At 40.6% G+C, this 72089-nt stretch overlaps 1 protein-coding gene across 1 annotated transcript; it reads left to right on the top strand.

The window, feature by feature from the left end:
• Positions 1–64553: 64553 nt before the first annotated feature.
• BTG1 (BTG anti-proliferation factor 1) lies at positions 64554–67316 on the top strand. The gene is made up of 2 exons (XM_036078067.2): positions 64554–65021; positions 65998–67316. The coding sequence occupies exons 1-2, from the start codon at positions 64874–64876 to the stop codon at positions 66363–66365; spliced, it is 516 nt and encodes a 171-aa protein (XP_035933960.1). The 5' UTR covers positions 64554–64873; the 3' UTR covers positions 66366–67316.
• The last annotated feature ends 4773 nt before the right edge of the window (positions 67317–72089 follow it).

The raw sequence follows: 72089 nt of genomic DNA, 5'->3' as shown, positions 1-72089 counted from the left end.
TCCATGTATAAATCGCACTTGTATGGTATTTTTATATTTTACATATTCAGAAATCTAACTCTGATGTTGAAGAACCAGAAGGAAATTATGACTGTAACTATGTGAAGCAGCATACTTAGGTTGGATCCTCTCAGGAAACATTAGATGCTAATGCTTATAATGAGCTTGCCTGTCCTGTGTGGGGCCATTTTGATACCAATGAGAATGTTTACTGGCAAACTGTAATGTGCACATTACAGTTGAGCAAGCCAAGTGGCTGCTTCTTCTGAGTTGTCAGATGCAGCACACTGATCCATGAGAGACAGAAAGAGAATGGCATTCTCTTTAGTATCTATGATGTGCCAAATACTCTACCACTTACAGCCTATATGTTGTTTTCTTTAAGATCTTCACACCAACCTTATGCAATATGTCTACAATGCTCATTTTATCAATGAAGAAACTAAGATTCAGAGAGGTTATATGATAAATAAATCTCCTAAACAGAAAACTGAAGCAAAAAAGCAAGTTACATAGGTTATCCACAGGATAATACAGTTTATGTACTTTTTTCCAAAACATGCCAAACAATAGTACATACTGCCTAGACATAAACACATACATAGTGAGTGTTAAGGATATGGGCAGGAATGACAAACATCAAATTCAAATTGATTCTCTTCTGGTGGAAGAAGATGGGGTCAGACTGTGCAATTGGGGCTGCCACTCCAGTTCTATGCTTGATTTTTTTTTTTTTTAAGATTTTATTTATTTGTTTGAGAGGGACAGAAAGCACAGCAGGGAGGGGCAGAGGGAGAGGGAGAGTCTCAAGCTGACTCCAAGCTAAGTGTGGAGCCCGACGCGGGGCTCGATCTCACCGCCCTGAGATCATGACCTGAGCCGAAATCAAGAGTTGGACATTTAACTGACAGCACCCCAGGCACCCCATGTTTGATTTTTAAGCTGGGACTTGAGCAGATGAGTAATCATTATATCATTCCCCTCACAGTTTTGTTTGGCTGAAGTATTTTGTTAAGGATTTAAAAAGTAAAAGAGAAGTTCAGCACCTGGCTGAAAGGCACACAGCTATGAAAGAGAAGACAGAGCTGGGTTCAACCTCAAGTCTGTTGCTACTAGAAGTTGCATACTTAGACCTCGTACCAGCTGGACAAGGCAGAAGTCTTCTTGGGGAAACTCAGCTTGGCTGGGAAAGAAGGGGTTGATCGGGAATCTCCCCATGACTATACTATGCACCATTGCGTAGTATACACAAGGCTCAGTCAGTTAAGCGTCTGCCTTCAGCTCAGGTCATGATCCCAGGCTCCTGGGATTGAGCCCCGCATCGGGCTCCCTGCTCAGCAGGGAGTTTGCTTCTCCCTCTCCCTCTGCCTCTACCCCCTGCTTCTGCTCTCTCTCTCTCTGACAAATAAATAAATAAAATATTTTTAAAAAATTCCATCACAAGCTTAATTCCTCTTACGGAGAATGTCTAGAAATAACTGGAAGCTGGCTACAAAATTAATTTGTGGTACACTCTTAAAATGCTGCTATATTAAAGTTTTTAAAATTGACTTCACAGAAAGTTCCTCTTCTCCCCATTTCTCCCTCCTAGCCACAGAGATCTATCATTGGAATTGAGCCTGGGAAACCTGTATCTTTATATATTTTACTGTACACTATAGATTTAGTATCTGACTCGACTGATCAATATATTCTTAGCATCGAGCATAGAGCCTGGCATGTGGTGGGCAGTCGAGAAATATTTGTTGAATGGAATATGTGAAATATTATCTGTTGTTTGTATTATTTATTTTCTTATGGGAGGCAATGGAGCATAGTGATTGAGTCTTAGCAAGGAGTCAGTGGTTGGGAAGAAGGCCAGCAGAGTCATTTCACCTGTCTAGAAACCTTGCTCATCACTGATGGCACCTTGGGCAAACTACTTGACCTCTATAAGTCTCAGTTTCAGCTTCAGAAAAACTGGGATAATATTAATGCCTCTCACTTAAGGTTGTTGTGAGAATTAAATGAGATAATACCTCTAAAATGCCTGTAACAGTACTAGGTACATAGTAAGTGCTCAAAAAATGTTAGCTATTATTGAGATCATTTTTGGTTCCCACTGTATCATCTTTGTTTTTACGAGGGAAGTATACATCGTTTGTCTCGTTGTTTTCTGAATAGGTTCATTAAAAAAAAAAAAAAAATGCCTTATGGGGCTACCCATCTCTTTTTTTTTCCCTTATCAAAATCTCTCTTCTTAATGGCAAAGTCACCATTCACCTACCATTGCAGAAGAAAAATGACTTTAATCTCAAAGGCAACATTAAAAATAGGGCAAAAGAAAACGAATCAATAAAGGCAAAGGTCATAGAAACAGATGATCTGAACATACAGCAATACTCTTGAGCACTGGCTTATACACACAGATTTAAAAAGAACTACACAAATAAGCAGAACATCTGGAAGAGAAATTACGTGATTTGGATTCCAACATCCAAACAATTTTGTATGTCAAATTTTTTAAAGATGCCATGTAACTGGAAAGCCTTGAAATAAAAAACTATGTCTGAAGATTTCACTTTCCAGCAACGTGATTTCCTTTCCTTAGAAGCCACACACCCATACACTCACACACACCATGCCCTGAATCGCTTCTATCTTCTACCATGGAAAATTTAGAGGTTGCTTTAAGAAAAAATAATAAGATACCAAGGCTGAGGTTCGGATAAGCATGTGATTTCTTCTTGTTCTTCTTCATCAGCAGACATGGCCAGTGTGTCATTAAAAAAGGAGTTGCTTTAATCATCGTCAGGATTTTTTAAATGATTGTTTTATGTGTAGGAAGGAGTTATGGAAATCGATCACTTAGGGCAGCAGCTTTGAAACATTTTTTACCATGGTCCCCAGTAAGGAATTCATTTCATTGCAACCCAAATGTTCTATTTTATTTCATTTTTTAAGTGTTAGTTGCGACTCACTAAATTTATTTTCACAACCCACTAATGGGTCATGACCCACTGTTTGGAAAACACTGTCTTAAGATGTTCGATCTAAACTGTCTCACTGAAGTAGCAGAGAAAAGGGAGAGTTTTGAGGGAGATTGGGAGAGAAGGTTGAGAGAAGGACTATGAGGGCCTTGCCCAAGTGCAAAATCTCTTTGAAGTTTCTTTATTCACCTTTAAGATTTATCCCACTTTGGCATTAGACATCAAACAAGACCATTAGTTTTCTAGAAAAGGTTTTCGATCTCCCAGGATAATAAAACAGATGCTCCAGGGACACATGCTGTGTTCTCCCGGAGCCACCTCTCCCGCTAAGGATATGCACGTTGCAGTCTGCAAAGCAGGCTGTCTTGGATGATAAATTTACCTCCAGATAGTACATGAATTTACTGAAGGCTCGGGGCCTTTTGACTGTCTGACAATCATTCAGCACAGGTCACGTGGATGATCTCACCAAGAAGATGAGGACACTTCCCTTTCGTCAACAGACGTGTCTGTCTGAGTGTGGCCCTTTGACTTTCTCTGGCACTTGTAGGCCTGCCAGCTGGAAAGGACAGAGCCAAACTCCATGACTCAGACCTCATTAGCCCACACCACACACCACACCACACACGCGGAGCCTCCCGGTGGCCACGGTGGCAGGAAGGGCATAGGCAGTGCTAACGAGGTCACCCTGTGGTGGGCTGAGCAGAGTTGGTCACAATGAGCCAGATGATGAATGTGGAGCCATGGAATCTATCATTTTGAAGAGCGAACATGTTCATTCTTCTTTTTCCATGCAATTGGCTTGACAGCAGTTTGACATCATCTCTGCCCTGAATCGGCCATCACCCAGATCGTGTGTTGGAAGGAAAATGGAGAAAAGAAGTAAATAAACCAAGGGAGGGAGAGCCTCTGGCATTTTATAAAGCACTTCCTCTTCTCACTTGATATCCAAGGATCCCAGCAGCTGTTTGGGATCCAAAGAGGAGATGAAATGATGTGAATACTATGTCTTCTCACTGAGAAACTCTGAAAGCTCAAACTTTTCCTTTGTGAAAGGACACCCAGAAATCTGGTTTTAGATATATGAGTAAATTACAAAAAGAAAGAAAGAAAGAAAAAAGAAACAACAAAAATCTCAATAGAAACCCAAGAAAGATCCCTTTGACTAAACTATACTCATTGATATAGATACAGATATAGATAGATCTGAGCAATGAGGCTTAAGCAAAGAGTTTCATAAACCCAATGCAGAAAATTGTTGCAATAACCATTTAAATGTGAATATAAACTTGAAGTCTCTCTCTCTCTCTCTCTTCTGCTCTGCTGCCTATTATTCCCAACCATAAACCAGGTCCTGGAACTAAGGTAGATTTCAGCAGAATGCCTTCTTGTAGTAATAAGAAGCACCCCCCAATTTGAAAAGTCAAGCCTCCTCTGTTTAAAAGTACAAAGGGTTTTATTTTTTCATCATTAAAAGAATAAAGTACATATGTGGAAATCTGGACTTTTGGGAACTTGAACACTGTGTTTCTCTAACTGAAGACAGCAATGAATTCCAAGTTGAAGAAATTATTTCAGGCAGAAGTAGCCACTATAATAATATTTAATTACCCTCAAGGAAAAAAAAATACTTAGGTTGGCTGCAGAATTTGAACACGAATTTATAAAATATAGGGACATGAATCTTCTTGCCTTCTGGGACATTTCTGTCTGCCAGACATGTTAAAATCCTGGATTCAAAATGTATAATCGAAAATGTTTCATCTGAGAGGGTTTTTTTTAATATATAAAATTAAAAAGTCAAATCAGATAGCAAAACTTTCTGGTTAAAAGATTAAAAAGATTATTGGATGGCCTCTAAGTATGCTTTTGGAGGATTTCTGAAACGTAGTTACATGACAGGAGAATACTGAAGCTTAGGAAGTGCAGGTTTGGTTCTTTTCAGGCAGCGTGCACACAGGTGTGGAGAGGGAAAGGTTAACATGTCTGCCTGCCTTTCATCAGGACTCCCTTCCTGTGCAGGGGAGGGGGGTCGGGGTGGTGGTGGTGGGGGGTGACCCGTGTGTGGTAGTCCCATGCGAAGCAGGGCATCAGGGACATTAGCATGCTCTTGAAATCACCATGCTAGTTAAAAAAAAAAATGTACGTACTTGTTACTTTCACATAGCATTTTCTGATATATTTACTCTTTTTTATCACCACACAATTAAATGAAGCCAAGAAATAGCATTCCCAGGCTTTAAAGGAAGAGTTTGAGAGGCAGTGTTGTTTTGAGTTGATATCCTCTTTTATAAATTTTCACAGCATCCTGAATATTTCCTTTATGGTGTTTACCACAGTTGTAATTAATAACTGTTTGTCTCGCTGCCTGGGCTGTGAACTTCCTGAGAACAGGGATCGTTGGCCCCCTTGCTTATCACTAAATATGGCGCACCCAGCATAATGTCTGGCACAGATGTGCTCAAAAAAGATCTGAAAACTGAATACATGTATGAGTAACATTTTCCCAAGTCTCACAGGAAATAATGGGCACAACCAAGATTTGAACCTCTGTCTTCTACTGGAAATTCCTCATTCCTTCCACTTTATCAATTTATTTAAGGGCAAGTATGTGTCTTCCTATCAGCCTTTTAGGGCTCCAATGCTGGAGCTCCCTATAAGTAAATGGAAGCCAGACTACATGGGAAGATGCAATTAAAGAGGACGTCCTGGCACAAAGTCACTGGAAATCTCAGATTATCCTTGCAGCATTTTGGCCCCTGGGTTTGGAGCTCACCATCCTCTGCACAGAAGAGGGCATTTAAACACTTCGCGACATTTTTCCCCTCGCTGGCAGTGTGTGAAAATAAGTATTTGAATTTGTCTCAAGTGTGTCCTGAGAATGACCTGATTCAGAAACATGCTTGTATTTCTTAAATACAAGGTTTTCTGAGCCATCCCAGTTGGAGCCAGTTTAGCGGCAGGGCAGGGAGCGGAGCCGCTGTCCCGCGAGTGCGGCGTCGGTGGCCCGGCTGCCCATTCGCCATTCGCGGGAGGGGAACCCTGCCTGCGGGTTCCAGCCTGCGCAGCCCAAATCCATCCTGCGGAAAACCCAACCCAGCAGACTGTCCTGCTGCCTTCTGGGCAAAGTTAACTCAATTTGGGGGTCGATCCGGTTTAAGTGAATGAACCAGCAGGCAGAATAAAGACTGCCTCCTTTTCTCCTGTCTTCCTAGATACCTACCCGCCCTCACTCCCCAGGTCCTCATCTCAGTGCCTGCAGATTCGAGGCTAGCCCCGCAGTGTCGCTTCCCACTGCCCCTTGTCCCTCTCTGCGGTGGCTTCAGGTCCCTCTCCAATCATGGTAAAATACTCTGCCTTGTACTTCTTTGTCTTCCACGGAAAGGATATTGAACGTACAATAGGTAGACAATAACATCTTGATTATTCCTCAGGTAAGGTAGCTTCATATCTCAAAGGCTTATGGTTTAAAGAAGCATGTGTAAGGGCCTCCCCTAGAGATTTACTCTGTGAAGATGCAAATCCCACGCGTCCCCCTTAGAGTGCTACACCTCTACCCCAGCTTATTGACTTATTTAATTGTTTCATTTGCAAAAGTGATGATCATAATAACATCTAGCTTAGAATGTCGTTATGAGGATTAAACGAAACACACGGCAAAGCACGGCACCTGAAATTTAATAAGAGTTTAATCGATGCTAGATTTTTATTATTTAATGATTCTTGTTAACGCTTTGGAAGTATTATTATAAAGAATTTTAAATTGGTATTAAAATATTTAAATTGTGATTATTTAAACGATCATGATGATTATTTATCAAGCATTGCATTACTGTTGTTACGTTCAGTATAGCTTCACGGTGGAGAGTGGGGTTCTAGAATCAGGCTGCCTGAGTGGGATGCTGGATCTGTGGCATCCCAGCCCCGTGACTTGAGCAGTTACTCAGTTACTCCTTTCCTTACATTCATGTCTGAAAAATGGGGATCGTAATAGCACCTACCTCGCGGAGGTGTGAGACTTAACGTCAGTATCCATCACAGCACTTAGCGCAGTGCCTTGGCAGGCTGAGCACTATGTATGTGTGAGCTAGGACTACCACTCCCACACTGCCGCCGGGGCCACTGGGACCGCCGGAGCTGTTGCCGCCGCCCCTCCCACCGCCCCTCCCTCACTGCTATTCCTACCTCCACGCCCACCACCTCCATCACAACTACTACTACTGTTAGAGTGGATCTTCCAACTCTTCTCAAAATACTTTGACTCTACTGGGTCTGGGCCAGACCGAACTCTTAAATGAGAAATATTCTTAAAGGAGCAATATTTTTCAAACGACCTTGCAATATTCAGTTTCTGGACACGCACTGGTGTGCCAGCCAGAACTGTCAGAGCGACGTCTGTGTTGCTTCCTAAATTCTAAGAGCAGCCGAAGGGGTTGAACAGAGCCAACAATACCCTCAGAGGAACTGAACACTCTCTGGATTCTAACTCATCTCTTAATCCCCCGGAGTGCTACCAACGTGGCCCGGTGGGGAGTTATGTTTTGGCTCTGACTTGCTTCCTAAGACTTGGCAGAGAAAGCTGTCCTTGCCAGGTACCCTGCCCACATTTCGCAGCTTCTGTTTTCACTGAATCATGGGACACAAATGGAACCTGGAGAGGCAACTCCTTCTGAGGGAGGACAGGCACCGATCTCAACTAGGAGAGTGGCCGCTGTTGGAATCCAGACTCCTCTATGATCATCTCTTGAATCTTAGGTGAGTCCCTTAACTTCTCTGAGAATCAGTTTCCTGATCTATAAAACTATTTGATTTAATATGTACTTCACAGAATGATTGCAAAAATTCAGTCAGTTAACTAAGCTATTTGAAAACTCATTGCAAGATGTCTGGCCCTCAATAACCATTAGTTGCATCTGAATCTAAATCTAAACCTTGGATAGCCAGCCTCTGGAAAACTCTTCATTTGACCTTTGGCAATACTTCTAGGAGAGGAATGTTGTATGGCCACAAACATGCCCTCATCTGCCAGGGGGGATTTGGATATACATTTGCATTTTCATTCTGTTTAATCACTTCTTCTATCTATTGGCGATGTTGCCTCTAAGTGGACAGCTTCTTCTAACTGTGCACATCTGTATTTTCTTTTTTTAAAAATTTTATTTTATTATGTTAATCATAATAACATATTTTATTATGTTATGTTAATCACCATACGTTACATTATTAGTTTTTGATGCAGTGTTCCATGATGCATTGTTTGTGTGTAACACCCAGTGCTCTGTATTTTCAGCCAAGACCTCTACTCTTCATTCTGCCCTCACCTCTTGCCAGCCCTCTAATTGCTCCTTTCTTACTTCAGATAAGAAGTAGGATAAGTTTGTTCTATTGCAAACAAACTCCACTATCTAGGCACCATTGAAATGTAAAAGTAAAAGGTACCATTGTTGCCCACTGCAACTGTCTAAGCCTTTTTTATTCTCCTCAATCCCTGATCTCAAAATTCCCAGTCTTGGCACATCACTACCTCTCTTAGTCTGCTGTGTGATATATAATTATTTATGTGTAATTTTCCACAAACACATTTTAGCTGTCTCAAAAGAGAATTTTTTTCTGACCCATAGAACCATACTTTGAAATCATTATACAATACTTCTAACTATGAATTTTTCCGCTAAAAAGCTGGTGGTAAATAGTTGAAGGTTACAGTTAAGTCTATGAAAACTTAGTGTGAAGATAAAAGATTAAATAGCAAGCAGGTTTTGGCATTATTCATGGGCTCATTGGCTAGGATTTAGAATAAGAATGGACTTTCTCCTCATATGAAAGCCCGTTTACTTTCTTCTTTTAGCCATGGAAATAGTGGCTTCCTTTAGCTAGGTAAATAACTCTAGAGAAAAATGAAAAGGGATATTTCAAAGTGTGTATAGTTTAATATCATCCAATGGCATGTGAGTATCATCATTCAAGACAGAATTTAATGTTGAATAATGTATAAATCCATCTCCTGGAGACTATTACATGGTTTTTTGATGTTCAACAAAACTGAAATTATGATTTCTGATAGCCTGAGCTATTCCCTTCATGGCGTTACCAATAACAGGGTTTGGTTTGGTAGAAAGCTCTTTGTGCATGTCTTATTCTTTTATTTCAGCTTTTCTTATAAAGGAAACTGCCCAGTTCTCTTTCTTATATGTGGAAAAAAATCTGTGTTGTTAGTTAATACATTACAGAAGGTGTGGTGTTTTGAGTACTGAGTAGACAAGTCTGATGCTTAACATTAATGCTGGCATGCTAAGGTGATCTTTAGCACTGTAAATGCTGAAGATTATGTCAAGCCTAGACTTGGCATCCGCATAACTGGTCTCTTTCCTCTCTGGGATCACCATTGATATTGCTTCTAGAGCTGTCTTTTAAAATCAAAAATCATGTCACTGTGTCACTTAAAATCCTTTATTAGTACCAACAGTGTAGAACACATATCTATCAGCAGGCCACCCACAAGCCTTCTAAGCACCTGCTGACCCATCTTTACCTTTCCAGCTTCTTCTCTCCCAGCCTCCACTTCAGATGTGACGTCCCAGTCTAACCAGATATTTGTGATTCTCTGAATGCACCAAGTCCTTTGGTTTCCATGTCTTTGCACCTTGGTCATTGAATGTTCCCTCTTGATCATATACTCACCACCATCCACCTCCTTCTGATCAGTACTTGACTGTGATTCAATTAAGGAGGAACAGCTTCTACCTTTAAGAGAAAGCACCTCTTCTCTGAATCCTTTTTTGATTCTTCAATCCTTGAGTAGATTATGGCCTTTCCTCTCTTCTCTCCTTCATGCTACCCTAGTTCTTCAGAGCTTTGTGTCTAGCTCTAGTAGAGCACTTTATACATTGTACTTTAATAATTTGTCTGCCCTACTTCCTGACTTGTCTCTTACAAATTTGAGTAAAAGTCTGTGCCTAGTCATGATTGTCTCCCAATGAGAGACCAATCAGCACTGAGTAGTCATTCAAAAACTATTTGATGAATGAATGGTCTACATTTTCACCATCAAGGCTGAGAAATTAGTAACATTTGTATAAAGCTGGAGCAACCTGACATATAAAGCAGTAAATGAATGAAAACAAATGCTCCAAGGAAAACCAACTTCTTCTCTGTTGAAAGAGGACTGTCAATTAATGATTCATCTTCACTAGGAATTATATTCAAGCTTTATGACTGTTTGAAAACAATGATGATTCTTTTCTAGATTCAAATTAATATTGCTATTTAGTAAAATTTCAAGAACATTATATATAAAAGATATCTCAATAAAGTTGTTAAAAAAATAAAGACTTCAAGAACAAAAACACAATCTTTTAGAAGCCTATCAGCATATCATGTACTACATGGGACTGTGCTAGAAACATTAACAGGAAGAACGACTATGTTCCATTTGTGAAAGCTTAGAATTGACCTCCAACAAGAGATAATAACAAGCCAGAAACAAAGTATTTAAAGGTAGGTAGACCAGTTGTTTATTAGTTATTATTGACTTTTAATTAAGCATGGAGCCAAGTGTTTTCATGTACAGGAGGCACTGCAGTATTATGTCTAGGACCTTAGACTCTGGAGTCAGCCTACCCAGTTCAAAATGCAGCTCTGCCACCCTGAAATCTTCGATGAGGTAATCAACCATCCAATTCAGGTATACAATCTAATGTATACCTCATTTTCCTCATCAGTCTCAATTTTCTCATCAGTAAAATGGAGCTAATAATAGTATCTACTTCACAGGGCTAATGTGAAGATTAAATTGGAAAACCCACCTAAAGAACTTAGCAAGCAGTCAATTTTCAGTAAATATCATTTACTGAATATTTTATAATTTGCCCAGTTAAAAGAGGAACAATGATGAGTTTACTTAAACAAAGGAAGATGTAGAATGGCTCAATATACCAAAATATATTATAGTGCAATAGAGCCAACACATCTGAGACGTGGATTCTCAGAACCTGGTTAAAATTTTCGTTCTTAAAGAAGGGTGGGGAGGAAAGGAATAGAATTCCTCTAGAATTCCAGGATGACCCAGCTAATCGCCCCTGTGGCACAGGAGGAACCACAACGAGCATCTGTAGAGTGAACAGAGGACTGGCCCTGCATTAGCTCCAGTGATAGTTGCTGCTACTTGGGTAATTTCTTTCTGCTATCCAGAAAAAAGGGGGGAAATTGTGGTGGTTGCCAGAGGCAGGGCTGGAAGGTGGGAAAAATGGGTGAAGATGGTCAAAAGGTCCAACTTCCAGTTATAAAATAAGTCCTGGGGATTATGTAATGTACAGCATGGTGACTAGAGTTAATAAGACTGTATTGTATATTTGAAAGTTGCGAAGAGAGATCTTAAATTTCTCATCACACCCGCAAAAGTATAACTATGTGTGGTGATACGTTAATCTAGACTTATGGAGGTGATCATTTTACAATATATACAAATATCAACTCATTATATTGTATACCTGAAACTAGTACAATGTTATATGTTGATTATATTTCAATTTTTAAAAATTGGAAGATAAGAACTAGAAAGGAAGTTAGATTTCTAACAACATTAACAGTAACAACCACAAAACCTTTGTCTATTGCAGATATCATATAAGTGGGTTCTTCCCAGATATTACAAAATTCAGGAGTCCAGGGCATATTTACATTTCCAAAGTGGAGGTTTTATCTTTATCTTTTTTAAAAACAATAGTCACTTTACTATACTTTTCTTTCTACTTTTGTGTATGTTTGATAATTTGTATATTTTTTAAGTCAGTGTCAAATGTGAATAGCACCACAACTGAATTTTTTTTAATACAAAAGTGTTTCTACTTCTGGACTTTGCTTGAAGTCAGATGGAATAGTCTGCATTGGATTTTCCTTTTGTAAAATCTTCCTTTCTGTTTTGTGCTTGGGTGATAGATCTTTTCATTTTAATTTCACTTTGGCAGCTAGTTCTTGCACTTAGGTTGGGTTTCCTTTATCTACTTGTTGCTTGTCTCTTGCCAATTTTATTATTGTTGTTGCTGCTACTTCTGTGAAGTTGGAACTCCCAAGGTCTAAGCACTACCATCATGGAATTTTAAAGCTCTTTTCCATAGGAGTTGATTCTGAAAAAGCCTCACCTCCCCTGCAGACCATTTCTAGAGGTTTTGAAGCTAGTGGAATGGGCGACTTATCCTTTTGTTCTTCCTGAGGACCTAAAAAACTGTCTCAAGCTCTTTCTCCCATAAGAATAGGAGGTGTTGAAAGTTGAAGCCTTACCAAATGATTGATAGTGGATCCAAAAAATAAGGCCCAAGAACAAACAGCAAACTGAGAATCCACGGCAGGACTCCAGGAGCAAAAACAAAAAAAAATCCAGAAAGAGAAGAGTCATAGCAAAAATAATCAGAGATGAATGAGCAGAGAGAGGCAGAAATTATGAAGCACACAATGATTCATGTGTTTTCCTTTGTCTGTTTTCTTCACAGGAGGATTTGAATTCCTTGATTTCCCTAGCTTGCTACCGTAGTTAGCTCAAAACCCTCTCTGAGGTTTACCTGAGGGCTCCTTAATTCCCTGACACATTCAAATTAAAGTAAGACAAAATAAGAACAAAAACCAAAACCTGGTAAAAAGAAATTAATGCAGATTTCCTTGGACAATAGAGTAGAGCAGAGAATCATCTCTATTTACACAATTGTCTTTATAGACTTAGAGAAGGAGTAACATTTGAATAAAAACTCAGTGGTGGAATGGGCCATAAATTTACCATGCATAGAGAATTGGGTGAGCAAAGAAAAACAACTTCTTTGCTTCTATAGACATGATCAAATCTTTGTGAACCCTAACTCCACAGGGAGATGAGGAGGAGGAGGCAGGTTTTAAATGTACCAAATAATGGGGTCCCAATATGTTTCCACTTAAATAGTCTCTTTTGAATGACTCAGTGCTTTTCAGGTGATTTCTCAGTCTTGTAGATCTTTCATTTCTTCTCCTTGCTCATCTTTGAGATGTCATCTGTGTATGGGGGAGTGACAGCTCACAGCTTGATAGACTTTATGGGGGGCCTCAGATCTGCAGACTGTCAGAAGGTCTTCCTGGCTTCTGCCATGAAGTTGCTAATCGGATCTAGTTTCTGGACTATAATCTGCTGAGATATGCCTGGTTTCTGCTGGCTAATAACTTAGAACTCTCATCTAAAGTCTGGGTTTGCCACATCCAGAAGCAAAGTCCCTGCAAAGCCTTGTTGCTTCACCTGCTCGGCTGGTCCACCATGCTCTCAGTAATTCTGTGTCACCTGGGGCACTAGCCTCACTGTTCAACCTGAATGGTAGAAGTGGCCTCAGTCCCGCTTTCCTAAAATCCAGTCATTTCTATTATCATTTTACTTTCCTTCCTCTCTTTCTTTTCTCTCCCTCTCCCTTTTCTTCTTTAAATTAGTTACCTCAGAGAGTACCACCTCACTGTGATGTTTTTTGTTTGCTAAATGTATGTACCCTATGTGGGTACATGTCACATTCTGGGAAAGGACAGTATGCCTGAGTATAACGAACTCACCACAGCTGAATTCAGATTCCTGTTCTCACACGTTCCCTTGATGAAATCCTTGGCCTTACCAAGCCTCTGTTTCCTCATCCTAAATGTGAAGATAACAATATTTATATAAAATAGTCATGAAGATAACATCAGGCATCTCAGTCTTAACATGTACAAAATGATACTTCTGATTTTCCACCCTACAGAACTATTCCTCCGCCAATCTTTTTTTTTTTTTTTTTTTTTAAGTAATCTTTACACCTAATGTGGGGCTTGAACTCATGACCCCTAGATCAAGAGTCAAATGCTCTCCCAACTGAGCGAGACAGGTGCCCCTCCTCCTTCAATCTTTCCATCTCAATAAATGGCAATTCCTTCCTGCAAATATTCAAGGCAAAACCCTTCAGATGGTCCTTGGTTTTTCTCTTACTTTCTTACCACATCCAAATCCTTGAAAAATCCAGTCACTCTACTAATTATGTAGAATCTGACCGCTCCTCATCATCTTCACCTCTAGCACCCTAGTCCAAGGAAAAATGACCCATCACTTCCTAGGGTAGGTAATAGTAGATGCTGCTTCAGAATATCTCAGTGGTTTACCACCAGAGAAGTTTGCTTTATACTCTTGATCAATAGTCATCTGTCATCTATCTCAGCAGTGAGCCTGGGAACACCCACTTTCATCCCTGTGGCCCTGCACCTTCAACACTGGCCTCAAAACTGCAAAAGCAAAAGAGCATGGAGGTGGCACATGGGAGATTTGGGGGCCAGGCCTGGAAGTGGTGTACTTCACTTTACTCACATTCCAGAAGTCAGAGAGCAGGTAGATGGTCAGGCCTAACGGCAAAGAAGCTGGGAAAAAGTCTAGCTGTGTGCTTAGGAGAAGAGAAAATGGGTTTTGGAAATAGCTAGGCAATCTCTACCACTCTCAACCTGGATATTAATTGCAAACATTCTCTAATTGGCTTACCCATTTTTATTTTTTTTGTTGTTTTTTTTATTTATTTTTTATTTTTTTATTTTTACCCATTTTTATCTTTGTGCTCTCCCAATTGTTTTTCTCAACATGTCAACCTAATGATCATCTCCCTCCTTTGCTCAACACCTTCCAATGGCTTTTCATCTCGTGTGTGTATTCCAAAGTCCTTTTCATGACCTCAAGGCTTTATATGATCTACCTCTCACCCACTTTCTTGATACCTTTCTTAGCCTTCCCCACGCTTGCTCACTCCACTACAGCCACACTGGTGGCCCCAGTCTCCCTCAAATATGCCAAGCACATGGCATTTCCTCTTTCCTCTGCCCAGAACTCTCTCCCCCCCAGATACTCTCAGAGCTCACTCTCATCTTGCCTTCAGATCTATGTTCAAACTCCAGCTTATTAAGCAGCTTTTGTTGGAGAGCCAATCCAAGAAGCCTCTCTCTCCACTCCCTTTTGTATTCCACTTAACATATTATATATTTGTTTCTATGCTTAGTGTCTCTCTTCCAAGATTAGAGACTCTTCTCTCTTAGGAGGAAGAACTTCATTTTATCCCCAGCTCCTTGGTCCTAAGATAGTGCACAGAGCAGGGGCTTAACAAATATTCCTTTTAACTATTGAAAAAGTGAATGAATTAGTAAGTCAATTAATTGTTCAGCACACAGCCTGGCAAAAAGTAATTAATAAATGGTAGTATTGCTGTAATACCAAGTTTTTTTCTTAGATTGAAAGGGATGTTCATTTTTTTTTTTTAAGATTTTATTTATTTATTTGACAGAGAGATAGAGAGAGAACACAAGTAGGCAGAGTGGCAGGCAGAGGGAGAGGGAGAAGCAGGCTCTCCGCCAAGCAGGGAGCCGGACGTGGGGCTCGATCCCAAGACCCCAGGATCATGACCCAAGCTGAAGGCAGCCGCTTAACTGACTGAGCCACCCAGGAGCCCCGGGATGTTCATTTTTTTTCTATTTTATTCATAGTTGGGTTTTTATGCTTTTCAGAAAAATTGTACAAATACAAAATTAATTTCTTCCTCAGGTCTTCGTCACCCTTAACATGACTTTCTCTATTTTAACTTTTCATCTGTACACATTTGCTTCAATACACTGATTTGTCCTACATCTATCGAATGAGGTGGGAGTGAGATCATAGATAGAGAGGAAAGGAGGGGAATAATTTATAGTTGAACGTACTGCTAAAAGTGAAAAACAAAGTCAATGACCACATCTTAAGCTGAAAAGGAATAATGAGATATAAAAATCATAACCAAATATAATCATTTCTGCTTAATTAAGTGAATTTAAAATTGTTGTATGTGTAGTCAAGGCCTAAATTTCTTAAACTAAAGCAATGACAATCTCTATGACTAGAAATAAGATGAGATAAATATAACTCTTCTTTTTCTTTTACCTTATATAGAAAAAAACCCAAAGCATTTGCAAAATATCTCAGACTTCTGTTAGCACAGTATTCCACCTGATTTAGTTTGTATGTAAATAGGGAAAAAGAAATCACATGCTGAAAATAGCCTAATCAGGGGTCAAAGGTAGCTCTGGAGTAGAAATTCTAAACTGTAAAAAAGATATTAAAATGTGACTTTCAGTTAGCTTAGAAATGCTGACTATGTCTTCAGAAATAATACCTTTTATTCCTCCAGTAAATAAAAAGTGAGATAGTAAAGGGTAATTTAAGGCTACTCAAAAGATTCAGTGTCTGATTTTGTTAACCCCTCAACTAATTACTGGTACATAATGGAAAATTACTAGATACCCCTAAATTCTTGACAGGTTAAAAAAAACATTCTGGGGATGCCTGGGTGGCTCAGTCAGTTAAGCATCTGCCCTCGGCTCAAGTCATGATCCCAGGCTCCTGGGATCAAGTCCCACATCAGGCTCCTTGCTCAGTGGGGAGACCGCTTCTCCCTCTGCCTGCCACTCCCCCTGCTCGTGCTCTCTCTCTCTCTCTGACAAATAAATAAATAAAATTAAAAAAAAAAACATTCTGAAGAAATTGTGATATTAAGACTTATAATTCATAATTATAAGCATAATTCATTTTATGCTTTCTTTCTTCAGCAAGACCAAAATCCATTTAAATCAGTGAGGTTTTTGTTTGCGTGTGTAGAGGTGTGTGGGTGGGGGTATGGGGCAGTTGAGAAAACTTTTGCAAAGTCCACTGTTATATTAATGAACACATATTGTAAGATAGGATATAAATAACACTGATTTTTCAAAACACTTTGTACCTGCTACTTCTAGTGTAGAGTACTTTCAAAGGAAGAAGCTGTATGTTTGAAAACCACAATTACCTTCTGAGATGACTTGTGGACCAGATATCTCATTGTTCCATCAATTGTGCCCTGACAGTGATAATGGGAACTACTTACCCCACTCAGTGTTCCTCTCCAGTTGCTCTGACTAAATGGTGGTCAAGCCCCACCTAAGAGATGAATCTAGGTCACAGCCAGGTTGAACTTTCAGAGCACCATCTTAGGTGGAGTCAAGTGCAAGATATGCAAGGGGGACAAATTATAATCACCCAAAAGGAATTTCATTAATAAGTTACTAATAAGAGAGTTATTAATAAGTTAGGAACGAAAGTCAAGCTGCAGTCATAGGGACAAGTTGGAAAGCAAACTTGGGTGTAAGGACTGTATGACTTGGAGTACCCAGAGTCAGAGAGGATGCAGGGCAGCAAGGGATGAGAAAGATAATGAGGAGAGTGAGGAGGGGAAGGAGGAACAATGGGGCAAGTGGACTTGAACATATGGTGAACACAAGAACTTGCTAAACATTGGCCTCCAAGTGTGGCCTTCTGCAACATTTGCATCAGAATCCTGTAGGAGGGGATGTTTCCGGACATAGATTCCCAGGCCCCACCCCAGACCTCCGGAATCACATTGCTGGAAGCAGAGCCTCAGAATTTAGACTTTTAGGGTATCTTGGGCACACTTATATTTGCATGCTAAATTCCTTACCTGTACTGTTCAGTTTAATCCTCTAACAGCTCTGTGAAGCTTGTGTACTATTATTATCCTCTCCTTAAACAGGAAATGGATTCAGAGAAGCTGACCAACTCCAGGCACAAAGCTTATGCGTGGCAAAGCCGGAATGCAAACTCAGACATTCTGATTCTGGATTCTGTCATCATTATAGGCCAGGGGTGCTCAAACCTTTTCTGTAAAATGGCCAGATAATTATCATTTATGGTATTGTCTGCTCTATGGTCTCTGCTGCAGCTACTCGAATCTGCCATAGACAATACGTATACAAGTGGACATGGCTGGGTGTTCCAATAAAACTTTATAAAAACAGGTGCCTGTCTGATGACCCCTGCTCTTGCCTCAGAATTGCCTTCCGAGGTGTAGTATTCAGAATAGTAGCATCTTGGGAGCTTATTAGAAATGCAGAAGCTCAGGGGCGCCTGGGTGGCTCAGTCGTTAAGCGTCTGCCTTCGGCTCAGGTCATGATCCCAGGGTCCTGGGATCGAGCCCCGCATTGGGCTCCCTGCTCTGCGGGAAGCCTGCTTCTCCCTCTCCCACTCCCCGTGCTTGTGTTCCTGCTCTCTCTGTGTCTCTCTCTGTCAAATAAATAAATAAAATCTTTAAAAAAAAAAAAAGAAAAAGAAATGCAGAAGCTCAGCCTGCTCCAGACTTGCTGAATCAAAATCTGCATTTAACAAGGTCTTAGGTGATTTTTATGCACTTTAAAAGTATGAGACCCCTACTCTAGAGCATTTTCAAAGCTGTCTTTATTGCTTTTTGCTCTCCCTCCTTTCAAGTGCATGACCTCGGCTTCTGACAGTGAGTGTGCTGATTGCCTTCCCCAAAAAAGTTTAGAAGTAAATAATAAAAATCTTTAATCGGGGGAAAAAAACTCTTTCAGTTACTCTTACTACTTTTTGTGCTGTCTTTATTCTTTGCAGCACATAGTCAGTGTTCATCTCCAAAAAGTGAGAAGAGAGTGGGAATGGGATTAGTATTTAACTATTTATTTGGTATAAACTTAGAGAAAAGTTGCAAGGATTATATAAAGTACTCTCCTATCCCCAAATTAATCAATTTTTACATTTTGACATTATTTGCCTCAGTATTATATATCTGTCTAGATAGAAAGATAGATGATTGATAGATAATTTTTTTTCTTTCTCAAAACCATTTGAGAGTAGATTGCAGAAATCATGTCTCTTTACCTCTAAATACTTCAGTATGGATTTTCTTAAGAATAAGATAATTCTTTTACATAACTACAGTCCTATTATCAAAATCAGGAAATTTAATATTAATACACTACTATTATCTAATCCACAGCCTATATTCAGATTCCGTCAATTGTCCTATCCAGAATCATGCATTGTTTTTAATTGTCATGTCTCTTTAGTCTCTTTTAGTCTGAAAGAGTTCCTAAGTCTTTGTGTTTCTTGACCTTGCTATTTTTGAAGAGTACATGCCAGTTATTTTGTAGAATGCTCTTCATTTTGGCTTGTCTGATGTTCCCTCATAATTACATAGAAGTTACGCATTTTGGGCAGGAATATCACAAAGGTAGCATCATGATCCTCTTGATGTGTCACGCCAGGAGGCACACGATGTCACTTTGTCCCAACGTTTGTGATATTAGTTTTGGCCACTTACTTAAGGTGGTCCTTGCCAGGGTTATCTACTGTAGAGTTACTATTTTTTGATTTGGAATTAACAAGTTATTTATGGGGAGATACTTTGAAAGAATATAAATATCCTGTTCTTCATCAAATTTTTACCACTAGCTTTAGCATTTATGGATGATTTTCTAATCCTGACATTCCTTCTATACATAGTAGTTGGCATTCTATAAGAAAGTGCTGTCTTTTCTCACCCATTTTTTTTTTTATTCAACTATTAACTTACATCATTATGAACTCATGGATTCTCTGAGACAATATTTATATCAGTCAAGGTGATATTTGTATCAGTGCACCCCAAGTTTGAGAACCACTATTTGGATGAAGAAAGTAATGTCCAAAAGAGGCTAATTAGCTTACCCAAGGTCAGAAAATTAGTGGAGCAGTAAAGCCTTCTCTCCAAACCTAGTATTTTCTTCATATCAATAACTTCCAAATCTGGAGACTGAATACCTCTTGGATCATCTAAATGGGAATCACCTGGGAAACTCTATAAAATGCTACTTCCAGATCTAATCCCCAGGGATTCTGATTTGCTAGGTCTTATAGAAGGCCTTGCAATTTGTACCGGAAAACAAAACAAAACAAACAAAAAACTTAGAGTCCTTCCTATCTACTTATCTCAGTGCTTTTTAAGAGAAAAATACATATTATGGTATTATGTCTTCGAATCAAAGATAACATGTATTTTAAGAAACACCAGCTTAATAGTGGTTTTAAAGCAAAGTAAGAATCAATGCCACATTGAAGATACACGATAAGTGTATATATTTTTTATATTTCAGGTTTCAGAAAGATGGAAATACGAAAAATATGAATTTTATACTTGTGGAAATAAGAATATAAGATCTTTGGGGATAAAATGACTTTATGTGTGTAAAATAATTAGGTAACTATTCTGCTTCATAGCACTTATATTAGTTGCAGCTGGTTATTTGCTAAGTTAGGCGGTAATGACTTCCCCGGTGCTAGATAGTTCTATCAGGGAGTCTCCGTATTTAGTTAGCATCTACAGTTGTCCACAGCCAGTGTTCACCAGATTGCTCTATTACCACAATGGTCATACGTCTAAGCAGTGTTTCTCAACCCCTAGTGGCATTAGGAACCAGGTTATTTTTTGTTGCTGGGGACATTCCTGTGCATTTTAGGATGTGGAGCAGCATCTCTATCCCCTACATGTCAGTACCATCACCCACCAAGTAGTGACAAGCAAAAATGTTTCCAGGCAGAATTGACACTGAAGGGCAAAATCACCCTGGATTCAGAGCCAATTACATTGCATTGAATAGGGACCTCCAAAAGACAATTTCACCAGGAACCAACCTGTAAATGTGACCTTACTTAGCAAAAGGGTCTTTATGGGTGTCGTTAAGTCTCTTCAAATGAGATAATCCTGGATATATGTGGAACCTAAATCCAATGACCGGTGGCTTTGTAAGAGAGAGGCAGAGGAGTTTGGGGAGATAGAGAGACTCAGAGCGATCCTAAACACAGCGGCAGAAACTGGCATATGCTGCCACAAGCCAAGGACACGTCAGCCACCAGTAGGAAGAGGCAAGGAAAGATTCTCTCTTCAAGAACTTGGAGAAAGTGTGGCTCTGCCGATGCCTTCATTTTGGCCTTCTGGCCACCAGAACTTTGAGAGAATAAATTTCTCATTTTAAGCCACCAAGTTTGTGGTTGTCATTGCAGCCCTAGAAAATGAATGCACCACTGGTCTAAGGGAAAGAGAAGCTTTAATTCATATTATGTGCATGTTTATTTAGCTGTAATTGTTACTTAATTCCAGATGAGAGAAATACAATTTGCACTAGCAACAAAGGGTATTCATGGGATGGATATCGAGGTATTTGAAATAATCAAGTAAGGACTGACCAGTCAAACTTTGCAAAAGTTAGAGATTCATTTAAGCTTTAGAAAAAAATTGGAAATAGGTGTTTAGACCTTCCCCACTCTCCTTTTCTCCATCTATTATTCTCTCTTTCTTTGCTTCTCTCCACATAATGGCATGCTCCCCATCGCAGGGACTGAGGCCACTGATAGTCCCCAAGGCTTACACCTGGAGAGGCCCACTGGCAATGAGAGTCTGACTTCTCTGCCCTCGATTCAGTTTTTAAATTCTGGGAAGAGAAAACATTGACCTCACGTTGGTCAGATGATCATTCCTAGAATAATCAACTATGGCAGGGGCAGGGCGTGGTTGTGTAAAAACTTTGTATTCCTTAATACAACCTTATGGATGGGATTAGAAGGACAATAAAGAAAAGATTTTGAGCATCTAAACCCACAAACATCTACCATTGTACATAAATCAACATGATTAGCTTTAAAGTATAGTTTTCACATCAGTATGTGTTTTTTTGGAAAGCGTGATGGCAAACAAGTTAATATTTCCTCCAATCTGAATTTAGTCATTTGGCTAAATGTATGGATAGACACAATGGTAATAAATAAATAAATAAATAAATAAATAAATAAATAAAAACGTGACTAGAACCACTCAGTGGCTTTTAGTGTCATAGCAGTTCAATAAGTGAAAGAATAACTGAGTCTTCAACAAAATCCTGGGTGTGAAAAATCCCACAACAGAACTTTTTAAGAGTGAATGCCCCATCTTTGGGACCCAAACAAAGCCTGGAACGAATCATTCAGATGTCCTCAAAAGAGACCTATTTCCAAATTGATTAGAATGATCGAGGCTATTGTCATCCTATTTTGAATGAGATATAAAATAAGTACGGTGAAATTTTAAATTCTTCTCCATTTCTCTCTTTTTTATTAATCCATTAGTCCTTAAAGGCCCTGAACTTCCTGCCTGATGAGTTTTAGTACATCGGGTCCTTTTCCAGCCTATGCTGACGATGCAGGTCTTTCGTCTCGGTGCCCTATTGGATTACAGAGATTACTGGATACGTTTGCTCTGATCAGTCTGTCTAGGAATTTAAAATGCACCATTCTACAGTGGAGGTGATGGCCTCCACACATGGAATTTGGCACCTTGCTTGGACAGTAGAAGTAAGACTATAATTGGTAACATCTTACTATCACTTCCCGCTGCAAGGAATATTTTTCTTGTAGTAGACTGTGGCTGAAGACTTTTTCCCAAATCATAGAAGTCAGCAAATAAGTCTGAGATTAAGGGAGTAAAAAGAGTGACATTTTAGAAATATGTCCTGAGGATGCTTCGCACGGTTGTCTCCTCTATTGCATAAAGAACCCTTTGCTCAATATTCAGTTCCTACAATGATGGACTAGAAGACACACTGCTGAATCAGAGTGCTAGACACCTGCTTCGGGATCCAGGGACTTACCCTTCCAGATGCTGGGAGTGCCGGATGCGGACTCCTGACACTTGAGTCCCTCTTTAAGACCGCCCTTAGCCCAAGGGGACTGCCTGGCCCCAGGGTTACATCCTGTCTGGGAGTAGCCTGCAACCCAGGATTCCTCGTGAATGCAGGGGCATGCTGGCCCAGCTGCCTTGCCTCCATGGGGATAACTCTGAAGGACCATCCTAGCTCAAGAGCTCCTGTGGAGGGGACGCACTGAGGCCCCAGTGACAGCTCCAGCACGGGCCACGCTCTCCCTCTGCCCTCTCCTGCCGCCCACTCACCCACACAGGTGGTGTTCCCACAAGCCCACCTCCAGCCCCACCCAGTTAACTACTGCTTTGTACCTCTCTGCCTCTGAACCTTGAGGACCCGGGCCGAAGACCGTGGGTCATATCGGAAACCTTGAAGCCAGAAGCAGTGGATCAGAAACAATTGAGAACATAATTCTGGGAAAGAGTGTGTGCTCAAAAGGGATTCTCCGCTAATGCTCTAGCTACTTACTAATAGTGAATGGGCGAATACTGGAAATCCTGCACCATCTCTGGTGCTCCAAAAGAGAAATAAACTGCAAAGGAAGGATGAAAGGGAGAGAAGGAGAAAAGAAGGGAAGAGGATGGGAAGCAAAGGAAAAGAAAAAAGTGAGCTGAATAAACCGAGTCTGCTTTGCAGTTTTACACTTTTGAGAGTTCTTTTTAAGTATTGCAATAGCTATTTTCAGAGTAGAGTTACCATTCACTGGCTGCCTATGATAATCTTGCTGCTTTACACATGCTCTCCCCAAGCCTAAAAACGATACTGCTGGGGAGCTAATATTATCAGAGAAGTTAAGTGATTTACCCAAAGGGGCGGAGCTGGTAAAAGACAAAACAGGAATTTAAAACAACCCTTGGCACTAAATCCTGCTTTCTTTTCTCTGAGTCAGGTGCTACCTCTCTTCCCAGCGAGGAACACAGGCCCACGCCAGGAGCAAAGTTTAACTTTCTTTTGAAAGATAGCTGCTGTATTACTTGCAACTCTTTTCTCAGCAAGGGACAGAGACTCATTTCAAACCAGCTGAAACACAGAGGATAATTTATTATGAATGAGGATCCTGAGATATTTCATGGAAACTAAGAAAATAACATTACTTGATCTCAGGAAAAAAAAAATTGGAACCAAGGACAACAAAACTGTTCGGATTCACTTTCTCTTTGCCACATGTGGAAAACATTACAGTCTAACATCTCTGGAACTTTATAGCTCTGAATAGCAAGATCGGCCTATTTTCTTTGTCCCAAGTAAAAAAAAAAATCCCACTTCATTAACCAACCCTGAACCAATCACCCCTGACCTGGGATCAGAGTTAACAATAGAATATGTTTGTCTTTATTATACCCTGTGGGTAGAAGCAGCAAGGAGAGAGTGAAGATTTTAGAAGAAGGAAGAGGGGCAGGGATGTCACTAAATATCACCATAGAGATTCAGCATATGTACTCGCAATTTACGAACTTGATACATGTGTATACTGAGCAGCTTTCCGATTTTCTTGCGATATCTCTCAACCATATTACTACAAAATTTGGCAATTCAGTGAAGCCGGGCAGGCAGGGTTGGCTGGGAAGGCACCCCCCCACGTCGTACCTATACTATTACAGAATTGTGTTGTTGGCGTTGGGCGCTCTGAAAGAAGGGGGATTGAAAAGACAGAGCAAGAAGTCAAGTCTGGCCCATTTTGGAAGCTAAAACTTTCCTCACCGAGGCAGGAAATTAATTTCTTCCTGATCATGATGGCTGAGGAGATTGACTAGAAAGAATAGGTGATGAAAAGGTTTAAGGTCCATTTTTCTGACAGCATTGTTCGGCAGTCCTAAGAGAAACGGAGCAGAGAGTGTGTGCTCTCCGTGGAAATGAGTTAATAATCAGATATATACTTATTAACATATGCTTCAAAACGTTTCCCCTCCAGACTGGTCAGAGAGGGGGCCCCCTGATGGAGCCAGGGTTTCTCTCCAGGCCCTTCTTAAAGACCCAGTGGCAGACCCACCTTCAAAGTACACAAAAGGACAAAAGGGCCTTTCATTCTACCCTCCCTGGAAGAACTTGAGTTTGAAAATGGCTATTTGTTCCCTCTGCGCCATATATGCCTGATAATATGCATGGGCATGCATAATGGACTGCCTGCATTATGTATGAATTGGTCCCCACTCTGGTTTGGCAACAGCTGGAAGGGGTTTTTTCTCTTCCAGATGCCCAGCTGCAAGAGGGCCCCTCCCCCTCTTCAGCATGTGCCTGTACCACACACCCACCCCCCCACATGGGCACCGGGGACAATTGTCCTAATTGACCAGAACCCAAGGACTATGATAGCCAGGGCAATGTGTTTTTGTTTGAGTTGCTTTTCTTTTTTTAAAATTTGTTTTTCTTCCACATTTCACCGCTGCCCTGCTATAATAGAACAAAGACTCTAGCCAAACAAGCGCCCTAGTCATCACCTTGGTTCATGCTCACAGCCAAAGGCTTCTAAAAGCACTGTGTTTTCAAGCTGTTGGCTGGATGGTCTCCCTGGGGAAATGCTTGCCACTTTTAAAGATGTGTTGAGCCAAGAGAAACTAGGATAAAGGAACCATTGGGTAGTTTTCCTTGTTGTTGTTTCTTTGTTTGTGATCCATTATCACCAAGTTCCTGATCTCTTTTGCTGAGAACAAGGCATTGCAGGGGGGATTTAAAAAAAAAAAGTTATAAATATGATACGACTTATGCAGGTCTAAGTTGAAGTAGCATCTCAATGATACTGTTTTTTAGGACGAAAGCTGCAAAACCCAGATAAGTGACTGGTCATTTGCAAAATATTGGAATGAAATGAATATTAAAGCATTGGGGGATTGGAGGGTCTGAGTCATTGCCTAAATTTTGCAATCCCCCCTGGATGTTCGCCATCCTATAGCATAGCTTGTATGGCAAAGAAAGAAACATTATATGTTAGAAAATGTTATGGGGAGTGATGTAAGTTTCCTTCACTCTATTTAACAGAAGGGAATGTGTTTGTAGGCCCATAAACAACTTAATCTATGGGCTGAAAATATCCTGCCAAAAGTGACCCCTGCTACCTTCGAGCCCCGTCCCCCCGCAAGAAAGCCTCCTAGAATAAGCTCCTCTTGAAATGTTTCCTAAAGAGAGGAGCCTTTGTACGGTGGCCTCCTGAATACTCAGATGAAAACATAATAATCTTTGATCAACATGGCTGCCTAGTGGAGAAAGCAATATGAAGAGTCTAATGACCGTTTTCTTGCTGAAATGTCCTCTATAGCAGAGGTCAATCATCCAGCCACTTTCTCCATCAAACAGCTCGAAAGAATAAGGACACACAGGTAATCATCAAATTTCTGAGGCCAAAGCATTTATGCAGTGAGGTCCTTCAGTACCATTAACCGTGAAAATATCCAATATCAAAATAATTCTGAATTTCAAAACCAATTTGAGTTTTAATCTGAGTATTCAGGGTATTCACCCTTGATATTGATGCATCCAACCACCAGTTCACCTCAAATTGGCCAAATTGATGAGGCCAGGGACGTTAAATAAAAGACCACGATGTACTGTCACCATTGTTTGTATGACTGTTTTTTGCTTTTCTCATTATTCCCTCAGCACAGAGCCTTGAGACAGGGCCTTGGTATCTATCACAGAACGTGGAAGCTTCTAGCTCTTTTTGCTCACCACTTTCCTACCTTTCAGCAGTGGCGTGGGGGCAGTGGAGAGGGTGAGGATGTTGGAGAGATACAAGAGGAAAGAGTAGTATCTCGCATAAAGTGGAATATGAAATGGCTCTCATCAACATGGTGTTGAGCCAGACCATCCTTGGAATTAAAAAGACACACGTTTTAATTTCTAACTTCACTAACTTTTTAACAGTTTTCTCTTTGAGCCTCATTCCTAACACAGAGATAATAGCATCTTCCTTTTAGAGCATTAAATGTGATGTTGGAAGGGGGAACGCCTAGCTTGGTGCTCAATAAATCTAGGTTACTCATTGCTACTGTTCAACTCTGTCCTGAACCCCAGCTTATTTGTCTAAGGCCCTACACCTAGCTCTAGGGTCTACACTAAGTTTTTGCACTTCTAGATGGATCAATCCCACAGAATGGTGCTGCCATTTTAAGAATCAACCTGGGGGGTGGGGGTGGCCTGGGTGGCTCAGTTGCTTAAACTTTGGACTCTTGATTTCAGCTCAGGTCATGATCTCAGGTTCCTGGGATGTAACCCCACATCAGGCTCTGGGCTCAGCGGGAAGTCAGCTTCTCTCCCTCTCCCTCTGCCCCTCCCCACACTCAGGCACACACTCTCTTTCTTTCTCTCTCTCTCTCTCTCTCTAAAATAAAGAAATAAATCTTAAAAAAAAAAAAAGAATCAACCCAGAAGACACTATTGGTTGCCCCCCAACCCTCACCCCATAGCCATATCCCCCTTCTTTCTTGCCAGTACAACTCCAGTTTGTTCAGATATCAGATAATGATGTATTCAAGAAAGACAAGTCTCCCCCAAAGTTCCAGGGGATTGGTTCAACTGGACTATGGTTAATCCATTCCCCTTTGCTAGTGAATGGTTGAAGGATGGGCATGGGACCCAGTTCTGACCAATCAGTTGTAAGAGGAAATCTGGTAAGTGGTATGGGAAATATTTTTCTTCCTCAGAGAGAGAGAAAAAGATGAGGGCAACAGAACTGCCTTTCCTCCTCCTCTCACCTGATTTTCTGCTCTGCCCTTAGACTTTGCCATATGAGGATTTAGTGTTCGGATCTGAGCAACACAATATATTGCCACCCACTGTTAGGGTAATGGCCAGAGAAAACACAAAGAAGCAGGCCCATAACCCTTGACTTGATTGAGCTATTAAATTAAACAACCTTGCAACTACCAGACTCAAGAATTCTCATTTTGTGGGATGATAAATCTCATTTAATTAGGTTTTCTATTTCTTACAGCTGGGAGCATCATAACTGACAGACATCCTGCGTTCTGTGCTCTTCTTGTGATGTTGCTGACCAACAGGGCTTCCCTAGATTTGAGGGTGGTGTAGCATTCCAGGCTGTATCTAACCCAGCTGTACTTTGTTCACTGTTTCAAGATGCCTGGGAAATTGCTTTGGTCACCTTACAAACTTCAATCACACGGTCACTCAGACAACTCCTAGTTAGGTTTATTATGAACTCCTTTTCATTCTTCAAAATACTTGACATAGTCTTTTAGGAATCCATTGTGTTTAAGAGGATATGTAGAAATTTTTCTTAATTCTCTTTTCAGTAAATCCTCAGTAGTCTGGCGTATTTGTCCAGTTGTGTAGGTGACACATCAAGACTAAGGGAGACTTTAAATTTGGCAAAATATGTAGCATAAAGCAATAAAATTTATCTCCAGTTAAAGAAGAAGTCAGGGAAGGGAGTTGTTAAAAATATTGGCAACCAACTTAATGAATACTGTTGGGTTTGTATGGATTTAGATATAACGATATCTGTGATTAATTAAACATGGCGGCAAAATCTTTGGCAGTTATTTATTTTGATCTGTAGAATGTGAGGAGAGTAATTGTATAACTTCTAAGACTGGTCCATAGAGATCTACAGCTTCTACCTTCACACTTGGAATGTCCTAACTTGGAAACGCAGCTTTAATATTGTAAGAAGCACAGGTCATATGAGGGACCATGTGGAGGAGAACCTAAGTACTTCTATAGACAGTCCCAGATGAGCACTCCATCAATAGTTCATACCAACTCCTAACCATGAGACTAAGCTATCTTGGATATTCCTGTTCAGTGAAGCCTCTGGATGAGTGCAGTCCTAGCTGATACCACACTGGAGCAGAGAACCACCCAGCTGAGACCAGTCACTGCACAGAATATAACAAATGATAGCTGTTATATGAAGCTGCTAAATTTTGGAGTGGTTTTGTTACATAGCGATAGATTGTTGGAACTCTACCCAAGCATGAGTTTCCAGTGATGTCCCAGGCAACTAGCTGTCAGGAGAGAGAGGGAGGGGAAACAGAACGAACCCTGATTGTAGAACTAGCCCATTTCCATGGTGTCAATACCACCCCCCATCATGGCTGATTTCAAGCTACCACCACCATGTCAACTGGCTCACATAATTCCTGAAACTTTAACAATCAGCTCTCACAAGCCAGTACAAGCCAGTTCCACCCCATCACTGACATTATCCTGAAATAAATAATACCTATTTTATTATATTGATGCCCCAGACCTTCTCTGCCATGTAATTCAAAAAACATAATGTATCCCATTTGCGTAGTGTTTTATGTTTTATAAACCATCTATTTTATATATCATATATTTTAATTTTCACAAGAACCAAGAGAAATGGTTATTGTGTCACTCTAATGAAATAAGGATGCTGAAGCTTAAAGAATAATTGCCAAACGTGCACTCAGATCTTTTCTCTCCAGAAAAGATTCTTTGGAACTGCACAAATTTTACAAGATAGACCCCCCCCAATTCTACTCACCATTATAACCCTTTTCCTCCACATTTGTAATACTGAGTGTATAATGCCTTTGAATACAAAGGGATAAAAGGCTACAATTCATTGCGTATATTGTATGAAGGTCTTTCTGGATAACCGTCCAAGGACCAGCTAAATTCATTTACTAGTCGACTTGAGGCCAGCTTCTTATCCATTCTCAAGCTTAAAACATATTGTATTCTGAGCCCATGCTTTGAAGAAATCTAGTAATAAAGAGAGTTGTCTGTGGGAGGTCTGTTCCTTGTTGTTTCCAAATAATCATTAAGTGGACATATGGTGAATTGAATCCATACCAACATTTCTGAACCCATTCAATTTTTTTTTTAAACAGTGAACTAGAGGGTAACCAATTTGTAAGCATTTTCAGAACTTTCCCATTGAAATTAGGTTTTAATTATCCCAATTCTCATCATATGAATTAAGAGTTGAGTATAAAAGAAAATGGATCTTTGCAAAAAGATAGCCAAATCCAACATGCCAGGTATAGGGTTTGGAATTATATGTGTTGCCCTGAAGTTAAATGCTTTCAGTGGTGGTCTCGCGTTAAAAATTACAGTTTTCAGGGCACTTGGGTGGCTCAGTTGGTTAAGCCCCCCACCCTTGATTTCGGCTCAGGTCATGATCTCAGGGTCATGAGACTGAGCCCTGTGTCCGGCTCCGCGCTCAGCAGGGAGTCGGCTTGGGATTTCTCTCCCTCCCACAGTTTTCACGTGGCTTTTCCAGCATTTGCAAATCACAAACATGACTTATGGAAAACAATTTATTTCAGTGGCTGGGCTCTCCAACTGCCTATAATTAGATGATAAATGTAGAATATCCTTTCGTGGCTGAAAGTATGTGAGGAGAGAGGGGGATTGGTAGGAAAGAAGGCGGGAGCTATAGTCCATCTTTCCTGAGGAACCAAGTCACAAAGGTGAGCAGTGCCTGTTTACATTGACTTCGTCAGTATTTCAAAGCCTATATATCAAGGGGGGAATTTTCACCATCTTGATAACATTAGTCTCAGTAAATACGATTCCCTGTGTGCCCCAGAGGAAAAGATCAAATTACCCCAACAAACTTAGACAGTTGAAAGATTTTAGTAATTTTCCCATCTTATTTTCTCTCTCTTTCTCTCTGTCTCTGTCTGTCTCTGTCTCTTCCACACACAGTATAAATTGCTCTTAAGGAAAGTTATAATGTGATAAAATTAGGTTATACTTAAATAATAAATGATTATTCAAATCTTTTGGAAACATACTATTCCAGTGTACACAATACTAGAATCTTCTCCTTTGTGTTTCTGGAGAAAGGAAGAGGGCTTCTAAAAAAGCCATGGATTCCAGCCTTTAATGGGCTTTGAAAAATACCAGACTTGAGGGTAGTAAGTTGATGCCATTAGGAAAATTCAATAATATTCTTATTTTCCTATTATCATAGAGGCATCTGCTGCTTGGGGAGAAATAATGAGATGAAGTTTTCTTTCCTACACATCAGCACCATTCTGAGAGCTTTTGGAAAAACTATTTCTGCAGTAAAGAACAAGTGTAAAGCTACAGGTCAAGGGCAGATTGGGTCCCGTGTAACCAGACATACCGACTCCTGCCTGCCTAATCTTGAAGCGGAAAGTTGACGCTTCTTCGACAAAAGTTCTGACCTGACAATGCAATATAATCTTCTCAAATTAGGTCAGAATGGCTAGAAAATGTCAGCTCTGTACTACTGAGCTGATTTTCAGAGCCAAAGAGCCTGTTTATTTTCTATCGACAAACTTCCTCCACCTTCCCTCCGTTCTTGGAAAATTAAAAAAAAAATAAATAAATAAACTCGGAGAGGCTCTGAAACTTTTCCAAATTAAGAAAACATCCTTCTGATCTCGCTTTCTGATTTGCAGAGCCACACGGTAAGTTATGAATGCCTGTCTTTTAAAAATATCATCTCAACCTCACCAGAATTCCCTGTTTTCAATTAGAATTCCCAACGCATCTCTTTCCTGGGGATCAGGTTTTAGAAAACAGAATAAATTAATGGCAGATACCAGTAAAAATTCTGTGTTCCTTCGGGATCCCAGTTTCCATAAAGTCCTCTCGGTGAAGGAATTAAACACACCTCCACATCACTGCGGTGGAAGAGACCTATCAGTACAGAAGAATCCCTGCTAAGGGCATTTCTTTTAATATGTTTGGAATTGTAAGAGGGAGAGGATTTTCTCTTCACACTCCAGCCTCACATCCCTTGGAGCTGATGAATTCTGCACGTCCCTGGGATTTGCGGGAGGTTACAGAACAAGATTACGCACCCTGGTGATGTATTTACTGCAAGGACAAGCCGGGCGCAGCTACGGGCTCCAAACCAGAAATGTGTAGAAAGACTGTAACCATGAAATACTTAAGGCTATTATTTCAACGGAGCATCCTTGTGTACCTGGGAAATGAAGCCAATCAATTTTGCTTTTTTTTTTCATTGTTGTTGGCTTAATGTAATTTAGTCAAAGAGGATGAAAACTGGTACCTGACTTTATTATTTTCTCATGTAAAATCAGGACCAAGAGAAAAACGATGCCCAGCGATAGGGGTTTTATGCAGTTAACTGATGAGCAAAGAATAACACGAAGACAAAGCTCTCGGGTTGTGCAAAAATGGAAGGATGGGGTTTTCCTGTCCTCTTAGGATTAAGCTGCAAATGTCATTTAACACTGAATGGCTCTAGAAATGATATCACATTGAATTTCTCAAGTGACTTCCCCGGACTTTTTTTTTTTTTTTTGCCTCCCAGTTCCTAAATAATTATGCTGAGGGCCCTGTGGCTGGAGCAGTTAGCAAAGCAGACAGTGCCCTCAGGGAGTCCATAACCTTGTTAGGAAAAGGACATTAAAAGAAGAAGTAGAAGGTCAGACATAATAATAGAGTTGCAAGCCTTCATAAAGCTAGCCCAAAGTACTTCAAGAGAGCACACTTACGTGCCTCACGTTTACATGTTTCATTGTCTGCTTTTCTCTATCAGTCAGTCTGTGAGATTTGTGATTGAAGCAGTGTGTTACTTAAACTATTTTTTCAAAAACCTCTACGTTTTATCATTCGGTTCCCAGGGCCTTGCCCAGTGCGTGGCACATGGAAGACACTTAGTGATCTTTGCTAGTGATGTTAGTTGAGTAAAATGACAACTGCCGGAATTACTCATGTAATCCTTACAAAAATCACATGAGCTCAGTTTGGCGGGTATTCAGGCCCTCTTTTTACTGATAGGAAAGCAGGAAAAATTAAATGGTTTGCTCAAACTCTCTCAGCTAGTCAGAAAGGACGAAAAGAGGTCTTTGGACTCTGAAACTGATGGTCTCTAACCAAACAACACTGTCTCCCGAAAAACACAAAATAATGTAAAGGCTGAAAATAATCCTGATGAAACAAACGGACTATATGGGCTTGTTTGCCTATCAGTAAAGGGGGGGAAGAAAACAAGGAGGAAAACTTCAGAGTTATTCCTGAATTAAAATGCATCCAATTCACCCTGAAATGAAAATGCTGTGGGATAAAAGCCAAAAACTTTCTTAGCTTTTTGTATCTCCAGCAACCTATATTTAAGCAGATGTATTTCTTTTTAAAGAACTCTCCTATTCAAGCTTTTGAAAGGGAAGATTTGCCTTTTAATGGGAGATCTTCATTCCATCGTGAAGATAAAATACAACTTCAGAAGTTCGGTTATTTATTCTCAATTTTAGCAGACTTTTTCCCTAAACTGCTACTTTTAGCATATAAAAAAAGATAGAGTCTACAAAAGATTTGAGGCCACACAGACTGGAAACATCTATAGGGGGTGACTTAGTCTGGGCTTGCCATGACAAAGTACCACAGACTGGGTGGCTTAAACAATAGAAATTCATTTCTCACAGTTCTGGAGATGGGGAAGTCCAAGATCCAGGTGTGTTGGCTGGTGAGAGTTCTCTTCCTGGTTTGCAAATAGCCTCTTTCTTACCATGTCTTCACTTGGCAGAGAAAGAACTCGCTCTTTCTCCCTCTTCTTATAAGGCCACTGATCCTACCATGAGGGCCTTATCCTCATGACCCACTCTAATCTCAATCACCTCCCAAAGGCCACATTGCCGAATATTATCACAGTGGGGGTTATGGCTTTAACATATAAATTCTGGGAGACATAAACATTCAGTTTGTAACAGAAAGTGTAAGCAGAAACTATTTTTAAGAAATGAAACTAATTCCATCATACACACACACACACACACACACACACACACACACACACGAGATTTTAAGCCACACTTTGAACCTTTGACAGGAGGACCAGGCATAAAGTTATGTCCAATCTTGAGGCACTGAATCTAAATAATAAAAATTAGAGTGACAATCCACAGCAGAAGAACAAATAAAGCTAATCAAGAATGGTTCATGCATTTGCCATTATTGCTAAAGAAATCAGAGATAGTGAGACGTAAATACATCAGCAAAAAGTCCAACAGTGATGTAACTGGTCCGGAAGAGCCTTTTTAATTTAACTTGAGCATCTTAGAGCTGTAAGAGCTGAAACATCCTTGTTTGAAAAGGGTGCAATGTTCATGGAGTCCATTTATTTGAAATTTAAAAGTATTCTATTGACAATGGCTTCAGATTTATTACTAAAGTGGAAGAAAATGAGCACATTTTTTATTTTGCTATGTTCTATCTAATGAGCAGAAACAAAACAAAGAAAAGATGAATTGTAAGGCTGTTATATTTCAGTCCTTGTGAAAGAAGCATTGATGACCAACATAACCACCAACTACTCAAAAAGTTGTCTTGATTCATTGTAATATTAAGAATAAAAACCTGCACACAGTATGTATTTAGTTTGATTTGTGTCCTGCCTACTTTCAAATAGAATTTGGTAAAAAAATAAATCACTATATTTGTTAACCCATATTGGATTGCAAGGTCCAGAAAACCCCAACTACAATGGTTTAGGCACAAAAGGGAATTGCTCAGGCCCCACAGTGAAAGTCCTTAGGTAGAACCCACATCTAACACAACTAGATCCAAAGATTCAAAGAAGTCATTAGACATCAGTTTCCCCATCTTCACATCTCAGGTCTGCTTTCCTTTGGGTTGGCTCCTTTGTCAGGCATTGTCTCCTGTGGAGCAAAATGGCCACCAGTAGCTCTAGTTTTTCATCCCATATTCTTGGGCATTCTAGTGGAAAATTAGCAGCCTCTTCACAGTCATGTTAGTGAAAGCATTTAAATGTGCTTTGATAGGTCTGACTTATGTCATATCATTAATTGTGGTTGGAGCAACAGAGCACAGTGACTGGCCTGGCCTGTGTCATGATCCCAACTTTGGCTCTAAAAGACCAGGATTAATCCCCTCAAACCCACATGGACTGAGAAAGGGGGAAAGGAAGGAACGAAGAAATAGTGACATTCTATTACCACAAAAAGGGGTAAATAGACTTCAGGTAGTTGAACACTACAGATGTCTACCACAATCATAGTACAATAAAATTGAATCATTGACAAATATTGAAAAGCAAAAGTCTCATATAAAGGTGGTAGTGGTCTTGCAGGATGTGGAGGGAGGGAAGGGGAGATGGTACATCACAGAAAACCGGACTGCGAACGCTACAGTGATCAAGTATAAAACTTTGTTCTGAGTTTCCTAGAAGCCAGGGCAAGGAGAGACACTCAATGGGTCATGTGATGTTCCTAATCCAGTGAAAGGAAGCTCCCAGCTTGTTGGTTGATACGGATCCTTTCCTGGCTCGGAATTCTGATATTGACTTGTCTCCAAAGCCTTCAAATACTCAACAACATAATGAGGTACCATGTTTTCAAAAAGCAAGATGTCAAATAGCGCAAGATTTCATTTTACTCAATGAAAGCAAGGACATAGAGTTACACTGTAGCTCTGTAAAGTCAATTATTCAAGAGGCTAGTGTGACAGGGTCCAACTAGGTCACTTGATGAGGGACTCAAAGGTAGAAAACCTGCAGTGAAATGGTAGCCCTGCCACTAATTAGCTCAGCCACCTTAGCTAAGTCCCTCTCATTCTCAAAGCTTGTTTTTTTAATTATAAAGAAGGAGTAATAATATCTATATTTTTTTACTATATGTGAGAATTAAATTAAGTAACATAGGAAAGTACTTTTAACCCTTTAACATATATTTGTAGATACATAAAGTATTTTCATCAGGCAAATGATATTCTAGGATCTTCTAGATAAAGTCAGGTGGTGTTATATGTATTTTATAACTGATCACATAAAATGTTCAGCCGATGAGCCATTCAATAGTAAAAAGCTATTTTCAGTTTTTGTGGAAGCTCTAATAAAAGCCTTTTTTACTGCCCCTCTTTCATTATTTTGCTCTTAAACTTCCTGTTTCAAATAAGTGAGGTGTCACCAGCAAAAGAAACAGTTGTTTTTATTTGTGAAGTATTTTAAGGTAGTGACTGTAACACTGAATAAAGCTTTGTAGACATTATTATTACCAATACAGTCATTCCTCCCACATTACCTCTACCTATCACTATGATTTATTGAGCATTTAGTATTGGCCAGACACAAAATGAAACACTTTTGCATACATTGAAAACACAGTCCTTGGACTAGGAATGAGGAGAAGCATGGTTTTTCAAACACCCCTCAAGAGTGATAAAACATTAGCCTAACCACTCATCTCTGACTCTGTTTCTCCAGGCATAGAACTGCACATCATAAAGGCTTCCTTCCAGACTTCAGTATTCTATTCTTACTTTGCCAGAATCGATTTAATGGTGAAAAGGTTGCTTCTCACATTTGTGATCTACTACTACAAGCACTGTTACCCTGGTTCTGAATTGGTACTTTTTTTAAAAAAGATTTTATTTATTTATTTGAGAGAGAGCACAAACAAGGGAAGCAGCTGAGGGAGAGGGAGAAAGCAGGCTCTCCATTGAGCAGGGAGCCTGAAGTAGGGCTCGATCCCAGGACCCTGAGAGCATGACCTGAGCCGAAGGCAGACACTTAACTGACTGAGCCACCCAGGCATCCGGTACTTTTCTTATAGTGTTCTCTTTGGCAGTTTATCAGAAGCAGCGCCATTTCTCCCTCCAAAGAACCTGATGGGTGGTTCTTCCAGAAGAGAGAGCATGTCTTCTACAGTTAGTGGAAATTTGTGGAATGTGTTTTCCTTAAGCATAATAGTAAAGACCCAACAAGTTTGTGTTACTGTCTTAAACTAGTGGGTGGTATTGTGTTTCTGAGGGAAAATTCATTTTTTTGTTTTTTAATTTTAATTAATTACTTTAATTATTTTTAATTAACTATATTCAATTATTTTAATAAAATTTTATTTAAAAATTTATTGAGGTATAATGGATACATTATTTCTTAAGTTCCCTAATAGTTCATCAGTTTTCATCAGTTAAGATCATAGTTAATATACCAAAATGGCATCTAGCAGTGACGTTCAGCTTTGGATACATGTTATAAACACTGCGGAGCTTTAAAAAATATTAATGCCTGAATTCCACCACTACAGATTCTGAAAAAATTGGCCCAGGGGGCAGCCTGGAAATTGGTTTTTTTTTTTTTTTTTCTAAAGCTCTTCCAGATAATTCTAATGTGTAGTCAAAATTGAGATTTCCTGGCCCCTCTGGTGTTATCGGTGAGGAGGGCATCGCATACTGAAGATAAGATGTGCCAATCGGGATGAGGTAGTGGATGCACTGTTGGAAAAAGTCAGCAGGATTGACCAATCAGTCCCGACCAACATTTACAAGATATGTGAAACCAGTAGTATACAAAATGGCTGGTTGTAAGACAGATTTTTTTATTTTTTACTTATGCATGTTATTTGGAGGACTTGTCAACTGAGGAAAAATAGAAATGCATGTCGTCTTCAATGGAAAAAGCTTATGTGAGTCTTTCTTTTCTTCTCCCCTGCCCCCTTCCCTGTTTTTAAATTGTCAAAATCTAGAGCAGACACCTGGGAAAGATGATCTGTATTTGCCCTCCCACCCCCTTTGGGTGGCACTAAATTTTCTTTTCTAATTTGGAGATTTTCTGGACATGGTTTATAATACCTTGTATCCCATAGGGTCTATTTTAATTGACAGAACCAAGAGACACAAGAAATCTTTACCAAAATGAGAAACCAACTTGACGTAATCCTTTGGGAATTTCTTTGCTTTCTTAGATAAACTCCAACACATGGTCCTGTCCTGGCATGTTTGGGAAATTATGCCCATTATGTCTCTTTGTCGGCTTTTTAAACCAGTTTTTTTTATTTCTTGCAAGTTTTTCTGTGCAAAGCTACATTATTCTGCACAGCAAAGATAAACTCCAATCCAGAAACTGAAAAAGTGTTTCTGTGGTTGAGGTGCGTATTTATAGAATTCCTGATTGGGGGGTGAGACCCAGAGGCGCAGCGGTTCAGCTTCGGGTAGATACAGTAGCCCTTTTTCAGTTCTATGAGGTGAGAGGTTTTCATCTCCACCATGAAGCTTGTCAGGGCTGGCCTACAGAGGGCCGACATTTGTGCTCTTTCTTCTACTGCTTGTGACTTCTTGGATCAAATTTTGAGGTTAAGTGTACAAATAATATGGAAGGAAGTAATGCTTGAGGTTAATGTTTGCAGGAAAAACCAGGGAGGGGACTTTTTGCTAAAGGTTTTTGAAAAGCTACTCTACTTCCTACAGATTGATACAGCAACCCAAGATAAGGGGTTTTCACTAATTTTTTTTTCAATTTTATAATGACCACAAAAATGTATTTCATACTCTGAAGAAGAGAAAAAATATTCAAACTAGTCATAGTATTACACTATTTTGTTTGTTTCCCTTTCTATTTCACAATATGATGAAAGAAAACGAAGATGTTTGGAAAATTAAAAGCATAGTGAAATAAATTTCCTCCACACTAGCATTTAGGGGTTAAAAAAATAGGAAAGGCCACTGATCATAATATATTCACTGATTACCTGAAGATTTCAGAGATTTTCATTTTCTGGTATTGGATCTTCCTATTGGTAAGAGTCCTTAATATTTTGTTTTCTCATATTTCAACCTTTATCATCACTTAAATAATCTGTTAGGGGTGTGTGTGTGTGTGTGTGTGTGTAAAGGCAATTTAGAAATGCAGTAGTAAGTGTTCTCATAATTAAATTATCCCTTGATTCAAAAGGTGAATTTTATTTTATTTTTTTAAAAGATTTTATTTATTTATTTGACAGAGAGAAAGTGCGAGCAGGGGGGAGCGGGAGAGGGAGAAGCAGTCTCCCCTGGTGAGGAGGAAGCCCGATGCAGGACTTGATCCCAGGACCCTGGGATCATGACCCAAGCTGAAGGCAGACGCTTAACCATCTGAGCCACCCAGGCGCCTAAAAGGTGAATTTTATTAAACTATAGGATACATGGAAGAAATTTTGGCTGTCAATGATAGAAACCAATTTTGGCTAGTTTCAGCAAAAACCAAGCTTTGTTGCAGGGCTATCAGGGTTATTTCACGGTACCCACAGGCTGAGAGATGTCAGTGTATTAGGCTGCTTTTAAAATGGCCCTCAGTGAGCCCTGACTGATATTTATTCCATGTCTTATCCCTTCCCCATGAGTGTAGGCTGGATCTAGGGACTTCTAAGGAACAGAACTCAGCACAAGGGATGGGATGTCTCTTCCAAGATTAAGTTAAAAAAAGACTGTGGCTTCCATGTTGTTCTTTCTCTTTCCACCCCGATGAAGGCAGATGCCACGTTGTGAGCTGCCCTATCATCAGCTTACATGTCAAGGGATCGAGGGCGGCAGCCTCTGGCCAGCAGCTCAAGAGGAACTGAGGTTCTTGATGTAACTCTTGGCAAGAACAGAATCCTGCCAATGGCTAAGAGAGCCTGGGAAACATCCTCCCTAGTTGAGACGTCAGATGAGACCATAGTTGTGGTCAGTGCCTGGACTGTAATTCTGTGAGAGACCTGGGCACAGAGGATCCAGTTAAGTCGTGTCTAGATTCCCGACTCGCAGAAACTGTGGGAAAATAAATGCTGTTCAGTAATTTAGTTTTGAGTTAAATTTGTTACACAAAGATAGATAACTAAGATAGTCAGCAAGAAACTGGCGGAGCACTCAGGAAATCCATCAAATGCGTTTTTCTGCTCCTTGATTCCCTTTTATTTTGGGTGTCTGCCTCATTCATCTCTCTCATTACCAAGCCACTTTGCCTGCTCCTCAATACCAGGAAAAGCAATGGCTCCTATATTGACCAGCTTTCAGTTTCTGTCCTACAGAGGGAAATTAATGTATTTTTAGGTACATTTCCAAACCTCTGATGCCAGGAATCAGGTTGGATGACCTTGGACCAGAGGCCCACATTTGAGTCAATTGTCAATGCCCAGGGGAGAAACATAGAAGGAAGAGACTGCCTGACCCTGCCGGAGCAAGGATACTAACATAGCAGCACTCGGAGTAATTATGAAGACTGAGGAAGGTAGTTAGATTTGCAATTTGTTCACTTTGGTCTATTGTTTATACAATTTGAATGACTAATATATATTAGTAGTGTATTTGAATTACTAAACTAATGTATGCCATCACTCTAAAAAGTAAATGTAGAAAAGTGAAAGGTCTCTAAAAAGACTTTCCACCTAGAAAATGCATCATATGAAACTTGAGATTAGTGCAAGGTACATGCCAAGAAGTAGAAAGTAATAGACACTGACATTCTTGATTATTCAGGAAGGATATGGTTTGACATTTAAGGCCAACTGAAGCTTCTTACCCCGATCATATCGCAAGCTCCTTTGGGCCTCCACTCTCTATTTATTGTCCAACATGTGTGGAAAACCTGATACAATTCTGGCAAAGGGGGGAAAAATATCCCACTAAGATCAGTGGGTTGTACTGGGATACCGAGTGTTTATCAAGCTACAGGATTTACCGAGCTGCGCTGTGTAACTGTGACAACTGACGAGGTCCCTTCTGTGTAAAAGAGCAGAACATTGACTGTAATCAAACAATGGAGACAAAACAGGGTGGCTTTGCTGCTATCTCACTGGGATCCAGACCGAATACATGGTGGAAGGTTATGTGACATACAGTTTGACTGTCAGATTTGCTTTGTGTTTCAAAAGCATTTTGTAAAACTTAGCTCTGGAATCAGAGAAAATAAGCATACTTTACTGCTATTTTGGTGTACTAGGAGTATCCGTGATAGAGTGGAAGAAAGCATTCTGGGAAATGGCCATGGTGATATAATCATGCGCGTAGGATGCTGATGGGCGGTTAGCACGCACACGGGTTGTACCTTGGAATCAGAGACAGACATGGCCGCGCATGAGAGCACACACTACCCACATACCATAGAGCAAGTCTCTTAAGCACTGGGCTTTCGAATCACACTACTTGGATTCAAATCCTGCTTTTGCCAAGCATGAGAGATGTTGGGCACATAATTTATATTCTGTGCCTTCTTTTCTTCATCTTTGAAATAAGGAAAATTTTAAGAGCACCCACCTTTCTAGTCTTGTTGTAAGCACGAGATAAGATAATTCATATAAAGACTCTGGTACAGTGCCTAGCACATAGTAAGCACTCAAATGGTATGATTTTTATGCACTTTTTTTTAAGTTTATTTATTTCCTTTTAAGTAACTACACCCAACATGGGGCTTGAACTCAGGAACCCGAGATCACGAGGCACATGCTCTTCTGACTGCGCCAGCCAGGCACCCCTATTACATACTTTTGACACCAGTTATTTATTCTTTCAACCTCAATGTCCTCATTTGTCAAATAGGGAAGTGATTTTAGCAATGACACATATAAAGTTCTGTGTATAACCCAGCACATGGCATTACGCACTCACCCAATCTAATACATCTTTTTCATAACTCTCTGGGAATGAGAAGGGAAAGTGAGTTAGTAGGCCCTTTGTCATCGTCTAGGATCACAGCTGTGGACACATTTTGGCACATTAGTTTCCTAGGGCTGCCATATAAAATTGCCACAAACTTGATGGCTTAAAACAACAGAAATTTATTTGGAGGCCAGAAATCCAAAGTCAAAGTGTCAGCAGGCCATGCTCCCTCTAAGAGCCCTCGGGGAGCCTTTTTCCTTGACTGTTTCAGCTTCCGGTGGTTCCTGGTGTGCCGTGGTCTGTCGCAGCAGGACCCCAATCTCTACTTCTGTCTTCACGTGACCTTCCTTCTTCCCCAGTGCATGCCTGACTCCCAGTCTCTCCTTCCTTTCTCTTAAGAGGACACCAGTCATTGAATTTAAGTTCGGCCTACATCTAGGAGTATTTCTTTTGGAGATCATAAACTAACTACATCTGTAAAGACCCTATTTTCAAATAAAGTCACATTCTAAGGTTCCAGGTGTGTGGAGGGGGCGCTATTCAACCCACTACAGGGGTGGTGTTTCCAAATGCCTTCAACACCTCCATGCCATTTACCTGATTCTGACTTCAACCGATTCACTCAACTAGTGTGTATCATCAGATCCTGGAATGCAAAGTTGGTTCCTTGAAAAAGTTCACAATATTTTGAGAAAGATGCACACAGAACAGGTTCTCTGGGACTATAGTAACAGAGAGAGAAAAATGGTCTTTTATCCATAAGTGGTTAGAGTGGGCTCCCTGAAGGAAGTAAAACCTGCGGTTCTTTACTCATCTACTCAAAGCACAGATGCCAGATGAAGGTATAGGGAGAAAAAAGAAATGGGCCAAGCCAGACAGACCTTTCTTGCCCTCTGGATTTAAACAGAACTAGGCAACTTCCTTGAGTGCCCAACCAACTTGCTTCAGATAGGATTGCATCCAACATTCAAGGTAAATGAATATATCAGGGTCTAACAAATTAGAACCCTGGATTGTAACATTTAATTTAAAATAAAACACTTACCTTGAGTCTTCTATCTATGAGAAATACAGTTTAATTTAAAATGGGGGAAGTATACTACAAAATGTATATATTTATGATCATTAATTCACTGGAACAAAATAACACTGATTTCTAATGTAATTGGTTACAGATTGTCCTATGCAGTGATGTTCAAGCTCCCTTTATAGTTATGTTTCTTTTAAGGGGATGTTTTTATAAATCTAATTTCATACATATAATAGTTTAAAATACTTCCCTGCAGCTAAGTGGTAACTGAAAGCTAGATGTTAACTTGTCATTGCACCTTGTTTTGTGAGAATAACTCTGGAGGTGCAAGAACACTTATTTTCAGCACTTGGAATGTGACAAATGTGTTATCTCTAGACTTCGTGAAGTTCACCTCCACCTCCCTCCATCCCACCTAAATTCTTGGTGAGTGTAGGTGCTATGTTTTCCATGATAGGGGCTTTGTCCTCAGACAGAAAAGCGCACGTGTAAGGTATGTCACAAGGTTTCGATTGTATTTCTACCACAACCAGTTCTGCTGGCAGGGGCTGGCTTACGCTCCATCACCCCGGAATCAGGCTCTGAAGTGATCCCGAAGATGCCTTTGCTTTTAGAAAGCCCTGGTATCTACTAAAGAATAATTATTCACCGGAGGTAGTTAAACAGAGGGGACTCACTTGAATGAAATTGTGAAGTAGGTAAACGTGTTCATTATCCTCATACTTCCCTTTGCTAGATGCTCGGTGTCTGAATAGACAAATAGAACACAAAGATTTTTGAAGTGGTTCAATACACCTTGATATATTTAAAACTTGAGTTAACATTTTAACTGCTTGAAGGATTAGAAAATCATTGACTTCCCCTCATAAGACATTCATGACACTTATCTGTGGTATGGTATGGGGGTATGGAACCAATACAGCTGCCACGAAAAGAAATGCAGCGATGACATCTCCCGTCTCACTGCTTCCGAGAGCAAGTAGAGTTTTCCACCCCTGTCCCTCAAAGCCTGGTTTTACCTATCCAACCTTTGGTCATAGCCATCCACATCTTTAAAATGTGATCAAAGGTATGGACCTTTCCATCAAAAGAATGCATAATACAATATACAAGTATTTTCAGTGGATTTTTAGTAGAGTCACATCGCCCTTCCCTAGAAACTGGGCTCATTCTCCTACTGTCCTTCAGCTCAGACTCAGCCTTTCTTGGGTTGGAATGGGGTAGCCTCTGGACTGGCCATTCTTCTTCCCCCTTCCATACCAGGCTAGCTTCTGAATGTCTTCTTCCATACTGTCACTCTGCAGACAGACCCACTGATCCTTCTTATTTGAGGGGCTTGTCTGTCAATCACTATGAGAAAACACTATGGGGAAACAATTGTGGGGGCTTACAAAAATAACAATAGGGCCATTACAAAGCTTAACTCTTAAGGCCCTCACGCCTTCGCTGAGAAGGTTATAGGGACCCTGTCCTTCAATGGCTGCTGCCTGTTTTTTTTTCTTTCAAGTTGATCTCTTCTGATTAACTTGTTGGTTGAGTTCTTTCTCCTTTCTAGGAAAATCTCAGAGTGTTTTGAAAGTTATCCTGGGAGTAGATTTATCTCAAGCAGGTAATTTGCATCCTTGAGCTCCTGTGGACTGTGACAATGCAAACCTGGGTACTTTCTCACTACACAGATTCCCTGATCTTTTCCCTAAGAAACAGATAAGTGTCATGAATGTCTTATGAGAGGAAGTCAATGATTTTTAAGAACCTTGTAAGGGCATTGGTAAAGGGAGTATCATTAAGTAGAGGGTTCGTTCATTCAAAAAACACTTGAGACTAATCTACGAGTGAGAGACTGCAAACTGAGAAGACACAGATGATTAAAAAGGAAACTGCCCTTTCAGAGCTCACAACCAGGATTTTCATTGTTTTCCTATCTTTTCAGTCTTACATTCTTATCTCATCCAACTTCATTGTGCTGCAGTCCAAATATTCCTTCAGCTTTATGGGATTATTTTGAGTTCTAAAAGAAGGTGCTCAGCACTCTGAATTTCAGAGCTTTTCTCCTCACTGCTTATACTCTTTTCCTCCATAACTCCCCTACCCAGGGTGGCCAGATTTAGCAATAAAAACATGTCTGAACTTCAGATAAACAGCAAATGATTTTTTAATATGAGTATGTTCCAAATGTTACTAAAAAAAATATCATTGTTTATCTAATGATGATTTCGCTAGACTTCCTGTTTTTTCATCTTGCAACCCTACCCTTACCCCAACCCATCCCTCTAAAATGTTAGCCCTCAAATTTAGTGACACCCACAGATTTAGAGAGCATCTTCTTTATTCTGTAATCCTGGTCATGGAGACAAATGCTAAAGGCCTCATAGGAAACCACTCCCTGCCAGGTAGCACTGACTTGCTCTCCTCTGACCTTGACCCTTTCAGCTGAATGGGACACTTCAGCCACTGCTAGCCTCATATAATACATGTCACGTCTGGAGAACGTTTTGTCCCCTATCTCTCACCGATTTGAATTTTTGATTTTTTTTTTTTCCTTCAAAAAAACAAGTCCTGTGGGCCTAGTTTGTCTATCACCTGTCCTGGCTCCGGGTTTGTCCTTTGTTTCTGAGATGAAACTAAACGAGGATCAGGTTGGGAATTATCACACACCGATTCCCCAGGATCCTCCAAGGCAGGAAAGACTAAAGTCTACCAGTAACTTCAACCTAAATTTTAACCTCCTCTAAAAAGCAAAGAAAAAAAACCAGAGGTGAACAACTGATCTGGATGTCACCTCTACTGTTTCACCTGCTCGTAGTCTTGCAGGATTTAGAATGGATGCAGCCTGGAGAACCGGATTTCAGATTAGCTCCTCTCTGACTGAGAGTGGGCTGCTCTAAGCTCAACAGATACCACAGTTATCATCAGATTGGTAAACACCAAATGTGCAGTTCATTTAATGCAAGACATTTATAGGTATACGATCGTGCCAACTGATACCGTTTTTTAACCTCAACCTAACTGAATTGAAATATGTTATCACTAATACCCGAAATCAGCAATTTCTAAAGTAGTTTAATATGCAGTTGCTTTAAGATGTGCTTACATATTAGCAAAATGTCAGAGCCTACTTTCAAAGAGAGCTGTCTTCTGGGACACCATTTGTTCTCACTCATAACTTTGATACAATTACCTTCCACCAAAGCAACCTGGTTTTCTATAAAATTCTAAAGAGAAGTTATCCACAGAAAAAGCTGTAATATTTCCAGTCAGCACGACCATCTCTGAGACAGGTAACAGACATGGAAACTTCGTGACACCCACCTCCAGTGTCCATTGCTAAATTAATGAAACAAGGAGGCCATTAGACTGAGGTGGTTCTACTACCTTGGCAGCCTATGCAAGTAAACCCAAACCTAAGCCTGTAAATGCTTCAAGGTTAAGAAATCAAAATCTAAGGACAATCAATCACAGCCAACTAGGATTTTCCCAATGAACACAATGGCTTAAGCTATAGCCAGTTTAATAATTTATTTGTTTTGCTTCTGCCTCTTTTCTTTATTATTTTTTAAAGATTTTATTTATTTATCTTAGAGAGAGAGAGAAAGAATGAGAGAAAGAGAGAGAGAGGGAAGGGGCAGAGGGAGAAAGAACCTGAAGCAGACTCCACCCTGAACACGGAGCCCAACTCGGCGGCTCGATCCCATGACTGGGAGATGTGGACCTGAGCCAAAACCAAGAGTCGGATGCCTAACTGACTGAGCCACCCAGGGCCCCTCTCCTCTTCTCTTTAAAAGTCTAGCTCCTAGGGCGCCTGGGTGGCTCAGTTGGTTAAGCGACTGCCTTCGGCTCGGGTCATGGTCCCGGAGTCCTGGGATCGAGTCCCACATCAGGCTCGCAGCTCGGCGGGGAGCCTGCTTCTCCCTCTGACCCTATCCCCTCTCATGCTGTTTCTCTCTCTCTCTCTCTCTCTCAAATAAATAAATAAATAAAATCTTTAAAAAAAAAAAAAAGTCTAGCTCCTAGCTTCTGATGGTGGAGGACTCTTAACCACTTCAGGTCTGGTACTGCCCTATTTGAATGGATTTTTGTTCAAATAAACTCTGAAAATTTTTAATATGCCTGAGTTTATGTTTTAACACTATAAAGAAATCATTTATGGACCTGGAATTTGTATGCATACAGATTTGGATGTAGACCAGATTATTATTCCCCAAGAGCTGAATCTAAAATGGGATGGCCGTTTGTACCATTGGTATATAAAGCCCACTTTTCACGGGAACACACAAGTGTTTCTGAAATCTGCCTGTGACGCCTTAGGGGTCAAGGGAGAGTGCAGGGTACTTGCAAACAGCATTTGAGCCTCTCGGTAAATCAGAGTGCATAAGCCGTTAGGCTAGCCAAAGGGAGCACTCTGGGGCCTGAGACTTGAGGCCTCGGGACCTCACTTTATAATCCTGGTCAAGAAACATCCCTGTGTGCCTGTCCCCTGCCTGCATGTCGTATTGGTTACCCAGGACCAGTCGCATTGACTTCAGTTATTCCTGAGTTAGGCCTGGCTGGGGGTGGTTCTGTACTGTTTTGATTATATCTGCTGGTTCTGATGATCTCATTACTTTGTTAATTAAATTTTTAGCTTATTTTAATCTCCTTTTAATGGTTCACTTTTAACGGTTGGGAAAGAGGAAGTAGCACCTCAGAGACTAGGGTCTGCCCCAAAGGTAGCTCCGTAGCCTTCCTTCCTGTGCTGCAAATTATATCCTCTTGCTGGCCGGCCGGAGAACCCCAGAGACGCAAGTTAAAAATAAACATCCGGGTAGTTTAGGAAGACCACGGGTGAAATTGCCCCTCTGGGGAGAAATGCAAATAGCCCTACGGCCTCTGGGAAGAGTCCCTGAGGCTGCTCACTGGCCAAAGGTGAGGGCTCTCACTTCGTGTCCTGTGTGTGTGTTAAAGTGGGTTTTCCACATTATTTATCATTTGGGATATAACAATTCCTTATGTGGTCTCTTTGGGCACAGGACAGACACCGAAAGGAGTCTTTTCAGATGTGATTATCTGTAGTCACCTATTCTTGCTCCTTTGTCTATACAGTGTTAACGTGGCGAAGTTCCCTGAACACTGGCCCTTTTAGGTAAATGGAAACCTCGGAAAATGACAGCTCTTTGTTTATTCTGTCTAGCCCAGTCCCTTAAGGATCTCAGCTCCGTTAAACTTTTACAGATATTTTTGCCTCGTTGTCATTAGTGTTTTTTTTTTTTCCTTTGGGTTTTTGGCTAGAGGTTTCAAATGTTCATGCCGTCAAATCTATGTTCCTTATTAGGATCTTTTTCCACAGCAGAGTTTCTGGCACTTTTGCTTTAAAACAATCCATTATGAAAACAAATTTTAAAATACACAACTAAGAATACAAACAGTGTAAATAGCTGTAATAGTCCAGACCAGTAGAGTGTCTCTTGGTGTTCAGCAGTAGGTTAGCGGCTGACAGAATGAGGGACATGCTTCTTTGATCTCAACCGTATGCACACTTGATGATCTGTGGGAAACCCTAAGAATCCTTCTTTTTGTCTTCTCCTTCTTTCCTGAAAAAGTTAGTCCTAAAAAAATGAAGTAGAATTGAGCAATGAGCTTCAGGGCAGGGTTGTGGGGACAGGGGCGCGGGAATGCCAGAGCTCAAGTGAAGTGACAAGGACATATATCTACCTTCACTATATACTTATAATCATTAGCTCATGGTCTGCAGGTGCAGCAGCATATTTCGTATTCTTACCAAGAAGTTAATTATTGAATGAGAAGTCTTTGTTATTTAGGATGCTGTTGGTTACAAGGGATAATAACAAGTTAAACTAGCTTAAGCAGAAAAAAAAAGGAACTTACTGGAAGGCTTTTGGGGTCTCTCACAGAATCTAAGGAGAAGGTGAATGGCCAAGTGACAAGAAGGGCCAGAATGCAGCAGAACAACTCAGTTCAGACACTTAAATGTTCCCAGGATGTTCTCTATGCCTTTCACTTCTGTTTCTCTTTGTGTTTTTTCTTTCTCTAGAATGGTCTTCTTTACAGAGTAGGAGAAAACTGACTGCCACTGGTTTCAAGATTTTACTTGCAACACTCACCACTACAGAAGAGAAACCACCTTAATTTCCAGTATTTCCAAGTCCAAAAATCCCAGCAAATGGACTCATTGGCCGAGCTTAGGCACATAGTCATGGCTGCTCCTGCACCTGTGGATGGAAATGGGAGAATAGGGACATGAGGGAGTATTGGAGGGATTTCCCAGAATAGAGATGCTGGCCATAACCCCTAAGTATCTAGGAGCTAGACCTTCCTGCTTCTTTCCATCTCTTAGGGGTATAGGTCAACAGTTCTGCTTTAAACTTATCCTGACTTAGCACTGTTCTCTGCAAGAACTCCCCTCAACTCCGATGGTGAACTCAAGAAAATGACATTTATAAGAATTGAGAGCTCCTCAGTTGGTGTGTTGCCTTCTGTGTGTTTTGTGGACAGTGTAAGAGATTGTCAAAAGTGGGATGTCAATGTGTAAGCATATTTTTTTTTTTTTTAAAGATTTTATTTATTTATTTGGGAGAGAGAGAATGAGAGAGAGCACATGAGAGGGGGGAGGGTCAGAGGGAGAAGCAGACTCCCCGCTGAGCAGGGAGCCTGATGCGGGACTCGATCCAGGGACTCCAGGATCATGACCTGAGCTGAAGGCAGTCGCTTAACCAACTGAGCCACCCAGGCGCCCTGTGTAAGCATATTTTTAATGAATAAATTTGACCAGTTACTTTCTAAAAAGATTGTAGCTAATTGTACTTCCATAAACAAAGTATCAGAAATGTCATTTCCTTATAGACTTATGAGCACTGGACATCATTAATCTTTTAATATTCATCAATCTGATAGGTAATAAATGGCATATTGTTTTGTTTTGCATTTTCCTGACTACTAATAAGACTGCACATCTTCTGGGGCGCCTGGGTGGCTCAGTTGTTAAGCATCTGCCTTTGGCTCAGGTCGTGATCCCAGGGTCCTTGGATCAAGGCCACATCGGGCTCCCTGCTCCGTGGGAAGCCTGCTTCTCCCTCTCCCACTCCCCCTGCTTGTGTTCCCTCTCTCGCTGTGTCTCTCTGTCAAATAAATACAAATCTTTAAAAAAAAAAAAAAAAGACTGCACATCTTCTGTAACTGTGATCCACTTTCCTTTGTTCTCAAATAAATTGCCTGTTCCTATGTTTTTCCTAGTTTTCTCTTGTTCGCTTGTTTTCACCTTGTATGATATTAATTTGTGTTAAGATACTAATTTAACTTATTACATTTTAATTTTTATTTACCATACTTAATGTTAATATTAATCTTTTATTTGTCACATGTCACTCTTTTTTTTACCCATCATTCGTATCAGCTTTATGAAGATTCTTATTCAGAAACAACATATATATATATGGTCATATGTATTAATCTTTTCCTTTATGGATGCTTATTTTCCTAACTTATTTAAGAAAGTTTTTCTACCCATTCTAACTCTTGTAGCTCTACACATTTCTTAACTTTTCTTCTACTGGTTTTTATTTTTTCAGTGTAGTCCAAGTGGATTTGATTTTGTTTATGATGTAGCAGTCTGTTAGCTGGAAAGCCAGTATTCACGGTATATAAAATAAATAAATCCCCGCCTTTCCAACCATAACCTCAGAGGAGTACACATTTGATGTTAACCTCGGACTTTCCCTGTGCACATAGAATTCTTTGAGCTGTGTGTGTGTATGTGTGTTTACATGAACACACACATATGCACACACAAACACTCTATGTAGAGCATAGTCCGTTTTTATTTTATTCTCCTTCAGTCTGCTTTCTTTGCTTAAAAGTCTGGGAAGGAACTCCAAACCAGTGGTATATGTGGCTCTAGCTCATTCCTTCAGAAGACACAATAGCATGCTATCTTAAGAACTGACAAACCTAATGCATTAAGGCATAACCAATTAATTAACTGCATTCAGCTGAAGTGCCAAGGGTAAACTCTTCAGCTGCTCCAGCTCTCCAAGTCCTGCTCTGAAGAGTCCAATCTCCACAAAGTTCTGTACTCAACTCTCCTAGGACAGAGTCAATGTCCACGTCTATCTTCAAAAAGGGTAACTTTCTCATGTGCCTCCTTCAATCAGTCCCCTCCACAGACGCCCCACATTCTGAGCCAGCTTTCTTCTTAGTGAGTTGCAGGTCTGGCTTCTCCATTTAATATTCTGCACCACTGTTCTCCTGCTGACCCTTTTGATACTTCTTACTCTGTGGGGGCTTTGACGGTGGATATAGTTAAAAATAAATGAAGACTCCTGCAATATTTATTGACCTCTCATCAATCTTTGATTCCATAGGAAGGTACCACTTAGCCAAGCCGTATGATTTTGATATTGATTCAAGGTTTTTCATCTTCCCTCAACGCTTTTACTGCCACAGAATCTCAATCGGGGTTCATTTATTCTTCAAATATTGTATTGATGCCACACTTTACCAAACACGGTGTTAAGTGCTGTGGATTACTGGTGAGCAAAATAGTCACAATACTGGGTAGTTATGGACTTCTTTGAGCAAATTCCACTCCTGGATGTCATTAAAAACATTCTTTGTCCTCGATTCTCCTTTGAAGCATCTATCCAAATATTGGATACTGATTTAGCGTTCCTTATGTTCTTCCGCCATAAGAAACAAGCTCAGCATCTTTTGCGATCTAGAAGACAAGGTGTTTTATGCCATTGGTTCTACCATGATGCTCTTCAAACAAGTTTTGTCTGAATAGTTTAGTGTCTTTTTTAATGAAACCAATATTGTTGCTATGGGTTAATGATCACTTGGTTTTCAAGAAATAGTTATTGAGCCCCTATTATATGTAAGATACACGGTGATCTAGATCTAAAATCAAGATCCAGAGGTTGTTTTTCATACCATGGACCCCTTTTGCAGTCTAAAATCTATGAACTCTTCCTCAGAACAATATATATATTCTTTAAAGATTTTATTTATTTATTTGACACAGAGAGAGAAAGCACAAGCAGGCAGAGTGGCAGGCAGAGAGAGAGGGAGAAGCAGGCTCTCCACTGAGCAGGGAGCCGGATGCGGGGCTCAATCCCAGGACCTAGGGATCATGACCCGAGCTGAAGGCAGACGCTTAACCGACTGAGCCACCCAGGTGCCCCAGAACAATATTTTTATAAATACATAAATTAAGATACATTGGATTACAAAGGAAACCAAGTGACCTAAACGTTGGTTAACAATGTTAATTCACTTCTACAAGCCCTGCTGTTAAGTCTTTAAAGTAAAAAATGAAACTATCCATTAATTTTAATAGGAAAAATTATTATGTATTACATCTTATCCTAAGATACCCAAACAATTTTCAAAGATTTTTTAAAAAAATGTGTGTGTATATGTGTGTGTATATATATACACAACTCCATATATATGTATATATTCACACACACACCTGTAATAAAAGTAAGTTTGCATAAAAAATAGTAAGGAATTTGAAAGTAAGCAAACAGTGATCCAGTGAAGGTTTATTGTACTCACCAAAGGAGGAAGAGATGACCAGATAATGAAACCACTTAAAAGCATAAAGTTGAACAAAAATCAAAATGGCTGCACTAATGCTTCAGTGAAGCTCAATTTTTAAAATTTATTTATTTAGTTTTTAAAATATTTTATTTATTTTACTTGAGAGAGAGAGAGGGAGAGAGCACAAGCTGGGGGAGGAGCAGAGGGAGAGGGAGAAGCAGACTCCACACTGAGCGGGGAGCTGACCGGGGGCTGGATCCCAGGACCCCGGGATCATGACCTGAGCTGAAAGCTTAACCCACTAAGCCACCCAGGTGCCCCGCAAAGCTCAATTTTAAAGTAACCTTCTTCCTCTCTTCTGCAAACCTCCCCTCCTCCCTTCTTAGTCTTTGTTTCAGGAACCCGGTACCACCCTCAAAACCACTAATGAGGCTGGCAGCACATACACAATTCCTGCCCAAACCAGCTAGATCCTGTATTTCCCTGTAACTGCCCACCCCCCCGGCCGTAAGCTCCCTGGGGGGGGTGTGTGTGGGGGGGCTTGTAGCTTTTGAAGGCCGTAGCCTGCTGCAGCCTCCTTTGCCCTGCAAAGCGAAAAAGCTATCGTTCCTCTTTATCCCAAACTCTGTTTTCTTTGGTTATGTTTTGGCTCCAAAGCACGGAGGCCGGTTTTCGACAATTGTGGGTGATGTATGTACGGGTAAGAAGTGAGGGAGTTTGACATCGGAAAGCTCCCTTTTCTTTCTGCATTATTTTCTTCACAGATTTTTTTTAACCTTTTGGTGGAACTCATTAGTATGGATGTCAAGTTTTGCTTATAATAAGCTTGAAAACTTATCTCTAGAGCAAAAATAAAAGAAAAACACAAACAATGCAAACTGTGTGGAGGTGTCACATGCACACAACAGACCAAAGGATTTAAGAAATGAAGATGGTGTGTCTCCATCTCTTGCTTGGTGCCCACAGGCAAAGCAAGCACATTTAGGTTCATCAAATAGGCCATCCAATTTAAATTCGCTCCCTATGGTCCTCTGATGACAAAACTCTGCCGAGTGAATTAGTGAGTGTTTTTTTGTTTATTTTTTGTCTGAAATTGTAATATTGACGCACTGTCTTATATGTACTTAGTGTGTTCTGGGTAATATTTTTCTTTATACTGTTACAAATGAAACCACAGGTCCAAAATGGAGTCACTTAGGCTATGTCACCAAAGGGCTTAATACTAACCTAGCAGCATTCCACCCACCCCTAGACATGTAGTCTTAACCTGTCGATCAGGAATTTTCTAAGCTGCACCAATGAGGTCACGCGGGCCCTCTCCATCCCTCCCCTCCACCAAAGGAAGATGAGGTAATCCACCTAGTAAGACAGCCTGCCTTTCCCCCTAAGGGAAAGTGACTTCGCTGGAAACAATCTTTTCTTTTCTTTTGCTAATAACTTCTTGCCCCACCCTCCTTCTATAAAAACCTTCCATTTTGCACAACTCCTAGGGAGCCTCTCCCTATTTTCTGGTTCATGAATCGCTTAATAAAGCCAATTAGATCTACTAGGTTGAATTTTGTTTTTTATCAATACTGGGAATAAAAAGTTACCCAATAGTCATATGATTTTTGAAGAGTTTTATTGCTGAAAAGTCATTAACCAAACGTTCATTTTATAACTGAACATTACATTTCTGAGCATATTATCCTATAGACAAAACTTGAGGATCCAAGGACTCAGCTAGGGGATTAAAAAACAAACAAACAAACAAAAAACCAACTGAACAGAACAGACATAACTCCCTGCCTCTAAGGAGCATATATTCTTCACAATCTACGTGGATGATCATTTTGTTCACAAGGTAAATTCTTTCAGGGACACCTGGGTGGCTCAGTTGGTTAAGCGTCTGCCTTGGGCTCAGGTCATGATCCCAGGGTCCTGGGTTCTAGTCTCATAAGGCTCCTTGCTCAGCAGGGAGCCTGCTTCTCCCTCTGCCTGCCACTCCCCCTGCTTGTGCTCGCTCTCTCTCTCTGACAAATAAATAAATAAATAAAATCTTTAAATAAATAAAGGTAAATTCTTTCAGCTCACAGAAGGTGCATTTTTGTCCCTAATATATAGTCCTATCACAATGCAGTGCTCATAATCAAAGCCCAAAGAGAGTACAGTTATCCCATTAAAGGTTTGTTTGCTTAGATGGTTATCATATCCTCCAAAATCTCTGTCAAGATTACCTCTTTAATGTTTCTTGATCTAGGTCAGAGATAGGCAAAGTATTGCTAAGAGCCAAGTCCATTACCTCCTGCTTTGTAAATAAAGTTTTATTGTAACACAACCATGCCTGTATTGTCTATGGCTGCTTCTGTGTAGGGATAAGGAATTGGAACAAGTATCTTCTTGCCCACAGAGTCAAAAATATATACTATCAAGTTCTTCATAAAAATGTTTGCCTGTCACTGATCTAGATTTCTGGGGCTTCAAGTATAGTATTGAGCATTTGACCAGATCTAAAGAACCTTCTTAAGAGATGTGGCCTTGGTTACAGATACTCTTATAGCTCTCCTATAAAGGAAATAAGAGAGAGAATTTTGTAGAAATGGATCTTCACTTTCTAATTTTCATCATAATACCAGAATACCCATTTCCCCAGTGCTTAGCAGGTATAACTCTTAATGTGCAAATCTGTCTGTCACTGCTTTGCTTAAAATTCTAGGGTGACATCTTCCTTATTCTTTGGATAAGATTAACATTTTTAAATGCAGTCTACAAGGTGCCTCAGGCTCTGACCTCACCTATTTTCCCAGACCTATCTTTGGTCTCTACCCTTACTCTCCCTACTAGGACCACAGGGTTCTGCTTTAGGCACAGTTCTGTGTCCTTTGTAAATTCACCTTCTTAGTCTACAGAGCAACTCTCCTGCCCCCAGACCCCACCCAGCTTAATTCCTACTCATCCTCAGACTTCTGACTAAAGACGCTGTTGTGGGAAAGATTTCTTTGATGATCCCATCAACTAGGTTCGACTTTCATAGGTCCTGTGTTTTTCTTTCACAGCGGATTTTCAGAGTGGCAGATATGTACTTAATTTTTGCTACTTACTTAATTTCAGTCTCCCTCCAGATTCCGTTAAGTGTGGGACAGGTCTTTTCTGTTTGTGGATGTATCTCCAGTGCTTAGCCATTACCTTACTAGTCAATCAAATTTGTGGAATGAATTTATGAATACCATAAAACACATACATCTGACGTTTACCAGTGAACTTGTTCTCAGCTCTCATTGGGAGAGTCAAATCAAGAATGCACTGCTGGTTGGGGCACCTAGCTGGCTCAGTCGGTTAAGTGTCCGACTCTTGGTTTCAGCTCAGGTCGGTGATCTCTGGGTCGTGATCTCAGGGTCATGATCTCAAAGTTGTGAGATCGAGCCCCATGTCTGGCTCCGCTGAGTGTGGAGTCCACTTGGGATTTTCTCCCTTTCTCCCCATCTGCCTCTCTCCGCACTCTCGCTCTCTCTCTCTCTCAAACAAGTAAAATCTTAAAAAAAAAAAGTACTACCTGAACCATGTTTCCCTGAATGTTTTATAAAATTATGTAAAACTGTTCTATATTATACATATTCTATATATATATAGAACATATATTCTATATATGTTCTATATATAGAGTTTAACACTAATAAATGTTTTTTCTTTTGATAGCACCTTTTTTTTTTAAGTTAGCAAAAGCAATGTACTTGGTTGTGTTTCTTCTTCCCCGGACGCCAAGAAGCTCAAAAGTAAATGCATTGCTTATTCATAGCAACGTTCTCCAAACCCAAATTCTTAGTAAAAAATTCTTCCTACTTTCTTTACATGGCTCATTAGGACTTTCATTTATTTTTTTAAAAATCTATTAAATATTTGCTTCATGTCAAGGTGCCTCGACTTTGCATAAATATATCTTGATCCTGTTTAAGGCTCATAACTTTTCCCTTTGGAGTAAATGTAGAAAACTATATAAATAGCGCCTCTTTGGCCATATCTGAACAATTGGTGAGAATGGAAGCTACAATCGGTCGGTCACAGGAGGTTCTAAGAGTCCTGATTAAAATTACATGACCGCCTTGGGCTGGAGAAGAGGGGATAGGGAGTAGGTTATCCACTGCTCATGAAATTCAAACAACCTGTGAATACACTGCATCCACACCTAGGCAAAACTCAGCTTCCTGTGCCATCAGTTAGGGACGCAGCCTAACATGTATGCAGTTTGAAAATGAGGACCTCCTGGGTCACTTCTTGCTCCTCTGCAGGTTGGTTTTCAGGTCACTTCTCCTGCCTCCCTAAGTAAGGGGGGGAGATAGGGGGCAGGAGGTGACTTAAAAGAGCTCATCTGTTTAGGAGTTGGGGAGACGTAATCATAAGTTTGCACTTTCTTCAGATGATTGATTAAACAATGAGTGTTTATGAAATCAAGAAAAATGTGTTTTCCCCCAGAAGTTTCCTTTTCAAAGATGTCTCTGTGCACTCTGGCCAGTTTAAAAAGAGCCCCATAGGGTGCTTATTTTTTTTACACATATATTGCCAAAGTAGTTCCTGTTTTGGTTTTAATGTGTTCCTTCTTTTTAGTGGGATGAAAGAGAACTTTCTTTAAAAAAGACCTGTCTGCTGATCATGTTTGTTTGAATGAGCCTAAATAAAGCTTCTGTTAAGAGTTTAACTGTTTAGCTAAATCCTCTGGGCTAAATTATCTGGCAGATTTTCGTCCTTAGTTGGACTATGTAACTAGAGTGCTCTTATTACCCTCTTTCTAACTTGAAATTCCTGCCTCCCCCAGGACTTCTCTGAAGTGAATGTCTTGAGGAAGGAGCTCTTTCTCTCAATCTAGTTGACTTACTTTTTTTTTTTTTTTTTTTTGCTTAAAGATACAAGTGCTCTTGACTCCGGTCCCTACCCGCTCCATATTGCAAGGACAGCTTTGTTTCCGCAAGGCAGAAAGCCATGAAAAGAACCCTTCCTTGAGTGCTCTAAGGCTGTGTCTCTGACTATTGCTTTACAGTTTGAAATTGACTCATGCAGTAACCAGTGGGGCCAGACATTAAAAACAGCTCGGAGACCATTCTTTGAGTTGGAAGGTCAGATGCACAGTCAAAACTCAAATTGGTTTCCAGAAGATGGAAATGTTTTCCTACATTGCGCTGGATGAAAAGATGTAGAGAAGAGGCCCCTACTACAAAATATGCAAATATGGAATGCTTTCAACACAAGCATTAAAGCCAGTAAAGAAGCCTTGGCTTTCATATTCAATTAATTCAACCGAATCAAACTGTAAATATTATCTAAGCTGAAGATTGCTTCCTCCTCATTTAGGGAAAAACAAGTATTTACTAAACAAATGGATAAGAACACAAGATAATGAGAAGCTTCTTATGTTATCTCCTTCAGAAAATAAATGCAATTTGACATGCAAATCTTAACCTTTTTTTTTTTCTCCCAGAGGACTTTCTCTTTTTGGCTAGAATAGTCTTTTTAGGAATTTAGATCAGTCTAACTTGCTATGTGCCGTAGATGAATACGTTCTAAGTTCAATTTTCCAAGGGGAAATTCAAGCTGAAGTACATCCAAATCCATGATAGTTTTCACAATCATGTTGGGCATCTCTGTGTAGGGCCTCTATATTTATTTGTTTATTGCACTTCTTTTTGCCATTTGAATGTTCCTTGGTTTTAGTTGACTATCTTGTGTCAAATGAATGATGTGACGTCACTTCGTACATGTAAATGCTAATCTACTTTGAGATTTTTACATTCAAGTCCCTTAAAAAGGTCAAGTTGCTGCTTTTCTTAGAAGTGAAAATAAAACCATGGACTATGCCAACATTTGGTTAGATGATTATTTTACCAAGCTTCCTGAGTATTATCTTCTCTCTTGAGAGTAACATGTGGACATCATTATCTGTTCTGGCTTGCCTAATGTCTCAGAAGCTGGGAAGAATGCATTTTACCCAGACTATAGAACTTCCGGGACGCAAGTAACAACTCACTTAAAACTTAGTTGATACTTAAAGTTAACATTTTTACCTATTAAATTGGTATCTTGACTTTTTTTCTTTTAAGAGACAAATTTTCTAACTTGAGATAGTATATGCCTGGATAAAAATTTCATTGGTTTTAAGTTCTAGAATTTTGCCACTACTTTTTAAGTTTATATCTTTAAGTAATCTCTACACCCTACATGGGGCTCAACCTCACAACCCCGAGATTGTCACTACTTTTTAAAAGCAGTCTTTCTGAAACATTAGTGTCTAGATAGCTGGGCCCTACCCCTGGATTTTTTTATTTAGTGGGTCTGGAGCCAAAAGTTTGCATTTCTGTCGGTTTCCTGGGGCGATGCTGGGGTAAGGATGGGGTGGAAACCACTGAGACATCCCAACCCCCTGTCCTATTAGTTCGAAGGGAAGCAGAGATCCATGTGTTCCATATTCAGAAAGTTAAAAAATATTATAGGCTGGGATGCAAACCTGTTAAGAACTTTGTAATGATTCTTTAAAGTTCACAATTTTCCGAACTTGATCTTATCATCTGTCCCTTTCCCCGTGACTACTGTTAAGCCTTAACACTGAAATAGGTCTTTGGCAGCTGGGGAGATGCAGATAAACATCCAATAAGCCTGAACCCTGGAGGAGACAGAGTATATGGTGGTAACTTTACAAAGAGCAAAGTAAATGGAATCAGAGGGTTCTGCTAAAAGGAAGGAAACAAGGTCATGGAGGGAGGCCTGGCTTTGAGAAGTGGCCCTGGCGCTTAACAATAGAAAGTTCAAGGAGAATTCCTGGAAGGCCAGCGATCAAGTTCCAATGCCCTGCTGAGATAGACACAAAACCAGCCCTTGTAGCCACCTTCCTGCTTCTTCCACCTGATGCCTAGTGGGCTTCTCTCAGTTGCTGGGGAAGGGGGACTGTGGGCCTGACCCCTCCCTGGTTCCTCCTGCCAGTTTAGGCCAAAGGATAAGTGAGGTGCTTTGATAGTCTGACATGGAAGGCATTTTTGCTGCTTTCTCTTAACGGCCCCTAGGGATAATTTTCATTCCAGTGAAATTATTTTATCTGGCAGATGAATGTTTTAATATGTCCTTTGATTCATTTTTCAGGGAGCCTTTTAATGAATGTAGCTGTTTTTTCCTGGGTATGTCAGCCATGAGAGATCTCCTCAGCTGCCTCAGGTTTTGTTTTTTCTTTCTACTGTCCCTGCTCATCTCGAAATGGTCTTCTAAACTTCATAGGGTTTTCTTTCTCGCAGTCCCGTTTAGGAAAGGTAGTATCAGGAGCACGCCAACAAGATTTGGAGTCCATGACTTGAGAGTTCAAATCTGGTTGCAAGACCCTGGGTAAATTACTTCTTTTCTTGAGGACTGAAATCTCACATGGTTCGCTGCCAATTAGACTTCCATGGTGGCATTTCTCCCTGGTGGCGTTTCTTGGAGAACGACATAGGAATGCGTCTGCCGCCCTTGGCCTGGTGTGTGCTGCCCAATGATACATGACCATTGCCCTTGCTGCCGGTAGGCAACATTTTAGTCCCCTTTCCTCCCATTCTCTCCAATCTGAGTTGCTTTAACAAGAAACAGGTTAGCCCCAAATCTGCATGTGTCACCCTCTGATTCCTAGCCCTGTTGTGTTTTCTGAACTTGGATTCATACCTGCCCTTGGATTCATACCTAAGCAAAGCAAGGCAGGGTGCCAGATGGGGAGGCTGCTAAAAGCGGTCTCCTTCCTGTGGGCAACCAAAAAGAAGAAGAATTAAAAAAGACAGAGGTCTCTGTTGAAGAGATAAGCCCACGTGCAAGCTAAATTATTTAAAGATTTAAGTAAGAAGGGAGACAAAAATAGAAGTCACTTTGGGGCGCCTGGGTGGCTCAGTTGGTTAAGCGGCTGCCTTTGGCTCAGGTCATGATCCCAGGGTCCTGGGATCGAGCCCCGCATCGGGCTCCCTGCTCGGCAGAGAGCCTGCTTCTCCCTCTCCCTCTGTCTGCCGCTCTGCCTACTTATGCTCTCTCTCTATCTCTGTTAAATAAATAAATAAATAATCTTTAAAAAAAAAAATAGAAGTCACTTCAACATTACCTCTTTCCAATCCATCATCCTCAGGGCTTTCCAAAAAATAAATCTGATCCTATCACACCCCTGTCAAAAATATCCCCCCTCCGAACATCCTATGCCTCACCCCCACCACCAATTTTTTTCAAAAATACTTATTTTCCTTATATTGGTTTAAGAATTTAAAATACTGCAAGGTCAGGCCCCCCCTTTTCTTCTTTCTAAAGAGAACTAATTATGGGTCAACTTCATAATTCAGCAGAGATTATTTCTGCTTTAGATTTATTAGCAGAGATTATTCACTTCAGCAGAGTTTAGCAGAGATTATTCACTTTTGGGGCTTTCTTATCTCCTTCTGTAGCCAAACACACACAGGAATGAATGCCTTGTCTCTGTGTGCTGTTAACCCTAGAGAGAACTCTCCCACTCCCCCCTGTACTTTTTGGCTAAGCTGTGAGTTTTCAAAAGCAAGCACCGTAGACACCTAACATCTGGAAGTAAGTTCAGGACAAATACAATTTTAGCGAACGCAGCTAGCTGACTGGGAACAATGAAGCCACCTCCAGCTCAGCCCGGAAGTCTATGGGTCTAACTGCGCCTTTGGGAGAGGGATAGTCCAGATGGGGAACAAGACCTTGGCCACGTGGGATTACTGTATACAAGGGGATGGTGGGCAAAGGCCTTCCAGACAAACTTGTGAACTGCAGTACAGCCATTAGAAAAATTCTGGGCCTTTCCCAGCAATAATCCAGGAATCCTGGATCTCATGAATGAACTGAGAGACTAGAGCATAGGAAGGACACCTCCTGAGCAACTTCAGGATGGAAGGGCAGTATGAGAGAGTGGTACATAAGCAAATGACACCATGGCTAACCAGATAGAAAAATACTAAAACATGTCTACATAGCATAAAGGGATACAAAGTAAAAAATCTGAAATGTCGGCAATGTGGATGTTACCACAATATTCCTGAGCAATATATCTAAGTTACTTTGGCCTCCATTTCATTTGCTCTGGAAATGCGGTCTATCCTAGAACAATATTTACTTACAAAAGCAATTTCCACAATAATCTAACATGGCAGCCAGGGAAAAAAGTGCCATGGAGTTGAGTTACTTATCTTGTCCTCTCAAATATTGACTGTCCAATTTTAAGCCACAAAAACTCTCTCTATATTATTTTTCATCTGACAAATTGCAAGTCATGGTTTTGATTTGACTCATTTGTATTTTGATATGTCTATTTAACATCATTCAAGAGCATTGGCTATGCGTTGGGCATTAGGCATTGGGGATACAATAGTGAATTACATAAGATGCCTGTCCTCAAAGAATTTACAGACTAGAAAGAAAGAGAGACTTGTAAACATAGTAAATCTAGTGTTTGCTGAGTCCCAGAGCCAGGGGAAGGGAAAACAGAATACTGTGGACATTTACTCAAGTGCAAAGAGTCACAAAAGCTTCTTGGAGGGTGAGCAGAAATTAGCTAGGGAAAGGAGAAAGGGAGAAGGTATCTCAGGCAGTGGGACTAGCATATAAAATGAATAGCATAATAGCTTAATTTAATTTAGTGTTATCATCTTTATAGATTAATAGTTTAGATGAGTTCCCAAATGCAGACCATGATGGCATTCAAAAAGTGGCATTTAGTGACTTGAGATTTATTCAATTAAAAAGACCATGCTTTATTCTAACATGGATACCTTTCCGACTTTGAGGATGTTAAAATGTCATCCTTTTCCCAAAATGATAGTGATAGCAGATGGTAATGTGATTCTTTTTAAAAAAAATCTTTGGCAAAATAAAACATTTTCAACCTTGTGTTCATCCTTAAATTTCACTAGTCTATGAAATAAAGAAGTTCATTTTCCTACCCTATGTAAATGTTTATTTTTTTTTCTCTCTTTCTCTTTTTGGTTAAAAAACAGAATACTCAAAAAGTGTCCAGGTTGCTCTGATTTGTTATTCCAGAGCAAACTGTTCTAGTAACAGTTGAGCTGAGGGATGGGAATATAAATCCCTGGCCCTTTGGAATTCTAGTTAGTTGTCCAATAGTTACCTCTATAGATAGAACTTTCTGAACTTCTAAGCACTCTTTCCAAAGACCTGATGTTTGTGCTTTTACTTGCAAACTTATTTTGAAACCCAGGTTCATTTTCTGGGTTTGCTTTGATAGAATTCCCAAATTTTGTTTGTCTGTTTGTTTTTAGTGCTTTGATTTAAATTTTTCTAGGTTTGGGAAATAAATTTGATATTATCAAATTGCCTGATGACAATATAAGCCAGCTAATATATATATTTGGGTGCTTCCTTAGTGCCAGAGAGAGTGCTAAATAGTCTCTATAATTATTCTACTTAGTCCTCACAACAACCTTTAAGTTTCTGAAGGAAATAGAATGCAGAGAAGCAAGTAACTTGCCTCTTACACACAGCCAAGAGAGTTGGGTTTGTCAAGACAGTTGACCCTTCAAATACACAGGTTCGAGCTGTGTGGGTCTACTTATAGAAGAAGTTTTTTATATACTATACTATATTATAAATGTATCTTCTCTTACGATTTTAATAACATTTTCTTTTCTCAGCATTACTTTATTATAAGAATACATTGTATAAAAATATCACATACAAAATACGTGTTAATTGACTTTATGTTATTGGTAAGGCTTCTGGTCTGCAATAGGCTATGAGTAGTTAAGTTTTGGGGGAGTCCAAAGTAATATGTGGATTTGACTGCTTGTGGCTCTTTGCCCCTAATACCTGCGTTTTTCACGGGTCAACTGTAGTTGAGACTGCCCTATAGTTTAACCTAACAGCAAAATGAGAAAGTGCCTTTATAATTCAAAAGCTGTTGAGAAACACCAGCTTGCTTTATAGATGGGAAGAACCTGACTAAACCTCTGGAAAAATACTATTAAACATATGTATGTCCAGAATTGAAACTGTTAGTAATTAACATTGTGCACTATCTAAAGCTTGCATTTAGGACCAATATTTATTTCCAGTTCTTTCTCTGAGTTCTCCCTAGACTCCCCAGGTAGAAGAGTAATTTCTTAAATCCACTTGTCACTTCAAAGAATGATTTAAGGAGGGAAACATACACATATGATAAAAAACAGTGTGGGGGTGAGTTTAACTTTCTGGTAACCCTATTCAACTGATTTTAAAAAGCTTTCAGAAGGGGTCCAGCCACTGCCTGGGAAGGCAGTTAAAAGTGGAGAGAATGTGCCCTTGGGAAACAAGTCTGAGTTCAAATGCTAGCATTTTGTTAACTTCATAAATCGTTTGAATTTCAGAGGAGTCAAATGAAGCTCAGAATTATCAGGAGTCCAAGTTGGAGACCAGGCTTGGAGGAGAAAAACCTTCATTTGATTTCTCATCTAATGCTCAAATGACTGATAACGTGAAGGAAATGAACGGAGCAGATTAAGGGTGGGTGGAGTTAGGAGGGATATCAGGAGATCTTGTGCTAGGACTATCGTGATTTTAAGAATTTACTTCTGTTTCCCTGTCTCCTTTTTGAGTAGTAAAAGAGGTTTCATGTCCTCAGTGAATTACCATGACGCCTATTTTAAAGCACAGTTCTATCTGAAAAGTCCTAAAAGGAAAAAACGTACCTTATTTACCATTATTTTTGATGCACTCATCCAAAGAAAATTAAGACATTCACAACAGTCAATGCTTTTAACAATACCATCTTTAAAGTATTTAACTTAGGTCACATGTAACTAATTATTGCATATGAATGAAAAAAATAATCTATAAGTTGTTCTTTCAAACCCAGTTTTAAATATTTCATTTAAACAATAAAACGTTTTCTCCCTCTGCTTTATAACGTCCTACTTTTGCTTCATTTCTATACCCTTCGGCTCAGTATTTTAAAAACACACACACACACACACAACTCAAAGTGGTGTGTTTTGCAATATTGATGACCAACAAAACTCAGGATATTTATTTCCATCTGGTAGAGTTCAACTTCTGCCTCTTCTTTGCTTTCTCCATCTGCCCCACTCACCATCTTTTTTTTTTTTCTCCTCCTTAATGGAGTTAGGGTTAACCCTCTCTTAGGCTTAATCGTTTTAGCAGGCTCAAGCCATAGTACAACCGTCACTTTTTTTTTCTAGTTTTGCAAGTAGGGTTTCCAGTAAACTCAAACGTCTACGACTAATACTTTCACAAGCTTCAAATTTAATCTTTATTTTCTTCTGTTTTTATAATGAGCAGCAGAACTCTAAGGGCCCGACAGTTATTTGGACTCTAAAAAAAAGAATCTCTGGTTAGCGTAGACACGGTGTAAAACGCATTATGCAACTCCCCTCCCCCTCCCCAACCCCCTAGAGCTTAAACTTTACAGAATCCGCGTTACTACATTTATCAGCACTAAGTTGGATTCTGTAAGGTCTCCACTCCTCGTTTACCTCCAGAAGTTACTGAAACAGCAACCATAAAAGGCTTACTAACCTTTTATTTATTTTGCAATTAAACTTTACAAAGACATCCCCCCACTCCTCCCCAAGGGTGGAGCAGGATCGGCTCCCTGGAGTTGGCAGCGCTTCTACTACGAGACCCCGACTCCCTGGGGTTGCAGAAAGACCCGCAAAGGTCCGCGGGCTCCACTTTCTCCGCACCCCCGCTGAGCGTCCCCGCACCTTTGGCACGGGGACCCGAACCGCGCTGCCCCGCACAGGCCTCCAGCTTGGTGATCCAGCCTCTTAGACCGGAGCGGGGACGGGATCCGCGCGCGCGGACAGCCTAAGCAAAGCGGCTTTTACTGCCCAGCACTGAGCCTCCCGGCCAGCAAGCCCAGGCAGCGCACTTTCGCAGAGGATGCCCTGGCGCTGGGCCCGGAGTTGCGGAAGCGGGAAGGAGGAGCTAGGGCTGGGGCGGGGCTTTCACACGCGCACCCTCGCTCGGCTCGGTCCCCTGGCCACAGCCCGCCGGTCTCCGGCCGCCGCTCGGGAGTTTATTTGTTTACAAGCGGATTACGTCAGCTCCTCCCTCTCTTCCCGGTCTCTGCATCCGCCCCCTGCTCCCTTTTCCCGCCCCCTCCGGCTCCGAATCTGCTGCGTCACAATGGTGCGATCTCCGGATTGGCTGCAGTCGGCCGTCATACTCCAGCTACGCCACTTCCTTTCCGCGGCGCTATAAAAGCTACTGCACGGCGCCTGTGTGTCTTCGCCCCTCCGAGCTGGAAATGCCACTGTTGGGAGCTTCGGAGGCTGGGGAGCTGGACGCGGAGGCGGCTGGGGAAGTCCGAGCGATGTGACCAGGCTGCCGTCGCTCGTCTCTTCCTCTCGCCTGCCGCTTCCTGTCGTGAAAATAACTTTTTTACTATAAAGGAGAAAAAAAAAGTAGCTGTCCGCCCCTCCCGCCCTCTCTTCTTCTCAGCCCTCTGACCTGCGAGGGAGCCCGGGGTGGCCGCTCCGCCGTCGGGGCCGCGCCGCCGAGCCCCGGCCGCCCCGGGCCGCCCCCGCCCGCCGCCCCCATGCATCCCTTCTACACCCGGGCCGCCACCATGATAGGCGAGATCGCCGCTGCCGTGTCCTTCATCTCCAAGTTCCTCCGCACCAAGGGGCTCACGAGCGAGCGACAGCTGCAGACCTTCAGCCAGAGCCTGCAGGAGCTGCTGGCAGGTGAGCCGGCCGCGGCGGGAGTGCGAGGGGTGCCGGGCGGACGTGGACCGCACACCCCGGGCGGGGAGGCGGGCCGAGCCGTCGGGGCCGCGGGACCCGCGGCTCTGCCCCGGGCGGGCAGCGCTCGGGTCCCGCCGCGGGACCCGGGCTGGCGCGCTAGGTGGCCGCTAACGGCGGGTCCCGGCGAGGGTTTGGGGGCTGGGCCGAGGGCGCCCCCTCCCCCCACGGCTGGCCCACCGAGGGGAGAAGGAAACAGGCGCACAACAAAGAAACTACAGCCACTGAGGCGGGAGCCGCGGTCCTCGGACCGTCCGCGGATTTGGGGACAAAGGAACTGCGGGGCTGGGGTTGGTTCGACGCCCCCTCCCCCAACTCCCTCCAACCGTTGTGGGCTCGGCGGCCCGGCCCGGGGGTGGGAAACCGCGCCGCTGCCCCGGGGCCAGCCCGGGACGGACGTGCTGTCTCCCCGCGCCTCCTGCCTCTGACCATTAATCATCGCATTTGTCACCGGTTCAGTTACGGCCCTGCCCAGAGCGTGGTTTAGGGTTGCTTGTTTTTCTTCCCTTCGGGGTTAACAGTCCGGTGGCGCTTCTCCTCCAAAGCCATAAACCCCATTGTCTGCGGCTGGGGTGGGGTGGAGAAAGTAAACAGGTTCCCGCCTGGCCGCCGGTGCCAGCCGGCTGCCCGGCCAGCCGAGGCCGCGCGCCCGATTCCTGTTTTGGCGGCTCGACCGGTTGGTTCCTGGAGATTGTTTTGTCCCATGCTACTGTGTTATTTCTAAAGCCTTGCCCGCTCTTTCCCCAGCCCCGCACACGCACAGCAGCGAGAGCGATGCTGGGCATTTTTAAAAGTTGATAGTTTAAATTTTTCACTTCTCAAAGGAGCCAGCGGAAGAAGGAAGCTACAGCGGGACCTAACAGTAACGATCTAAAGCATTGTTTCTCTGTTCTTTTTTTTTTTTTTTTTTTTCCTATAGAACATTATAAACATCACTGGTTCCCAGAAAAGCCGTGCAAGGGATCAGGTTACCGTTGTATTCGCATCAACCATAAAATGGATCCTCTGATTGGACAGGCAGCACAGCGGATTGGACTGAGCAGTCAGGAGCTGTTCAGGCTTCTCCCAAGTGAACTCACACTCTGGGTTGACCCCTACGAAGTGTCCTACAGAATCGGAGAGGATGGCTCCATCTGCGTGCTGTATGAAGCCTCACCAGCAGGAGGTAGCACTCAAAACAGCACCAACGTGCAAATGGTAGACAGCAGAATCAGCTGTAAGGAGGAACTTCTCTTGGGCAGAACCAGCCCTTCCAAAAACTACAATATGATGACTGTATCAGGTTAAGATATAGTCTGTGGATGGATTATCTTATAATGGATGGATAAATTTGATTTTTGCTTTGGGTGGGCTCCTCTTGGGGATGGATTATGGAATTTAAACCATGTCACAGCTGTGAAGATCTGGCACAAGATAGAATGGTAAAAAAAAAATTTTTTTTAAAGTGACAGTGCCATAGTTTGGACAGTACCTTTCAATGATTTAATAGCCTGTGAGTCCAAGTAAATGATCACTTTATTTGCTAGGGAGTGAAGTCCTAGGGTGGTTTCAGTTTCTCCCAGATGTTATACCTAAATTTTTTCCATCAACCCCTTTAAGGCAAATCTGTATTTCAAAGAACCTTTCTCTGCAGTAGATCTTGCAGAGGAAATTTGCACTATTACACTTGAAAATTGTTAACTTTTTTGGCAGCTCAATAGGAAAGCTCAACATTTTAAACATGGTAGTACTGGAAATTTTGACAAGACTTTTACCTAGCACTTAAATATGTATAAATGTACATAAGACAAACCTAGTAAGCATGACCTGGGGAAATGGTCAGACCTTGTATTGTGTTTTTGGCCTTGAGAGTAGCAAGTGACCAGAATCTGCCATGGCAACAGGCTTTAAAAAAAGACCCTTAAAAAGACACTGTCTCAACTGTGGTGTTAGCACCAGCCAGCTCTCTGTACATTTGCTAGCTTGTAGTTTTCTAAGACTGAGTAAACTTCTTATTTTTAGAAAGTGGAGGTCTGGTTTGTAACTTTCCTTGTACTTAATTGGGTAAAAGTCTTTTCCACAAACCACCATCTATTTTGTGAACTTTGTTAGTCATCTTTTATTTGGTAAATTATGAACTGGTGTAAATTTGTACAGTTCATGTATATTGATTGTGGCAAAGTTGTACAGATTTCTATATTTTGGATGAGAAATTTTTCTTCTCTCTATAATAAATTGTTTCTTATCTTGGCATTTTAATCAATCTCTTGTCATGATTATAGAGGTTCAGCTATAAAAGATACGTTTCTCAGAAGACTTAGGTTCTATAAGCTATGTGAATGTCAGTTGCACACTGGTCATGCTGAAAAACATTTGCTAGGAGTGAAGATGATCTGTGTATACATATTTAGGTATTAGAGGAAACACAGGGTAACTTTTTTTTTTTTTTTGATCTCTAAAGTCAAAACATGGACACATTCCCAGGCTAATCTCATGAAATGAGGATAAGAGACAAAGGTAACATCTACCAAACAAAGTGATACTCAGAATTTGCATGTCATTGCTTCCCCGTTGAAGTGAAGATCATTGGGTCCATTCTGGCCCACCTTTGAGAAACAATTACTTTGCCCCATGGAATTCTTGTTCAATTAGAAAATCCTGGGGCAGATGACCCATAGTCTTAAAGAACAGACTAATAATCACTGCAGGGATTGGTTGCTTTTTGCTTTTCATCAGCTGCAAGATTTACATAAAAATCACTTAAGCTGGAATTCAACAAAAGGTATGTTTATGAATTTTTATTCTCAAAAGTTGAAATGTGAGTTTTTGATTCCTCATTTTCAGATTTCTGTTTCGGATAAATTCTAAGAACCTAAATGAAACATTGAGTGCTGGAGTGTAGATCACTACCGCATATGATAAAAACTTGTTGGTAATTCTTTGGTTGTAGAGGATAACATGGTTCTTCAGTGGAAATTGAAAGTGGGGAATTTTGAGTTTTTCTCTACACAGTTAAGTGACTTACCATAGAGTGGCTTTTTTGGGAGCTACTTATGTAAACATGTACACTCGAAATATTTCACAATTTAGGTTACTTGAAATCAATTACTTGAAATCAGTAGAGCCAAATTTGGGGATTTATTAATGACTGATTTTGTAGACTACACAGGAATATACAGCTGAATACGAGGGAATTTAGAATACAGGCTATGTGTGTGTACTTTATAGGCCATTCTTGGGCATTTGCATTATAATAACCACAGCACATGGAACCCCCTTGCCAATTATTATGGTTTTATTTTTCAGTGTGTTCTTTGAGAAAGTCTCCCAGTTTTTCAGATTTGAATGTGCAGTAAAACAACTGGTAGTAGAGTCTACCCCGGTCTCACGCCAGTTCTGATGACTGTTGTTTGCCAACTGCATCGCATCTGGTAACTCCTTTGAAGCCAGGTGATGGATAAAGTTCTGCATACTAAATCCTTGGAATCAAAGGCAAAGTATCCAGAGAGTTGAATATATTCTAGTACCTAAAACTTGTGTCATAGAACCTATTCTCAGATGGAAAATAAGTTTTGAAGATTTTGACATCTGACTTTTAGGTGCTTAAAAAGAAATGCGGTAGGAAGAACACTTAATAAATATTTCATTTTAGAGTTTAGGTGAGGTCTGGCATGTAAAGAGCTGTTAAGTTCCTCTTTAAAAAGGCTTGCAAGCATCCCTGAGACCTAGCATCTGGCTGTTTGCTGTGACCTTAACCTTATATTCCCCAGACAATTGTCTACAGTACAGTAGCTGTTTGTTTGCGATGTCTCATTCATTGCTTCCGGGGAGTGTTTCGCGTAGCTATTTTGTTGGAAACATTTGTGTGTCTGCTGAATGCACACGCAGGTGTGTGCCAGACCTGCACATGTCGGCATTTCTGTGTGCTTTTAAGAAATGCAATAGTGATCATTGAAAAGGCTTTTATACTGCCTGAGCGAAAAGATAGTTTCTCAGAAATCCTTTCAAGAGAGGATGACTGCTTTCAAAATCATTAATTGCAATTGGCACCAAGAGTTCATAATTATTGGCAATATGTTTAGGGATGTTACTTTCTGAATTTTAATGGGTAGTTTTAACATTACTTCCTTTTCTCCAAATGTAAGTACTGTCTTGCTCCATAATGCTGAAGCAAGGCTTCCCCTAGTTCATGCAGGATAATGTGGCTGTCTTCCTCTTCAGTCTGGAACGGGAGTCCCTTGTCTGTCCGTACCCTTCGTTGACAATATTTCTACATTAATAGACTGCAAAGGCCACTAGAAAATGGCTTTCTGGTACAGTTGCACAAATGATTTCCTCAAGTCACTGTTACCAGTTGCAAGGAATTTTGTTTTGTCTAGGGATTACAGATCTTGGAATTGGCCTTCCTGTTAAAAGGAAGCAGTATTCCTGACTATTCTGGTGTTTAATAACTAAAGGTTAAAACAGTATACTGTATATTAAAGTTTAAAGATCATTCCTCTCCCCTTTGCACCCCTGTTTCAGCTAATGTGATAAGATGTTATTGATAAGCTGTGGGGAGAATTTACCAATAGTTTTGTTTCGGATTGTCTGAAACAATAGATCTCTTCTTTATCTGAAGGCATAGGGACTTCCGATTGTTCAGTCCCATTTCAGTCTGCACCTGAACTTTTGTACATGGCTTCTGCTAAAATACGGTAATCCTTTATTTTTCATGTCTGGAACATAACAGTATGAAAAACTTTTGTAGTAAAATAGTTTGTACTACTAACCAAACTAAGCTGCTTAACTGAGTCCTGAAGTCATTTATATTAATGCAGATAGGCCAGAGGAATTTATATGTGATGAGTTATAGTTTCTGGCTATTTCTATAAATCTTGAGATATATATATATATATTTATTTTTTCTGAGAAAAGCATAAAGTGAAGAAACATTAAACCAGATGTTACATTATGTAGCTTTACGGTGCTCCCGAAGCAAGTAAGCCTTGGGTTGTATCAAGAGTGAGGACTGACACCATTTCCTCAACAGTTAACTTGTGGACCAGTCTTTTGACCGCAGTTTTACCTTAGCTAACTAATTTCTTTTGGTATTGTTCAATGTGTCAAACGATAGAAAAGTGATAAGGCTTCCCATTTAATTTCCAGTTAAGGATTTTCAATTTTTGTAAGTGTTTTCTGTCATTTCGCAGTTGAATAATCTCACAAGGAATATTTTGGAGTTCAGCTTCTGACTCTTATAGGAGCCTTTTCATGATCATTTATCATTTTAATGTTGAATATCGAGAGGTTTGTGCAGCAGAGTCGTTTCGAGAGGTTTGTGCAGCAGAGTCGTTTGCCAGAGAGTTTGGGAAAAGAAATACTATTATTGTAAGGATTCTGTAATTCATGAATCTGGGACAAAGTCTGCACTGTTTGTGAACATGCAGGTCAAAGTGGTAGTAAGGTTTATGGCCCATGCTAAGTGGAAACTGGGCTTGGGGGAGGAATGGATGGGAAGCAAAAAGAAACCATGCTCCTAAAGGCATTTTTAAAGAAATTCAAATATAATGCTTAATGTCTTTGTCTCTGTATTTTATAAAGGGAAAATATTTTTTAAGCTGTTATAAACTCCTTGATTATTAGCCTCTTTCCTTGTACCTTTAAGTTGTGAAGGCCATTTGTGACCCCACTCCTGAAGACAGAGGGGTGATTAAGTGTCGGCCAGACTCCTAACATCACGATAGAGACCACCAGGCAGGAAACAACAGTGGAGTTTACTGCATTCCTGTATTTGGAGACTATCACATCAAACTAATTATTGTTTCAAATCCTAACAGAAGACATGGTCATCTCTGGGTACATTTAGTTTTAATAATTCTCTAGATAGGTGATCTCCAGAGTACCTTTATGTCATTCTCTTAAAGTATTTTTGCACGTGTGTGTGTGTACAAGCACATGGTATATTTTATAAACAAATACACATAGATTGGGGATGTATTCTGTTGATAGGGGTACACTGATCAAAAATGTTTAGAGACTGTTTCTCTAGATTATCACTAAAGCAGATGAGTGCTCTCTTAATAACTTGTGATTATTACTTTAAGTGATAAGTCTTCAAATAAGAAGCCGTTGTAGCATTTCAAAGAGGGTTATCTTGTCTAATTTTTGCTTATCTGCTTAGGTCCTTATTTGTAAAATTAAGACCTCTTTTACAGCCAGCAGAAACCCCAAGTTAAGTGTCCTATCAATTCAAAGTCTGTGTGCTCCTACATATTAAACTAGGTACTGCTATGTGTCAGAATCCACATTTTATGTTTTTAGAAATTTTCTTTTTAAATGTTAGGGCTCTTGTAACATTTCCTTTATTTGCATGCATGGTGGTAAAAGAACGGAGTTAACGTAGTCGCCCATCAGTGATTAAATTAGCTTTAGGAGTTATGGGTTAGCCAGAAGTCTCTTGTATCTTTTCTCTCTGGTTCTGAGCAATCTCTAAATTTGTAGGAAGGAAAGATGACTGCAAATTGGACTTTATTTGAGAAGATTCTGTAAGTGGGCATAAACCTAAGATGACAAGGTTTGACAATCGCACTATAAACAGGATTGGATACATCTTCTAGTCTTGATTTATGGCAGTATTGTCCCCTTGAGTCAATAGACTAAATGGAATTGTATTTCCTATAAATTACACTTGTGAGCCTTCAAGTTACCAACATACATTTCTCATTTGACCTCCCAACAACTGGGTGAGGTTGGCAGATAGGTAGGTCAGTATTTTTTAATCTTCATGTTGTAGATGGGAAGCTGAGGCTTAAGGAGTTTAAATAATTTGCCCCAGAGTCAAACGGCTAGTAAATAGCTCATTCATAATTTGAACTTGGGCCCTTTTGGCCCCAGAACCCGAGCTCTTAACTGTTGTTGTGTTGAGAAGTATGGTTTATTCACGGTGTTTCACAGTGTTTGGAACATGCGGGTTTTAATTTTTCCTTGCTAGCTAGCCATCTTTGGTCATTTTTAGCCTTGAAGCCCTGTTGCTGTCCATGCTCACAAGGC

This window comes from Halichoerus grypus, chromosome 6 (genome assembly GCF_964656455.1).
Source record: "Halichoerus grypus chromosome 6, mHalGry1.hap1.1, whole genome shotgun sequence".
NCBI classification, from domain to species: Eukaryota; Metazoa; Chordata; class Mammalia; order Carnivora; family Phocidae; genus Halichoerus; species Halichoerus grypus.
This window is presented reverse-complemented; position numbering and strand designations above follow the sequence as displayed.

What these genes read in the sequence shown, in the direction of transcription:
- BTG1 (XM_036078067.2), top strand. Translation starts at nt 64,874, where the DNA reads ATGCATCCCTTCTACACCCGGGCCGCCACCATGATAGGCGAGATCGCC. An exon ending in CCTGCAGGAGCTGCTGGCAG is followed by an intron (nt 65,022 to 65,997) that starts GTGAGCCGGCCG and finishes TTTTTCCTATAG; the next exon opens with AACATTATAAACATCACTGG.